Source organism: Quercus lobata, chromosome 11 (assembly GCF_001633185.2).
Source record: "Quercus lobata isolate SW786 chromosome 11, ValleyOak3.0 Primary Assembly, whole genome shotgun sequence".
Taxonomy (NCBI): domain Eukaryota; kingdom Viridiplantae; phylum Streptophyta; class Magnoliopsida; order Fagales; family Fagaceae; genus Quercus; species Quercus lobata.
In genome coordinates, this window is record NC_044914.1 from 12,931,720 (window position 1) to 13,003,808 (window position 72,089).

The following is a 72,089-nucleotide window of genomic DNA, read 5'->3' on the forward strand; positions in this document are numbered from 1 at the left end:
CCCTACACATGATCTCATTTGGTACCCCTTGAAGGTGCATCAGGGTCTTGAAAATCTCTAGATGATCGAGGGGGTCCTTAACCCCGTCGTAGTTTTCGATCTGGGGCATACAAAACTTCTGGGGTAAGGGGAATAAGTTGACGGAGGTAGTGAATGGTGAGTCAGTTCTGTTTACTAGGTCGTCAAGATCATTGGACACTCTTCCCTTGAGGGCATTCATCATGACCTCCATCTGTTCCTTCATCGCCTGAATCTCTACGATAATAGGTGGAGGGGTCGAATCCATGAGGGATGGAAGGCTCATGTTTTTCCGTTCTGGTTTACTTGGGGCATTGCTGCCCTCTAGCTTCTCTTGGTCCCTTCGTTCGGCATTGGTACCTTCTTGGTTTTCCTCCTGAACGTTAGGTCCTGCATCCCTTTGGCATAGCTGCTCCTCCAGATCATGGTTCTGTTTTGTGAGTCATTCTACTACTGCCATGAGAGTCTAGACCTGCCTCTCTAATGCAGTAGATCTTGGCGGTTCGTCTCCTTGATCGTTGTTGGTGGTAGCCATCGAGCGAGTAAGTACCATGCAACTCTTATGTCTGGGAGGCGATAGTCTGGCTAAATTCTTTGTTTCCCACAGACGGCGCCAACTGATGATGCCATAAAATCACCAGTGAGCTACACGATCCTCGCACGCTCGAACTAACAACTTGCAAGAAGAAAGAAGTGATCTAGCAGAAGAAACTAGTGTGGTATCGGCCAAATACCTTCCGAAAGTCAAGTTAGAACTATTCTCAACTCTAGAGTGCTAGAGTAGGGGAAATTATGCGTACCTTAATTTGTGAAGGTATTGGGGCTTTTATAGTAGTAGAAGGTTGGCCCTTCTTCCTTGATGTAGAAATCTTTTCCTTATAGAACTCTATTTGAGTAATCTCAAACGTGATGGGCAAGACATTTCCTTGTAGAGAGGGTCTTTTATTGACGCACGTATCTTCCGAAATTCTCCTTGTACTAGGACTCTGATTTCCTTTGGGATTCTACCAGATTCCAAACGTGTGTAATAAGTATTTTTAGTCATGCTAGGCCCTGGGCTCTCACCTATTGCCAGCCCATGGGCTAGGATCCGTCAGGCCCAATGTGGTGAAGGTTCGTCATGCTATTTTTTACCCCTTCACAAAGTAAAGAGTATAACACATCAAGTAACAAAATGCTGGCCTAGAGTATAGGTGTAGCAGGAAAAGAAGCAAAAGAAAGTGGTGCCATTTGTTTGAGGATGTAGCAATTTAGGGCTTTTATTAAGTGGTGTGAAACGGTTTAAGTTGTTAAAAAAAAATTATTAATACTTTCAAAAATGATTTGTAATTGTATTTGAAATTTTAAATATCAAAGAACAAATGGGTTTTTCATTTTTTGTTAGTGGAGAGAAAACAATAAAGAGAGAGGAGAGGCAGCAATTCAAAAGGCTTGAAAAGTCATCTAATGGCTTCGGTTGTCCCTGATGACATTGCGCACTTCTAGGGTTCTACCATTCTTGTCCATGCCGTAAGAATTAATATTCACAACAAAGCATCTAAAGAAAGAGAATGAACATTCAAATTTCACTTCAAATTTGAATTGAGAGAATTGATACGTACCTTTCATCGGTCTGTGTTTAGTTTCGATTATATTGGCCACAGAGTTGCGTCGATCTCTATCTCCGTATCTCAAATCCCTAAATTGACAACAACCCTAAAGAAGTCAATAGGGTAAGAGATTAAACCAAAGCTAACCCGTTTATTTACATAAATTAAACAAACTACTCCTAACCAAAAACCTAAATCATAACCAATCAAACCAAAATACTTGAATCATAAATAACACCCAAATGAATCTCCTTACAAAAACCGCACTTTCTAAAACTAAAAAACAAAACATATGGGCGGCGACCCTAACGGCCGATCCCTATCTCTGTATCTCAATACCTTTGGGACGAATGTTTGATTGCACGATTCTCCACTGGATTGCAAGCCTCTTTTTTTTTATCCTTCCCTTTCTCTGTATCGCAATATCGCTTGTTTTTTTGTTTAGAGAGAGAAAATGTTAAGCAGTCTAAATGAAAAGAAATCGGTAGGGTTTTTTCAATTGCAACATTTTTTTTAACCGGTTATTTAATTTATCCTTTTTTTTTTTAATTGCAAGCGTGGCAGAGTTTTGTCAGGCCAATGTTGTAACATGTGGTTGTATTACTTAAAAGTTGTATACGTGTCTAAATTTTAGATAGGTAATTATCCTATTTGTCAACACTTCCTTAATTGTAGGAATCAACTTTCTCTTATCTTCTGCTATTATATATAGCATATGATATATGATAAATAGATAGATAGATAGACAAAAAGTGTAACAGTTTAAAGGTAAACAATTGAACATTTTTAAGTATTGTAAAGATTACGACCAAAGTTAGCAATTACATCATTGTACACTACAAACTAGCGACCTACTTCAAGTATTAGTTAGTTATGGCATCGCATTGAGTTAGGGGGAGGAGGTGGTTGAGGGTAGTAAAGATGACCTTTTGCTTGTGCTTTCTCATACCAATGGCAGCAGCTGGAATTGGAAACACCAACACTATCTTTGGTCAGAAACAAAAACTGGATATTCAACGGCAGTTGAAGCACCTCAACAAGCCTGCTCTTAAATCCATCAAGGTTATTAATTACTTCATATAGCATTCATTTTATGCTCCATTTGTTTTGAAGTAAACTATTTTTCGGAAATTATTTTACACATTTTACCATATTTGTTTAGTTGTAAAATTTGGTCAATTGTAAAATATTTTATAATCAAACTGTAAAACAACCCCTCCTAAGCGTAAAATGTTTTACTTCTAAATTAATGAAGTATAAAACATTTTGGAACCTTCTTAAAGATGGGAAAAGAATGTAAAACCCACACATGTTTTTTTCTTTAAAAAAAATGTTGTTATCATTCTACAATTTTTTAAACAATTTTGACACCTGTTGAGGTCTTAAAAAAAACCACAGTACCCAAGCCCAAAGAAATAAGTGCAAGGGGCCACGAAAGAGAAGAAATGGCAAGCCCAAGAGGCTTGTAGCCCAAAAGAAGCATCAAGAAGGAAAAAGGGAAGCCCAGAAACTTATGAGAAAAGAAGAAAGAAAAGGAAAAGAAGCTCATATCAGAGTATTGAAGAAGAAAGCTAAGCCAGGATTCTCAGAGACCACCAAAAGGCTCGGATCCTCCTAGGTGTGTAAGCACAGTCAACAAAAAGATTAAGATAGATCGAAAGGAAAGGACAAAAAAAAGAAACACAAGAAACAGAGAAGAAGCCACGTCCCTCTCAAGCGCCAAACGACCTAACAAGAAAAGAGGAAAGAATCAGCGACCTTTCATAGTGCAAGTGGGAAGTGCCTCGGGGAACCAAAATGAAGAAGTATAAAAAAGGGAATAGCAGTGGAAGACTTTAAAACCAGAAAAATGGGATTTCGCCCGATTGAGAAAAAAGATAAAGAAGAAGAGCTGCCAAAAGTGGGATCGAGAAAGGCGTGACCTCAGCATGTTCCGAAATAGGTAATCAATCATGGACTTTCAAAGAAATCAAAACTAAAGGAAGGAAAGGATGAGGAACAGGGAAACAGAACCTGCTGAGCGATGGGCACAATACATGCCCTGTTGACCAGAGGACAAAACAGGGGAACCAATGGTTCCCTTAGGACTTCAGAATATCACTATAAAAAGGGGGGAAGGATTATGAAGAAGGTAGAGAATTTTGGGAGTGAAAGAACTATTGATAAAATTCTGTAAAGAGGAGAAAATTTAGGGAAAATTAGTATCACTACTTCCTGGTATCCTAGAAAAGCCACTATAGCACATACTCGGATTCAAAAAAGAATCAAACTTTGCAAGTCTTGAAGGTTAGAATAACCATGCAAGATTGTAATTTTTGAGCTTGCTTGAACCTTGTATCACGTCTTAGTGAGCGTACTATAATCATAATAAATAAATAAATAAAATTTCAATGAAATACTTTCCATTGATTAAGGATCCCTAAAACGTTGCTTTGTGCTTTTATTATTTTGTTCTCTGCATTTACTTTGCTGTTTTGATTTGTCGTTCAATACAAAATATCCTTGTTTTGTCAGTTTATATGTATTGTAGGAAGCATACCCTATGCACCACTTGATTCTTAAACAACCGGTTAGCTACGGTAAATCAAAGCCCGGTCCACCAAACTACAACTATTAGGCCCGGGATCCTTGGGCCTGAGTGTTACGAAAAAAGGCACTCTCACATTTTGGCGACTCCATTGGGGACTGGGTAAAGAAGTGGGAAGAAGCAATCCCTTCGCAGAGATGCCTCCAAGACAAAGAAACAGCAAAGGAACTAATGTGCCACCTACGGCCTTCGAGCCTGTGGGAGAAAACGAGGTAGCTTCCAAACAGAGAGGCGAGGTGCCCCTAGTAGAGCAGGAGGTTATGTCGGGACAAAGGCACACAAGGCAGGAGCAGACCCCATGGCTCGGATGATAGCAATGTTGAAGGATCTGGAGCAAGAAGTTCGCATTCTCAAAGAAGGCAGGACACAAGAAATTAGGGACAATGTTCCCCCTGCTGGTAACCAAGACAAAACGCAACCAAAAGAAGGGTCAGCGGTGGGAGAGAGAGTTAACCCCCAATACTTAACACTGGCAGATGTCAGTGCCCTCTTGGAGCAAGAAAGGGAAAAACTCTTGGAGATCCCTAAGCAGTTCTCTCGGGATCCCCCATTCCCTCCAGAACTTCTTGGCAAACCATACCCCAAGGGGTATGAACCCCCAAAGTTCCATCCTTTCGATGAAAGAAATAGAAGTGCTGTGGAACATGTAAGTAAGTTCATTCACACTATAGGCCCCTATGTAGGAGACAAAGAACTATGTCTAAGGGAATTTGCTAAATCCTTAGTGGATAGAGCATACACTTGGTATACCACACTGAGACCCGAGTCCATCAAAAACTGGAATGAAATGATGGAAAGATTCTATGCCAAGTATTACCCCGGTAAGGACAAGATCACTTTCCAGAACCTTCAAATGGTAAGGCAGAGACCTAGAGAAGATCTCGTCCAGTTCATTAAAAGATTTGAAGATGTGTCCCTAGATTGCTATGGGGACCACGAAGAGAAGGAACTCGTAGAAACCTGTATAGCCAACATGTTTTTTGATTACAGGCTTAACCTCGAAAATTTATGTATCACGCAGTTTGCTGACCTGTTATAAAGAACTAGAAGGACAGCACAGACTATGAGGACAAAAAGGATGCTAGTGTCCCAAGCTATGACAGCATCAGTGGGAAAGAAAAGGAAGAGGCCTGACGGGAAGGTGTTCGAGGAACCACCAGTGATCCCATGTACAGCTAAGGAGTTAAACCATGTCTTAAACAAATAGATCAGAGATGGAGTTGTTAGGCCATTTACTGTGTCCAGGCTGCCAACTGAAAAAGAAAGAAAGAACCCTTTGTTTTGCAGGATCCATAATTATGTCAAGCATTCCACCAAGGATTGCTGGACCCTTTGTAGACTTTTCCACAAAAAGCTAAGGAAAGGAACCCTGGAACTCACTCAGAAGGAGCCAGAAGTGCAGAGGAACCCCTTGCCTAACCACAAAGGGAAAGGGATGGTAGCAGTAGTAATTCATGGAAATCCGACAAAGGTAGGAGAATTCGAGGGATCCTTTCACCTAAGCACAATCAAGACCCTCTGAAAGAATCCCAAGTTTAGGTCACTATTCAACCAACTGGGATTTGGACCAGAAGCAAGAAAGGTGGCCACAGAGTCTCTCATGAGCATAGCAACAGATTCGGGAATGGAATGCTTTACAGCAGAGTCACATGCCAGTCAAGCTTTCCTAGAGACAACCAATGCAATAACCTTCACCGACGAGGACATGGAGATTGAGCACCCGAACCACCGTAGGCCCCTTTATCTAATGGCCACCATAAACGGTGTCTAAATCAGAAGAGTACTGGTGGACACAGGGGCATCACTCAATCTCATAGCCTTGAGTACCCTGAAAGCTGTGGGCTTGGTTGACAAAAGGATCCTGGGGGCTCCCATGGAGATAACAAGATTTGGGGGGTCGGTGGAATCAATAGAAGGGTACGTAGAGCTAGCCTTAAGGGTAGGGCTGATAGTAGCCCTGACAAGGTTTCATGTGATTAATGCAGAATTATCTTACCATGTGTTGTTGGGACGCCCATGGCTCCATAAACACTGCCTTATTCCATCTACATTCCATCAATGCATTAAAAGGAGACTGAATGGGAGGCCCGTGAGAATCTCTGCCAACCGTAACCCTTTTAGCCAGGGAGAAGTAAATTTTGCAGAACAATGTTTTATGATGAGTTAGAGCCAAATGATGAGAGCCCCACCCCAGGTACTCCAAGGGCACCTATCCTAGAAGAAGAAGAATGAGGAGGAAAGGGCACCTGTGACCCGAGAAACCTTCTAGAAAGAAAAAGGCAAAAAAGGGAGCTTAGCTCTTCAAGATCCCGGGAATGTGTGGTGGTGCGAGAACCCGGAGGGAGGTTAATTTATCATTTGTGAAGGTGCGTGGGATCTAAATGCATCATACAAAAAGGTCCCAAACCGCCATGTTACATGATGGCCCAAGAAGAAATCCCAGAAGAACCAGTCAAGGAAGCCCAAATTCGGCCTGAGGAAGAATTAAAGGAAATAAATTTGGGAACCGAGCCGGGATCCTAAAAGCCTGTCTTTATTGGCAGTCAGCTGATGGCACAAGAAAGGGAACAATTGGTAGCCTTACTCCAAAAATACAGAGATGTGTTCACATGGACCTATGATGAAATGCCCGGTTTAGACCCAGGATTGCTAATTCATTCTCTTAATGTGGACCTATGAATGAGGCCAATAGTTCAGCCGGCTAGGATCTTTCACACCAAGGTAGAAGCTCAGATAATTCAAGAAGTCAAAAAGCTGCTAACAGTTGGTTTTATCAAACCCATCCAACACCCAAAATGGCTTTCCAACATTGTACCTGTAAAGAAGAAAAATGGTCAGATCCGTTGCTGTGTGGATTTTCGCAACTTGAACAAGGTGTGCCTAAAAGATGAGTTCCCCCTGCCCAATATCAACCTCCTTGTAGATTCAGCTGTAGGAAGCTCAATGTTCTCATTTATGGATGGATACAGTGGGTATAACCAAATCCGCATGACTGCCAAAGATGCAGAGAAAACGGCATTCAGAACTCTAATTGGGAACTTTTACTACACTGTAATGCCCTTTAGCCTTAAAAATGCGGAGCTACGTACCAGCAAACCATGATAGCTATTTTTCATGACATGATACATGAGAAGATGGAAGATTATGTAGATGACATTATGGTCAAATCAAAGACTAGAGTAGGACACTTCCGAGTACTTGAGCAAGTTTTTGAAAGATGCAAGAAGTACAAACTACACATGAACCCCATGAAATGTGCCTTTGGGGTGTTTGCTGGAAAGTTCCTTGGGTTTCTGGTACATCACAAAGGCATAATTGTAGATCTAGCCAAGGCCACAGCCATCGCCACAATAAAAAGAATGACTACTGTGAGAGAGCTCAAAAGCTTCCTAGGAAGGGTCTCCTATATTAGGAGATTTGTGTCTGGGTTAGCTTCAGTTACGACAGGTTTATCCAAACTGTTGAAAAAGGGAATTGAGTTTACCTGGGGAACGAAACAATAGGAGGCTTTCCAAAGAATTCAGTACATCATGAATCATTTGCCCACCTTCCAGACACCAGTACGTGGGCGACCTCTGTTATTATACTTAGCATCAAATTCCCAGGCAATAGGAGTTTTGCTAGCACAAGAAGATGACCAGGGGAATGAGCAACCTGTTTATTACGTAAGCAGGACACTCAAGGACACCGAGACCAGGTACCCCAGAATAGAGAAAGCCTACTTAGTAATCATCTACTCATCCCAGAGGTTGAAAAGGTACTTCTCAGCTCACCAAATCCTTTTGGTGACTAAGTCCCACCCCATAAAGGCACTCCTACACCAGCCCCTTCTCACGGGAAGAATAGCACAATGGCTAGTCTTACTCTCTCAATATGACATAGGCATCAGAACTCCCAAAGCTGTCAAAAGCCAAGCCATAGCGGATCTACTGGCTCAGTTCCCAGGAAAGGAGGAAAGTCCACTGAGTGAAGAAATCCCTGGTGAGGTGGCAGTAACAGAGATCCCAGGAAAGAAATGAACCATGAAATTCTACAAGTCAGCTACAAAAACTTCAAATGGGGTAGGAATTGTATTAAGCTGTGAGAATGGGGACACCATACCCTTATCTTTCAAACTTGGTTTCTCGTGTTCTAATAATGCAACTAAATATGAGGCATGCTTAACTGGGTTGACTATAGCACTCAATATAGGAGTAAAGCATATAAGAGTGTTAGAAGACTCCAATCTTATAGTTTCCCAAGTGAAAGGTGACTTTGCGTTATGGGAACAAAGTTTAGTTGCCTACAGAACTTGGGCACAAAGGCTGGAGCTGGAATTCTAGATCTTTAGCATAGAGTACACTCAAAGAAGTGAAAACAGGTTTGCTGACGTACTCGCCACTCTGGGAGCCCAAATACCATTCAAAGGAAGTGACACGTTGGTAAAAATAGGAAGGCAGGAACATTCTATTGTGAGGATCCTCTAAGGGATGTACCCTGGAGAGTCCAAACAATGGGATTGGAGGAGCGAAGTCAAAGAAAAGATGAAAAAGGCAGGACCCGGAGGGAACATCAAAGAACTAAAAGATTACACTCAGATAGAAGGGGAATTATATAGAAGGTTGCCAGGGGAATCTTGTCCAGGTGTATCAACAAGAAGGAAGGAAAGCTAAAGCTAGAAGAATTACATGCCCAAGCTTGTGGAATTACAGAAAAGATCAGCCTATATAGAAGAATGCAACGCATGGGATATTACTGGCCAAATATGAATAAAGAGGCAACAACTATACAGGAAAAATGTCAGGAGTGTCGACTGGCGATAGATAAGGAAGAAAGCTATGTTGTGTTTGTTACAGAAGATTGGCGAGTTCCCTTCATAGAATATTTGGCTCAAGGGATCCTACCAACTGACATGACACTAGCCCACCAGCTCAAGAAGCTTGTAGACAGGTATTTCTTGCAGAACGGTATCTTATTCAAAAAGGAATACAGTGGGGATCCCCTGAAATGCCTAGGGCCAAAGGAAGCTAGAGAAGTAGTCAGGGAGGTTCATTCCGGTGATTGTAGGAGTCACACAGGAAAAAGAAGGCTCTATAAGAAATTATTATTGTTGGGATATTACTGGCCAATGATGAAAAGGGACTCTGAGGAGCTAGTCAAAACTTGCCACGCCTGCCAAATCCTAGGAGATGCGATTCACACTAACCCAAATGTTTTACAGGATATGACGACACCATGGCCTTTTCACACTTGGGGAGGTTCGGGATCCCCAGAAGATTGATCAGTGACAACGGGACCCCATTCATAAACAAAGACATGAAGGGGTTAACTAAGGCATATCACATCAAATATGGGAGGTCTACCCCATACTACCCACAAGGAAACGGTCAAGCTGAGGCCACCAATAGGGTGATGCTGAAGATCCTTAAAAAGATGAAGCATGAATATGGAGGGAAATGGAGTGATCATTTAGCAGATGTACTCTGGGCATGTAGGAGCTCTGTAAAGATAGCCACGGGATTCTCGCCATTTTCCCTAGTCTATGGAACGGAAGCTATCAGCCCTATGGAATTAGTTATTCCTACTCCAAGAGTGGTCCTTGAAGAAAGCCAAGAAGAAAATGAGGACGCAAACAATGAAAGGAGATTGGCAGATCTGGAAGGGGTAGAAGAAGAAAGAGAACTGGCCAAGAAAAGAAGCCAGAGGTACCAGCAAAGAATGACTAGAGCATATGCCCAAGCAGTATGCCCAAGGACTTTCACTGAAGGGCAATTGGTTCTAAGGATGGCGGAACATGTGAGGAACCTACTGAGGCCCTCCAAATTCACCCCAAAATGGGAAGGACCCTACATTATCAAGACAGCTCATGAAAGTGGGTATTACCACCTTACAAAAGAAGATGGCACAATCCTGACAGAATCCATTAACGGGAAATGGCTGAAACAATACTATGCATAAGGAAGAGGGGATCTCAGCATGCTAGGATCCTTTTACTAGCTTCACAACCACTAAGTGTTTTTTTTTTTTTTTTTTTTGTTTCTTTTATTGTTTTCTTAGCTTTTGTCATGAATTTTTGGCTAAATGATTTTGTTTAGGAACCTGTGGTAAATTGATACTCTGTGGTCTATACTATATTAAATGATTTTTCTATGTTCCTTAAATGATGACCATATTTTAATGAAGTTCCTCTTTTCTTCAATCTTTGAGTTTTAAGTATTGCAAAGTCCAGGTTTGGACAGAATTAAGAGAGGATATCTAGGTCAAAAAAAAAAAAAAAAAAAAGGTATATATAATACCCTTTTACACATGACCCAGGATCCACCTCACAGTTGATTCCAAATACCCCACAAACAGTTTCAAGCGCATAGGTCTAGGATCACAAGAAAAAGTAAAGTGCCCAAGATACCTAGCCTAGCACTTGACAAAAGGGGGACTTGTTAAGTTCATGAATTGGGACTGTATCTTAAAAATATATATGCAAAAAAAAAAGGGGGAAAAGATATCCAGTGTACCTAGTTCAATACCTGCACAACAAAGTAACCACCGGGTACCTGGTCCAGGACCTACAATAAAGCTTGTAGGAACCATGGTCCAGGACTCAAGAAAGAAAAGAGAAAAGCCATGTATCAAAAAAAAAAAGGGCAATGTACCAAAGAGAAAAACAAATCCACATGCTATTGAAAAAAAATTAGGAGCAATCTTGAAACACAAACACAGAGCTAAAAAAAAAAAAAAAAAAAGGAGAGAGCAGTGTTCAAAAAAAAAAAATAGAAACTTATACAACCCCAAATTGTTTATACGGATCTAAAAAGGGAGAAGAAAAAGGTAAGAAATGAGGCCAGCCAACAGGGAGCCATCTGGAGGAATGACAAGCACAGTTGAAGAAGAAAGAATTCTCTACCTTTTGACCTTCAAATCTTGCAAAGCTTTGTGAGCACGGGCCAAAGTTTTCTCAGCAACAGCAATCTCAGCATCTATGCTCCTAAAGGTTTGCCTCTGAAACAGCATGCGGGCCAATAGGCGTAAATGATCAAGTAAAAAGGACAGATTGAACTTGGCCTCTAGAAGGTCTAGGACCACCCCTCTCCATTCCAAAAGCTTTTCTTCAGATATGGAGCCCACAGAAGAATCTCTCAACGAAACCAGCACGGCACATAGCAATTCCATCAAAATATTATCCAGAAAAACACCTCCCCTAAAACCACTAGTGAAATCTCCATGACTCTTGAGCAAACTTTCTAGCAGCAGCAGACCTTCAACAGGCATGGAGAAGTGCAGGAAGCTGCCATAAGAAGACCCAAAAAAGTAGAAGTGGCTGGCAGGAAGGCTGTTGAACTCCATAAGATCAAAATGAGTTAAGAAGGAGGAAAGCCTTGAATCAAGATCTGAGGCAACCACTCCTGGAACATCTCCTGTCACTATGTCCCCGCCTGCAGAAACTGGAAAACTTGCAGCCTTTGTTTTGTATGAAGATCGACAATCTGAATATATCTCACAACTCCCTCAGGAATAACAAGCTCAGAATCTCTAACGCCTATATCAACACTCCCTCAGGAATAACAAGCTCAGAATCTCTAACGCCTATATCAACACTCGCAAAAAAAAAAAAAAAAAAAAAAAGGGAGAGTGAACCAATAACAGCTTCTTGAGGCGGAGCCTCTTCCTCCTGCTCCTCTGATTTCTTCAAAGATTCTGGGAAAGGACATAAAGCAAGTTGAAGAAAGGGTGAGGAAACTATGGCAAAATGGCTAAAGGAAGGAAGAGATGCCAGGGGCTTCGCCATGGAAGAAGAAAAAGAAAAGGGTGTAGGGAAAGAAAGGAAGAAAAAGGAAACACAATGGGAACAATCTACACTCACCTTCTGAATTTTCTAATGCTAAGGAGGAGGCAACACTGGGAACAGACCTCACACTGGCTTGACCTAAAAGGAGAAAGGAAAGAAGAAATTCAAAAAAAAAGGGGGGGAAGGGGAGAAAAAAGGGGAACAAAAAAGAAATAGAGATGAAACACTATTCTAAATGGAAATACGATTCACCTATTTGTTTGGATAAAGGTGTGCCTCCCAAAGTCTCTTTACTTGACAATGTCTAAGGAAACACGGTTCTGATGGGACTGGGAGTTCGCTTAAACTGAGGACTTTGAGGTGCAAGGATCTTGGAAGCTTCGGGATCTTGAGTAGTTTGGACACCCTACATCGATTACTCAGTCTCCTCAGCCATACCACCACTAGGGGGCTCCTCCTCCATAACAGGAAATGCAATAGAAAGGACTGTAACCATTTCTTCCTCTAGAACTCTACTAGCCATAGGAGGGGACACCTCCACCTAAAAAAAGAAAGAAGGGGAAAGGCAAACAGTAATGAGTGAAGACAACATGGTGATACAAGCAACACAGTACCAGAGCAAACGAAGAGTCATGAACAAGGGAAATCCATAACACATCATCATCGGACGACTGACTTCTGCCCTTCTTGAAGTCCGACTTGTGTTTGGACTGCAAAGGAAACAATCGCTCATTAGCTAAAAAAAAGAGAGGAAGTGACTGCAACAATATTAACAAATGAAAAAGAGAGAAGAAGAAAAGAGGTCTTGCCCTTCTCTCTCTCTCTCTATAGATTTTTTGGAGGTCTTTTGCTTACCACGAGTATGCCCAGAAGGTCTTAAGGGGGGCTGGGATACAAAATCAGAGAATCCTAAAGGACCATGAACTGAAGAAGTCACAGGAACCTAGGAAAAAGAAGACTCTACCTTGGTCTTCTTCCGGGTCCTTGAAGCCAAAGGTTGCCCAACTTCCTTGTTTTCTTGGGATACCAAATGTGTTTGAGATTTCCCAGTCTTTCTCCTTTTCGCCTCGGGACCAGCCTTCACGCCTTCTATACTTTCCTCAACATCAACTGTTTTCATCTTTTCCGACCTAACCTCCTTGCCTTTACCTGCAAGGATAGGAACACCTATTGTCTCCATTGCACCTTTCTTAATAGGTACCCCGGAGGAAGTGCCAATAATAAGACCGCAACCTAACCAAGTTCCAGGAAAATCTTGTGCATATGTCACCCAACCTCCCCTGGAGGCATGCCACTCTGCAAGCCTCATCTTACTACTTACGGCAGCGGAAACAATCCCAGTAGTGGGCAGGGATAAGCGTCTATTGGATGTTGGAGTAGAGGAAATACTAAGATTAGGGGTTTCCCTAACTATACCAGAGCCAACATAATCAACAAAAGACTTCTGTATTCTTCTCTAGTAGCCAATATAACTATTAGAAGCAAAAACTCCTTTCTGAGAGTTAGGCATTGCAAACTGGGGGCTCCCCCATGACCAATAGGAGAAGGCCTGCAACCTCAAGAAAGGATCCAAAGAAGGGAGAGACGGCACTATATCCTTAAAATTTGGGGAAATGTCCTGGTCAAAACCGAACTGCCAGAGCACCTGGTGTGCTGAATAATAGGTATATCTTGGGCCACCCAAAGAAGGCACAGGAAGTCAAGAAGCGCTAATACAAGCAACATAAGCCAAACTGCCCTCATCACCACGACGCAGATCAAAAGTATTACTTGTAGAAGTTAAAAAGGAAGACAACACAGAGTCGCAGGAAAAGCCAGGACCAAACTCACGAGGAGATCTCCAACGTAAATTTCCTGCTTGATCAAATAACTCAACAAGGTTGAGGCCACCACCATTCAAACTAATCCAATGAAAGATAATGGGGAAAGTATCAGTCAAATTACCACAAAGATCCTTCACTATATCGGGGGATCCTTGGAATTTATTCTTCACAAACTTCAAATTCCTACACTTAGCCAAAGTGGCTAAAAAACAGTCCCACATGAAAATCTAAAGAATAGCACAATAAAGGGACGAAGTAATCACATAACAAGAATCACCCCCGGCCTCATCTCCATGAAGCTGATTCAATTGAGAATAAACATGGCCCAAAAACAGAGGGGCTAAAGGGTATTGAGTGCCTTGAGCCAACTTAATTGCTAATGGGAAGAAGGAAGACTTAATCCCGTACCCAAGGAACTCACTGAATAGAAATTTGCTAAGCCAGAATGCTAGGAAACTAGCCCACCTAACTTCTTTGTTCTTCTCACGGGAAAGGGTCATGACCCATCTCCCCATTCTGGCCGACTTGCCGCCGGGAGAGGCAGTGCGACCACCAAAATGGCTAAACAGCTTATCTTCCACCACAAGATCCTCTTCAGAAAGGCTAATAACAAAAGGACTCTCATCACCAAAGACCGGGAGAAGAAAGTTATTAACCACACCTTCCAGGGTAATTGTCAACTTACCAACAGAAAAGAAAAAAGTATGAAGAGAAGGGCACCAACGGCGTACCAGATGCTTGAGCCCCTTGGCGTCTCTGAAACCCTCGAGATTTCTGGAAATCGCCACCGCCTTTAGGATACTAGTGCACTCCAGGCGACCCACGAACTCCCCATCATATAGTTCCTTATCTACCTAGATGGGCCAACCTTGAATTTTCCCCAGAACAAAATCAAAAAAGATAGGCACCGCCTCTCGAAGTCCTTGCCTAATCTGAAGGTCAAAAATCTCTCTAGGGTCTAGAACCTAGGCGGAACCAGCAAAACCCGCCTGACCAAAAAACATCCAAGCATGAGGGGATGGAGGAGTCTCGCCATGAGACACCTGAGGAAAAAATAGACTGGGCGAGTACCAGGGGTCCCATAAAGGAAAAGCCAGACGCTCAGTGACTTCGTGAGATTCACTCGGAGTAGAACCAGAAGAACCTTCGCCCTCAAAAGGGCTTGGGGTGCACTCTCTTCTTTTTCGGGAAGAAGAAGAAGCCATTGAAACAATGGGAATAATGAGAAGAAAAGGGGATTGGAAGAATGGAAAAGGGAAGATGGGAATAACAGACTGTCTGATAAAAGAGAAAAGAGACCTAAGAATGAAAGACTCAGGGAAGCAAAGAGATAATGTGAAACGGCCGCAATAAAAGCGCAAAGAGCAGTTGGAGAAGACAGTGTATGGAAAGACACGCCAATTGCAAAAAAATTTAATTTTGAAGAAGAGATTAATTAGCAGTTATTCATGGAAGTTATGGGGAACGAAAAAGGTGGGTAAAGGAAATTTTACTCCAAATGCTCAACTACCACGTCCCTTGCAAAAAGGAAATTGTAAAATGAGGGAACACGACACATAGAAAAAAAACTAAGATAACCAAAAAACAGCAGGAAAGGCCTGGATCCTGAGTGAGAAAGAAGGGAATCCAGGAGTAATTAAAAGAAGATCCTACAAAATCTAAGAAACCCTGAATTACTCACGCGTGGGCTTCAGGCAACCCACGAGCTCGAGGGGCTAAATGTTGAGGTCTAAAAAAAAAAAAAAAACACAGTACCCAAGCCCAATGAAATAAGTGCAAGAGGGCCACAAAAGAGAAGAAATGGCAGGCCCAAGAGGCTTAAAGCCAAAAGAAGCATCAAGAAGGAAAAAAGGAAGCCCAGAAGCTTATGAGAAAAGAAGAAAGAAAAGGAAAAGAAGCCCATATCCGAGTATTGAAGAAGAAAGCTGAGCCGGGATCCTCAGAGACCACCAAAAGGCTTGGATCCTCCTAGGCGTGTAAGCACAGTGAAAAAAAAAGATTAAGACAATTCGAAAGGAAAGGACAAAAAAAGAAACACAAGAAATAGAGAAGAAGCCACGTCCCTCTTAAGCGCCAAACGACCCAACAAGAAAAGAGGAAAGAATCAGCAACCTCTCATGGCGCAAGTGGAAAGCGCCTCGGGGAACCAGAATGAAGAAGTGTAAAAAAGGGAATAGCAGCGTAAGACTTTCAAACCGATAGAATGGGATTCTACCCGTTTGAGAAAAAAGATAAAGAAAAAGAGCTGCCAAAAGTGGGATCGAGAAAGGCGTGACCTCAGCATGTTCTGAAATAGGTAATCAATCATGGACTTTCAAAGAAATCAAAACTAAAGGAAAGAAAGGATGAAGAACAGGGAAACGGAACCTGCTGAGCGATGGGCACAATACATGCCCTGTTGACCAGAGGACAAAACAGGGGAACCAATGGTTCCCCTGGGACTTCAGAATATCACTATAAAAAGGGGGGAAGGATTGCGAAGAAGGCAGAGAATTTTGGGAGTGAAAGAACTATTGATAAAATTCTGTAAAGAAGAGAAACTCAGGGAAAATTAGTAACACTACTTCCTAGTATCCTAGAAAAGCCACTATAGCACATACTCAAATTCAGAAAAGAATCAAACTTTGCAAGTCTTGAAGGTTAGAATAACCATTCAAGACTGTAATTTTTGAGCTTGCTTAAACCTTATATCACGTCTTAGTGAGCATACTGTAATCATAATAAAAACAAAATTCAATGAAATACTTTCCACTGATTTAAGGATCCCTAAAACATTGCTTCGTGCTTTTATTATTTTGTTCTCTGCATTTACTTTGTTGTTTTGATTTGTCGTTCAATACAAAATATCCTTGTTTTGTTAGTTTATATGTATTGTAGGAAGCATGCCCTATGCACCACTTGATTCTTAAACAGCCTGTTAGCTGTGGTGAATCAAAACCCGGTCCACCAAACTAAAACTATTAGGCCCGGGATCCTTCGGCCTAAGTGTTACGGAAAAAGGCACTCTCACAACACCTTTTGTTTCTTTAATGGAGGCCTTAAAACCTTTTTAAAAAATTAGGACAAGGGGAAGCCTAAGTTACCTAGGCTTTAAACTAGCTGAGTTAAGTCCAAACTTAAGTTTTGACTCAACTTTTAACTAAGGCTGTGTTTGATTCTGAAAGTTCAAATAGTGTAAAACACCCTTGAACGTTTAGACCCCCAATTTACAAATTAACCAATTCAAGTTTTATGTCAAACAACTAGTGTGCGGAAAATGAACAAAAGCTATAATATAAAATTGGAAAAACTATCTAAGCCAAATTAAAATCACAACCCACAACAGATAATAAAAGGCAAAGATAAAAGGGAAGGAAGATGCAAACACAAAGACAACACGCGATGTGTTATCGAAGAGGAAACCGAAGCCCTCGGCGTAAAACCTCTTCGCCGCCCTCCAAGCAGTAAACAATCCACTAGAAAATGTAGTTGGGATACATGGACAGCAATAGACCCTCCAAGCCTAATCTACCCAGTGCACCTAAGCCCTCCAAGCTTCTTGCTCCAACGAGGTTGCGCCAAACCTTTTTCTTTTCTAGTTTCCCAAATTCCGCTACTAGACCATAGCATCAACCAATGTAGATTGGTTCCTTCCTAACTTCTTCTGAGAACACCAAACAGCTCTCTCACAGTAATGAATATAGTGAGAATAAGGTTTTGGTAAAATGCCTCTCAAGGGTTTGACAATGGAGAGAAAGAGAGTTGAGGAATTTGAAGAGACTCTAATGTATAGATTGTAGGTGAATCAATCTTGTTTTACTCTAGGGTTTCTCTCTCAAAATTCTCTCTGGAAGCTCTCATTCCTTTGTGGGTATAAGGGGTATATATACTAGGGTGAGAGAGGAATGTGAAACGTCAGGTTTTTCAAAACAAGGCTGGCTCGTGACTTGGCCTCGCGACTTGACTGAGTCGCGAGATAACCGTATGGCCAGTTGTCCTGTAGTGCTCCAGCTAGCATGACTGTTCACCTTCTGGCATGCTTGGCACGTGTGCTGCATCTGGTGGCTTGCAGCCACGAGTCACCCGCGAGATCCAGCCGCGAGTTTCTGTTTTCTTGTACACTCTTAAGCATTCGACACTCTATCTCACTCACTACCCTTACAACAAAACCCACCTAAATGCAGGATTACTAAATGCTGAAATACAAGCAAATTTGGCACAGAATAAAGCCAATAAGATGGTTGATTAAATTCAACCTTACAGATTCAGCTATAAAGAAATTTGGGAAAGTGTTTTACATCCTTGATGGTGTTTGGGTAAATATGAAAATTTGGTCAAATTGAAAATAAATTCAATTGACCGAAAAATATGGTGACGTGGAATGTAATATGTTTTACACTTCCAAATTATCATTAAATCATTTTCCACTCTCTTCACATCACACATCTACTAGCCGAAGGAAAGAGAGAGAGAGAGAGCTTACCCATTGCTCCATTGCAACTTCATACCTCTTCTCACTGGACCGTCGTCGCTCACCATTGCTTCACTGTGACCCACACATGAACTGATCAGACCACCCTAACCCACCTACAAACGAACTGATCAAACCACTATGCCCATCCACCCACTAACAACAACCACCGTGACTAGATCGGACCACCTCTGCTTCAACGAGGCCTTTAGATCTCACCGCTAGTCTCATCGTCGTTGCTTCTCTCTCTCAATCTCGCCCCTGCCACCTCAACCCTATATTTTTTCTCTCAAATTTCTTTCTCTCTCTATCACTATCTAGTGTTGGGTTTATGGAATTGAGATTTTCGTTTTGTTTTTTTGTTTCTTTAGGTTTATATACTAGGATTTTTATTATAATATTTGTTTAGAAGTTGAGAAAAATGTGAAAATTGTGTAGAAATTGCATTCTCTAGAGCATTTTTAAGAACACAAACAAACACATGAAAATATTTTCCAAAATTTTTTTTGGAACGCAACCAAACACCTAAAAATATTTTCCTTTCCCAAAAACATTTCCAACTAAAATTATTTTACACTCTGAAAACATTTTACATTGAGCCAAACACACCTAGGTCAAACTTAAATATATTAATCTGAAAATTTTTGATTTTTAAATGGAATATCATTTAATACATTGTCTTTTACATAAATATGTTTAATTTTCCAAAATCACTCTCTTTAATTTAAGATTTATTGAAAGATGGATATTAACTTTTTGAATAAAGTAAATGGTATGTTTAGAAATTCATTTATTGACTTTTCAAAGAGGGAAATTTATTGAATAATCTGAGAGTACAACAAATATGTACTCTCCTCTCTCACATGAATTGTGGGTCCCATCATAAATTTAATTAGTGAAACCCACAATTATGTGAGAGTAGAGAGTATATATTTATGGTACTCCTTCAAAAAGGACTTCATTTTGGGATATCTCAAAATAAAATAGAGGCCTAGTAATTTAGATCAAAGAGAATATGTATATATGTGTAAAAGTATACTTATACGGACTTTATATGGGTTTTATAAGTTTGTAAATAAATTAATAAAATCTCAAATTAGTGTTTATAATTTATTGAGAATATTTTGTCAAAAAATATTTATTGAGAATATAAATAGTCAATTTTGTAGTAGGAATTAAGATAAATTCCATTAACATATGGCTGAGGTTTGGATTAATGCCAACCAAGTCCAAAACTTTTCAAAACTAACAAATTTGGTCTCCAATGCCAACATAGTCTCTAAATATTGTTAGGCCTGTTAGACCACTGTTGATGCCCACTTTTGACAAAAGACCCAATAGCAAAAGAAGCTCAACAATATAAAGAAAGTGAGAAGGGGAAAATAGTAAGGGAATAGGGAAACAAGCCCAGAATGCTGAAATGGCAGGATCGATGGCCAGCAGGCTCACAAGAATAAAAAGAGGTAAAGAAGGAGTGAATGGGCCAAGGAAGCCCAATGAATGAAGTAGTAAGCCCACGGGAATAAGAAAGATAAAAAGGAAGTAAATGGGGCGGGGAAGCCCGGGAAATGAATTAGTAAACTCATTGAGTTAGCTTAAAGGCTAATAAGCATGAAAAGTAATAAGAGGTAAGGATGTGGCCAAGGAAGCCCAAAGGATCTAGTAAAAAGCTCATGGGAGTAAAAGAGGTAAAGAGGAAGTAAACGGGCCGAGGAAGTCCGAGGGATGAAATAATGAAATGGGCTGGCACAACAGTAATGTTGGCCAACAAAGTCCAAAAGAGGTAAAGATGTGAAAAGTGGGCCTAGGAATCCCTAAGCAAAGGATTGAAAAAGAAATGGGTTGGCACGGCAAGAACATCAACCCACAAGTTCATGGTGTAACACAAAGTAAAATAGAGGGTAAAGCTATTGTAGGCACGATGAAGTGATATGGTGAGACCAATAACCAAAAGGCCCACTAACACAGATGGGCTTGGCTGGAAGATGAGGGCCTTTGCCCAAGCAACGCCCAGTCCAAAGAAGGGATAAAAGGCAGGGAACATAAGCCCAAAAGCCCACACATCCTTCACGCCACAAGAGATAAACACCAACTAGAACATACAGTAGAATCAAAAAACACAGAGACAGCAAAAATGGAGTGAAGGCCAGAAAGAAACAAATTCAGAAAAAATGGAGCATGCACAAAGGGCCAAGGCACCACCTACTTATACCCAGCCAATACATGGGAGGCGAGCCATGAGTCAAGATATTTAGAGGGTGTGGTCTGGAAGTAGGGAGAAAGAAGGGGTCTATTTGTTCCCGCTCAAACTTCTTTGAGGAGAAAATATCTTGCTAGGATGGCATCTCACCCAAAAGAAGTAATTATGGGCTGGGACCACTTGATACATGCTATAGAGGTAGGTGATGGAGAGACTTAATCCTTATCCAAATGAGAGTAATGAAACATAGAGAGATGTAAGAAACAAGACAAGCAATTTTGTCTAAGAATTGAGAGTGATGCAACCAACACATTCAGAGCTACAGTAGTGGTTAAGCAGCCGAAAGGCCAGTGGGCAATCTTGGAAGGACACCCATAAGAAGCCAAAAGTAGTTGAAGGGTAAAAATGGCAAATCGCACCATGATAGATAGTATGTGTAATACCCGGTCCCCAAAAAAAAATAAAAAATAAAAAATAAAAAGGAGATTATTTTTTTAGGGGTAATTTAGTAATTTCTAATATTGAAGTTAGCAATATTTATACCCTAATTGTATCATGTAAACCCTAGCCACCCTAACGATTTTGCTTTTTTTTACGCCTAAAGATTTTCTCAGAGGAGTTGCCGCCCACACCCCCCCCCCTCCTCATCTTTTCTCCTATCTAAGAAGCCAACCAGTATATGTCCAGTTAAGCAAAATTTCACCACCAAAAGTACGTCACTTTTATTCCATGATTCTTATTGAGGGCAACGTAACTAGATGTGTGTTGGCCACTATGGGCAATACTGACTTGTCATTAAGGTTCCTTATTAATAGATAAAAGATGAAGCCAATACCAATTATTTGAAGGTTTCCAAGGATTTAGTCTTTTCACGTGTAAAGCATCTTTGCCTTGTTGTCTCTGTGGTGTTGGGTGGCCTTGAGATTTGAGGTCCAAGGATCTAAGTGACATACTTGTTTGGAGTAAATTCTTTATTTAGTTTGCTAAAAGGTTTACATTGGATTGGTCTTGGGAAACTGCAAGGATTTTTTAATAGGCTTTGGATTGAGGTAAGTAACCTTATCCTAATTGGTTTTATTTAACTCCTAAAATTTGTTTACAGTTATTACAATTTTATTTCTAATGTATTACTGATTTCAAGTAAAGAATTATCACAAATATATCTGATTACTGAATATATGATGTATTTTATTTAATTGTTTTTAGCTATACTGATTCAAAGTAACGAATAAAGAATTTTCACAAATACATATGAGCACTAAATATAAGATTTATTTTATTTAATTGATATTTGTTAGCTATATTGATTTAAAATAAGAATATAGAAATATCACAAATATATTTGATTATTGAATATATAATTATATATACGTATTTGAATAAGATATATTTTTGTTAGACACTATGATTTATTACATATGATTATGGACAATTTGACTATGAATTGATTTTGATACCCAAACCAATGGGGGTTATTCATTGGTATCCTGATACCCAGCCAATGGGGGTTATTCATTGGTATTCTGATACCCAAACCAATGAGGGTTATTCATTGGTACTCTGATACCCAGCCAATGGGGGTTATTCATTGGTATTCTGATACCCAAACCAATGGGGGTTATTTATTGGTACTCTGATACCCAATCACGGGAATATAGCGTGACCATAGTCATAAGATTGTTAAGAATATGAATTACGTTTGAGTATTTGAACTAATTTGAGTCTTTAAAACTGCTTATGTATTTTTAGAACCTATTGTAAGTTATAACTTTTGATATATGAAAAACTGACTACTTCCTAAACCATCTATGATATATTTGTAAGATTAAAGTATGTGATCTATTTGTAACTTATTATTTTAAGACTATGAAATTTCTTTAGTTATTTTTTTTGAAAACCCATAGCATATTATGACTTTTGAAGGCTCATATTACATCTTATTACTTTATAGATCTATTGCTTGATAGAACTTATTAGGGTTTTTGGTTACTTATTGAGTTGTCAACTCACCCCCCTTTTTCCCCTCCAATTTCAGATTATAAAGAATAACAAGTTTTGGGAGTTTTGATGATTGTGTTGTGAGCGGGAAAAGAAGCCTAGTGATTTTGGAATTGGATGGTCTTCTAATAGTTTTATATTTATTGGCCAATTGGCATTATGTACGTAAGGTTTGGATTTTATTCCTATTAAATTATTGGAGATCTATTCATAAAGAAAGTGTTGAGGTATTTTGGATTTAATTGATTTAGTTTTTTTGAGGATAAATTTTAGTTGCTAAGAAGGCCTTGCACACTTATAGAGTGCTTACTTTATAAGCGTGCGGCAATTGTCACGTGCCTATCTTTATAGTTGGGTTCGGGGCGTGACAGTATGAAAAGTGGTAGCTGTGAACATTAAAGGAGGATAGAAGGAACAAAAAAGGAGAAGAGGTAGAACAAAAAAAAAAGGAGAGAAAAGAAAAGGATATACAAAAATTAAAGAGACATGAGCGGTGGGAATAGATACATACATCAATAGACTACATTTTTTCTCTCCCTCTTGACAGACCCACTCATTGGGAGGTTAAGGATTGAAACTTAAACCATTTAGGTCATTTTTCCAAAGTGCATAACTTATATAGCAAAAGCCTTCTTTGAGGTAACTCACATTAGGAATCAGTTCCATTCTTGGACTTACATCTACTAAGAAGCTAAGCCTACTTTTCTGGCAAACAAGTTTTTCTTTTATGCTTGTTGGGTGATTAGTTTAGCGTTTAGTTATTAAACTGTCTACTGTAGCGTTATTTTCATTGTTGTATTATTCTGCCATGACTTTATTATGCCACTTTCCTTTAGTTCGATGTTAACGTTATTTGCTTAGTATTTTAGTCGTTCTGCCATACTATATTCTTGCTATAACATTTGTAACAGTTGTTCCTACTATGGGCACACAGTACACTCAATGCTCCTATTAGAACGCATCTATATTGGGATGACTTGACTTATGCACAAATTGGCCTAAAGTGTATTTCATTTAGGCCAGCCCCAACTCTCTTACCTTAAACCCACGAGCCATAATATGGTAGGAGAAATCAAAGCCCAATAACACAAAAAGGCCCATCACAACCACTTAATAACTTTTTGTTGGATTGATTTTTCAAAAATCTCACTGCTAAATTATTTTTTATATGTTCTTAATATACATACCAAGTTTAGTGCCAAACGAATGCTATTTACTATTCAATCTAAAAATCCATCTTTTATGAAAACAAAAATAGCAAACCCCTATAACCCCTCAAGCTAACTAAAAATCAACAAGCACCATAAAGATATCAACTCCCTTGTTACTAAATATTTGACCATACAAATAGAAAGAGAGAGTAGTGATGTGGAATCAACACTAATCATTAGAACAAAAAGTAGTAATTGCATGATAACAGATTAACATTGTTCCACATGATCCAATGCATGAGACCTACTTCTAATTACTATAGATATATATATATATATATATAATTCAGACCTTATATTAAAGAGCAAAAACATTACAAACAAAGCAAAAGCTCACAGCCAATCCTTCAAACGCCACCTAACTAAGATTCCTAGTTGTGATTTCTAATTAGCTCAACTGGTATAAAGTCTTTGATAGTTGTATAAGAAATTTGGGGCTCAATCCCCACCTACACAAAAAACTGATTGGTATCTTGGTCTGATGATAAAAAACTATCATCAGGAATGGACGCTATATATATATATATATATATAGGTTATAAAAAATAAAAATAAATAAATAAATAAACACTAAGATTGCTAGCCTAATTAATATCAATAAGACTAACAACACAACTCCGAAAAATTAAAGCCAAACTATAAACAAGGATGATAGCGTAGTTGCTAGGAGCTACTTCCAATTCTATTATTCCAAATTTAATACTCTTTAATCTTAGCATCTCTCCCTATTTACCTCATCAAGCTTGCCATATCTAAAGCAAAACAACATTTAAGTACATCTTTCAAAAGCTCCTTACAGTTGCATATCATTCTTTCTTCAGACTCTAATCCACCAAAATCAAGGAATAAATCATTGGTATAAAGGCTAAAATTCATCTATAGAATAAGCTAATTGAAGGGATATTGATGACAAGGAGTGATGTAATTTAACAAAATCTAGTAAAGGCCCCTCCTTAATTCACAGAGGTTGAAATTCATATAATACCCACAATACATAATGAATCTTCAACTAACTAAATCAAATAGAGAGAAAGACAGAGATACATCAAATGTGCAATAAATAAAAATTGCATAATTTGAAAAACTAACAAAAATTTTGGGGAAACAAAAAAACATTGCTAATTTAGAGATTTCACAATTTGCATGATTTAGAGTTTTGTTATTTTGTTCCTTACCTTCCACCATATCAAAGAGATGCTGATCTTTTTGAGAAGCCCTCTACCACTAAGTAAAGCCATGCCATGGGATGCCCAAAGAGATTAACCCATCACAAAACTTGCAAAGATATAAGTAGATAGAGAGGTGAATAGAGAGAACATGAGATAAAAGAGTGTTTTTTCCTTTTTTTTTCTTAAACTTTTATATGAGCTTCACCAGTAACTAATTCTTATTCCATTAAAATTAGATAAACGGTCAAGATTAATAAAATTAAAATCAACTATGTGAGATTTAGGTGGGTATCGTACTCACTAAACAAAAAGTGGGTATCTTAGAATGACCCATGTTGTTAATATGCATACCAAGTTTAGTGCCAAGGGAAGGCTATTCACTATTCTATCTAAAAACCCATCTTTTACACATAATTTAAGTATAAAAACTTGAAATTTAAATATTTGACTGATGACATAGATATTTGTCTCATATAATCTTGAATTTGGAAAGCATTTAGAATATAAGAAGAACATCTAATGTAACTATAAATTTGTTAAAAATTCACATTCAATTAATAAATATTGAACGCAGATTTGAGTGAACCCGTGAGAGAGACGTAAATGGATTTGGATGCAGGAAATCTGTGTAGCGTTCGGAAGTTGAGGATATTCTCTTCTTTTTTGTTTTTTGTTTGTTTTTTTTTTTTTTTTTAAGTATGGTTTGGATATCACTTATTTTGCTGAAAATTGAAAGCTAAAAAAAAAAAAAAAAAAAAAAAAAAAAATTCGGATTACTGTTCACACCAAAAATACTATTCATTTGCCTATTTGCACTATTCATGTCCCATGAACAATGCAATAGGCACTGGTTAAAAAATAATAATAAAATAAAATAATGCAAAAATGCGTCTGCATGAAAATGTAGATGCAATCCAAACACTCTAACTTTACAGATACCATCCAGATAGTAAAGAATAGCAAAGATGAAATTAATTAAAAGGAAAAGAGATCATTTTGTATTGTTTTGGTTTGGATTTTTTTTTTTTTTTTTTTTTTTTTGTCTGTGTTTTCACATGTTTAGTTGCCAAAAAATATTTCAATCAAAGAAAAGAAAAAGTAAATCCTAATTGTTTTAATTTTTGTGTTTATTTTTTATTTTTGTTATATTTTCTAATATTTAAATGCTTACATGGTACTAAAATATTTATTAGAAAATTTTAATATTATTTTATTAGTCATGTCAGTTTTTTTTAAGTGTGCCACCCCACATAATGGTAAAGACTAAGTTGATTGGAAGTTGAAAATAACAAGAATCAAATTAGCCATTATTAAAATGTAAAAATAAAATTAACTACGATCCCAAAATTTAAAGACCGAAATGGTATGTGGGAAGAGAAATAATAATGGATAGGGAATCAAGAAAATTCCAAGTTGCAGTTTGATAGATATGATTGGCGTTGTTCTTTATTTTGTAGTTAGGGACCAATCACATCCTAAATAAATAAATCTATTCAAAGATATATATGAATTTATGATAAGATATTTGAAATTTGCATCTACTTTTAAAGAGCAAAGGAGCATCAATACACTTAAATGAGGATCATGCCCTTGCTGCCACCATTGAGATAGACCAGACCCACCCCTTTTGGAAAAACCCCAGCTCAAACTAAGCACCGAACCATCACCCCAAACCCAACTGGTTTAGTACTTATAGTTCCTTATTCTCATCATAAACCCAAATTATTTTATGGTGAAAAAGGGGAGCTGTGGAAGAGCCGAAGAGGTGAGGTTGGAGAGAGAAAAAAGAGAATTTGGGAAAATCTATATATATATATATATATATATATAATAAGAGATGGATTTAAGTTACATCTGGTGTAACTCTTATTAAGTTACACCTTTTTTACATCGTAGACTCATAAGAGATCTAATGGCTAAAAAGATATCATTAAATGCTATTGGTTTCCACCTCATTCATAATTAATACTAGCTTTTCTTTCTCTCCTTATTTATTGTTTTTCACTTGATTAAAGAGCATATTGCCATTTTTAACAGCTTGCAGAGATTTTTCCTTAAAATCTTCCAAAGCCATGAGGTATTTCTCAACAGTTTATAAGGTATTCAAGCATCAGTCTTAGACTCACAGTTTCCACTCATATTACTCTTCTCCAGTAAATATAGTTTGGTGAATCACATATTGGAATTGCATTAAGGCGATACTATAGATGAATTTTTGTTTGACATGGATGGGACATTCACATCGGAAATCGACAATTTGGCTACTCTTTTCACTAAAAAAAAGGGTTAAAAAGCTCTCATTGTATTTCAAGTCCATTTGGCATCGTTACTCTAATTCCTATACTTTTACTAGTCAGTTTCTTCATGGTTATGGTCTTGATTCTTTAACAAACCTTTCTCTCTTTTTTTGTGAAACTGAGTGGGGAAGTTCTCAACTATGTTTTATCTAATTGCCCATCCATTGAAAGATTACATGTGGGGTGCTCAACCTCTCTATTGAATTTAAAAACTTCTAGCCCTTTGCCCAAGCTAAAGCATTTAGAGATATTAAACTGCAACTCTCTGAATCATATCCAAATTTTTGCTATAAATCTTGTTTCTTTCAATTATTCTAGGTTTCAGAAGACAAAAATCCTTCTAGGGGATATACCAAACTTTGTTAATCTGTCTATAAATTATGGCTATATTTGATATTTGGTGAAAAATGATTGCACGATTTTGCGTTATCTCTCTCAGCTCGAGACACTTAGGTTAACCTTCTTATATCAAGTTAGTCATAAATTCCATGATTGTTAATTCCATTGTGCTTTTTTACTTTTTTTCTTTTTTCATAGAAAAAGTTTATGAATGATATATGATCTGTTGGTTCAATTGTTCAAACTCTTTACCGGTTCCCCAAATTACTAGAGTTAAGAAATCTTGACTAGTGCTCAAATACCTTGTAAACTGTTGAGAAATACCTCAAGGTTTTGGAAGATTTTAAGGAAAAATCTCTGCAAGTTGTTAAAAATGGCAATATATTATTTAGTCAAGTGAAAAACAATAAAGAAGGAGAGAGAGAAAATGCTAGTATTAATTAAGAATGAGGTGGAAACTAATAGCATTTAATGATATTTTTTTAGCCGTTAGATCTCTTATGAAACTATGGTGTAAAAAATGTGTAACTTTACAAGAGTTACACTAGGTGTAACTTGAACCCATCTCATATAATAATAGATAAAGCTGAGAGAAACTCAAATTAGAATTCCAAATTAGAATTCTAATTTTGCGCCATATGTCCTAAATTATTTATTATTAAAGAGTTTTATTTTTTAATTTTAAAATCAAATGTGGGATCACATCATAAATATTTATCTAAGTGGGTCATTAAGTACAAAAACCAAAGAGTCTAGAATAAATGAATCGCAAAAAAAAAAAAAAAAAGTGCTTCACAATAATTTTTTTTTTTTAAAAAAAAACATGGGCAATTTACATTTTATATCTAATAATATCCATACAAAATTTTTTAAAGAGTAAACAAAATATAAAAATAAATATCAATAGTATTTAAATTATATATATAAGAATTATATTATATTTCTTATTATATATCTTTAAGTGTATCCATGCATAACATACATTGGGAAAAGTTAACGGATGTGGCCTAAGGGCATTGATTTAGGAACTATTATTAGAAAATAAATTTTGGGAAAATGATAAAGCAATTAATTTTTTTGATAGTTTTTATATTTTCCATGCATAAAAGTGGTGTCAAAATTTTCTTAAAATAATTTGTTAACTGTTACTCTAAGGACACTCATTAACATTTTTTTTTTTTTTTTAAGAATCAAAGTGATATACATTGACTGTGGAGGCAGTTGTGTCACTAATCTCTAGAATATTAAAGGCATTGGTTTAGGAACTATATTATTAAAATTAATTTTGGGAAAATGATAAAGTAACTAATTTTTGTGACAATTTTTTATATTTTCCATGAAAGTGGTGTCAAAACTTTCTTAAAATAATTTGTTAACTGTTGCTCTAAAGACACCTGTTATCATGACTTTTTTTTATTTATTTTAAGAATCAAAGTGATATACATTGACTGTGAAGGCAATTATGTCATTAATTTCTAGAATATTAATTATGGGGTTAGGGGCCCAAATCACATACTTGGCCTTAGGTCCTATCCGAGGAGGTAAGTAATCCGAAGACGAGCAAGTAGTACAAAATGGTTTGAGTTAGACTTTACGAACAGAGCATGGACGGGAAGGTGGTCTGAGGAGGAGTGTCTCCTCGGACTGGCTAAGAATCTGTCAAACATAGATCCTAATGATCAAGGTGACCTCTAGGTAGCCTCAGTGACAAGGACGTACCCCAGAAACGTACAAGAGAGAAGGAAACCCCAAAAAATATCTAAGGGAAATCTACTACCACCGCAATGAATGCACTGCAACTACTTTTCTGGTCGCATTTATGTAGAGAAAACCCCTGAACAGTGCTACCTTGGCAACCACAACTCATAGAAAGCCAAAGTGGGTGTCTAATGGGACAAGTACTCAAGTAAGGGCTCAGATGATCAACAAGTGTGGGATCAAGATGGCCCAAAGGGGACTATATAATGTGAGAGACCCTCCTTCTAAAGGGGAGGAGAGAAATCTAGAACCAAACTTGTAGCAAAGCTTTGAGAATAATATTTAAGAATCAGTCTCCTCACACTTGGCCAAGGACTTTTTCCTTTAGTGAACGTCTATTATCTTTCTTTTTATGTCATCAAAATCTATTGGCCGGTTACTTAATTCACTAAAGCCCAGTTTTCCAACCCATTCTCTACAAATTTGTTTCTTTGAGCTTTTTGGGCTTAAGTCCATACATTTGTTGGGCTAAAAGTTCAGACCAAGTCCTTACAATTAGCGCCATCTGTGAGGAAGAATACTTGGGTGTTAGTGAGCGCAACATTCAACCATGGTAGGTTCAGATCCACGACAGGAAGAGTCCATAGGATCCCAACGTTGAAATCCTTTTGTCAATCTCGAGTGGAGAAGAGATCGAGAGGGAGTGTGCATAGTGCCCAGACCGGAAGAAGCCAGTCACGGGGAAAAGGTCACCTCTCTCAAGAGGAGAATACCAGAGCACTGCAACTAGAAGTCGACCAGCTGAAGAGAAAGCTGCACCATGCACAATGAAGGCAAGCCTCCTCCAGCTCGGACACCTCCCCTAACAGTGAAGAGGATGCTAGCTACAGACGAAGGTCAAAGACCTAACCCAGTGAGTCTTTCTCCTACAAAGAGGAGCACTACCACAAATGTAGGCATAAGAGCCCCCTTCTAAAAGGTGTGGGAAACGACGCTATGGGCAAGGCGTTGGATCAAATCTCCAGGTCGCCTTTCACATGCAGAATTTAGCAAGCAGAACTCCCCCGGCGGTGCATTTAGCCCGCATTTACCATGTATAATGGTAGGACAGACCCCATAGAGCATGTGAGCCACTTCAATCAGAGAATGGCCGTCCATTTCAGAGATGAAACCCTGATGTGCAAGGTTTTCCCATCCAGCCTAGGACCTGTGGCAATATGATGGTTTGACAACCTGAAGGCCGATTCCATAAGCTCCGTTAAGTAGCTCACCCAGGCATTTGGTTCTCGCTTTGTCACCTGTAGCAGAGTCCCTCGACCCCTATCTTCCCTACTATCCTTAAGTATGAGAGAGGGAGAGACCTTGAAAACATACTTGGACAGATATTGGGAAATGTACAATGAGATATATGGTAACTTTGAAAATGTCGCCATCAGTACCTTTAAGAGCGGCCTCCCAACCGAGCATGGTTTAAGAAAGTTCCTAACGGGAAAACCTGTCACTAGCCAGAACCAACTCATGGACCGGATATATTGACCCCTTGTGATGAATTAATTGATTAGTTAGCCAAGTTTATTAATTAATCAAATTAACATGCAATATGCGTGGTAGTACAAACAAATCACCAATTAAACTAAGTATGCAGTGGAAAATAAATTGACACGGTGATTTGTTTACGAATAGGGAAAACCTACATGGCAAAAACCTCACGGGTGATTTTAAGGTCACCACTCCCAAGAATCTACTATTATCAAAACAAGTGGTTACAAATAAAGGAATCCCAGTACCTTATACCAACTTACAGTTGAACCCTTACCCCAATACCTAATTGGACTTATTTTATAGTGACAATCTCTCCTTTCAATGCACGACTCCTAGTACGTGACTAACCAATTGCGCAGATCCCAGTACGCAACTTAATTACCAGCCTGAGAAGAATGTTGGCTGCAAAGTTCTTCAGTTCATCACACGATGAAGTTCAAGAAGCTCTTTGGTCACAAAACCCTACGGTGTACAAATACAACAGTTCCTTCAAGAGAAAGATGAACTAGGACATATGTCTTTGGTTCACAATATGCTTGTGAAAAACTTTTGCATTAAGTTGCATCAGCTGTGATAGCCCTTAAAACAATCCTTATATATGTTTAGGGTTGTGAGAAAAGAAAGCCTAAACACATACTCATGGATTGCATGAAAAACAGTTCTGAAAAACTGAGTTTCATAAACCTCAAAAGATAGGGTATCTATCGAGCTAGCTGTCGAGCTTCAGGCTTCATGGCTTTTTAAACCTCGATAGATGCCAGCTGTCGAGCTTTAAAACCCTGCACTTTCTCACTTGATTCTTGGATAGACTTGCATGGCTTTAACACTTGAACTTGAAACTTTTTTTCTTGAAGCATTAAACACATTCTAAATCTACCCAATTACAAGTAAAATGTGTTTTGTCAAATGATTAGCCAATTACATAAAATGTTGACATATGTTCCTAACATTGAATCACATATGTCTTAACAAAATCAACTAACACAATTATGTGTGTTGGAGGATGAGTTGAGTAACTTGATTAGGATTTGCTAAGAGGCCCTAAGTAGTATGATTGCAAGCTTGAACCAAACTAGAATTTGAATTTGGGTGAGAAAGAGATTGCCTTCAAATCAACAAGGATCTAAAGATCAATCTAATGCTCATTGCTCAACCCTTTGCCCTTCTAGCCTTAAAACTCTAGGTTTAGGTATTATTTGGGAATTTTGGCAGAGTTTTGGTAGGTCTTAATTTTCTGACCCCTTGGATGTTGGAAATGGTGATATTTATAGGGGAAATGAGTAGTTAGGGTTTGATGACAAGTTTAGGTAGCCAATTGATTAGGCACGTTGCCCTCGTATCTTATTAAAGTGAAATGAAGTGATTTTAGGCTTTCTATCCAAAGAGTGCATATGCCATAGATTGGGTGCGTACACATTAAATACCCAAGATACGCACTCTTTGTAAGCGTAGGCCAAATTAGGTCAAAATTGCCTTTTGGGCTTTAGGCTTCCTGCATATTTTTGTAATTGGTCTTGAACTTGGACTGCATTGGGCCATGTTTAGGCCTATCATCCTCATTGGATTCCACACACAGAGCTTATCAATTTGGTAGCAATTTGATTTCTCATCATTAGGACTAGGGGGCTTGGATATATGTTGGAACGAAATGGAGTGTCTACTCTTGGTGACTAAGAAAGTTTAAGAAAATTTGAGAAAATTGTTATAAGTTTTTTTTCTAAATCTTTAAAATGGAAAAAGTTTTTTTTTTTTTGTTTTTTAATTTTTCCAATTTAAATTAAAATTGAGAAATTATTTTTTTATTTTTTTATTAATTTATTTGCTGATGTGGTAATTTTTTAATTCCAAATAATTTTTAAAAATATTATTTTAATAATCACGTTAGCATTTATTGTGCAAATAATGTACTCTGTTTGCCACGTAGACAATTTTTGTTACTGAGATTACTGTAAGGACTAAAATGGTAACGATTTTTTATTTTCATGGACTAAGTTAGGTGTGTCTAAGGCTGCGTTTGGTAACATGTAAAATATTTTCCAAGTGTAAAATATTTTCAGGTGAAAATATTTTTGGGAAAAGAAAATATTTTCAAGGTTTTGGCTGCTTTATGAAAATTGTTCTAGAAAATGTTTTCAGGTGTTTGGTTGCATTCTAAAAATGTTATTTTCTACTAGTTTCTCACATTTTTTCAGCTTCCAAACAAATTTTATAATAGAAAATTTCAGTATATACAGTTAACAAAACAAAAATCCATTAGCTCTATTCATTCACAAGCTGAACTTGGTCAAACTGAGAGAGAGGGAGGAAGAAAGAGTGAGAGATTGAGGGAAAGAGAGATAGATCGGGAAAGAAATGGAGATTAGGTCAACAAGATTGGTCTTTAGCGACGGCGACGATCTTCAGCGGTGGCAATGAGATCGGTCTTGGGTGGATTGGGTATTGTAGAGGGTGGGTTTGAGAGAAGTGTTTTGCTAGCGACGTGGGAGCGACGGATCAGAGATGTTGGAGGTGAGATGGGCTTTGTCAGCGTGAGGGAGAGTTTTGCCTTAGTGGATCAGGTACATGCAAAGCTCGAAATGGGCGAAGGTGAGGTTGAGTGAGAGAAGAGAAGAAAAGGGAGAAAACCCACCAGCACGAAGGGGAAAACGGCGGCACTACTCGTCGAAGTGTGGGTGGACCTCAGACCAGTGTTAGCATGTGGGGTGGAGCTCTGTCTCTCTCTCATTGGTGTGTAGGGTGGAGCTGAAGAGCTTGGCGAGTTGGACGGTGTGGAGTGAAGAATTTCGGAAATGCTTTGAAGGTAAAATAACTCCTGTAATTGTTTTACGGGTCTGAGGGTTTTATTTTACAGTCAACGCAAATGTTTTTTGTTTAACCAAATTTTTCATGCACAACCAAACACATAGGAGGATGTAAAATATTTTCCCAAATCCATTTTCAGCCGAAACAAACGCAGCCTAAAAAGTGGGAACCAAACCGGAAATTCACCCAAAATGTAAGGACCAAAAGTGCATATATTTTGGCCAAAACATTTAAAAAATAAATAAATAAATAAGGAAAAAATTGACGAAGTGTTTAAAGGAATTGTAGTGAATATTTATTATAATGATGGAATTTATTGTTGACACATGGCAAAGAAATGGACATGTACAAATAATTGTCTGCCTCATAACATTATCTTTACATTTTTTTTTTTTTTGAGAGAGTTTTAGCCTATAGCATCCACTCCTGATAATAGCTCTTTATCATCAGATCAAGACACCAATTAGTTTTTGGTGTAGGCTGGGATTGAACCCTAGATCTCTTATACAACCATTAAAGATTTTACTAATTGAACTAACTAGAACCCACTTATCTTTCCATATTATACCAAATAAATGAAGTTATAAAATATTATATATGACATTGTTTTATGTTTTGTTATAAGGACACGTGTTACTATTGTGTGCATCTTCCAGTTTGAGGATCCAAAAACTTAATTCAAGAAATGGAAAGATTAGAAGTTGTAAAGAGGCTCCATTAATCTTTAATAATCTAGTTCTTTTTATTATAAAAAAAAAAAAAGGATAATTTAACATTATTGATATTTGTTTTTAAAGAAAGAACATAATTGATGTAAAGACTATTACCCATAAAATATAATACAAAAAAATAGAAAGATATATAGTTAGATAAAATTTGACATAATGATGACAACAAATGTGAATTAAAGTGACTTGAAGCCATTAACAAAAAATATTTTTTTTAACTACAAAATTTTTAATATAGAAGACACATGACGGCCATTATGACACTATATCTATATATATATATATATATATATATTGTGTAATTAGTGGTTTAATAACCATTCTTTCATTTTAAAAGTTTTTTATTTTTCATTTAATTACTAATAACCATTCTCTCATTTTATGGTTCATAGTTATGGTTATTAGTATCTCAATCTAGATGCTAACATCTTACATACCTAAAACATTATGGATCTCACTAAGATCTCTATTAAAGTGAAATCCGTGTTGAATCCTTATCCAGATCTTAGGGTCTTATAGGATCCCAAATCCCATAATGATACTAAAGATCTGATGTTATAAAGGAAAATTCAAAAAATATTTTCTTATTTTGGGCCTCTAAATGGGGCTCAAAGACCCTAAACTGATATTAAAAAAAAAAAAATGTAATAAACGAATCAGCCTAGTGGCGTTAGCCCAAATTGATTAAAAAAATAATAATAAAACCCCAAGGCTAACGTCAATCATCACTTTAACCTAATAAATAAAATCATAGAAGACAAAAGAGAAGAGAAGAGAAGAGAAGAGAGGAGAGTGGCCTACTAGAGAGTAGAAGGTGAGGGTGAGAAGCTAAAAATCCAACTGTGACGCCACTATAAGAGGGAACATTGACAACAAAAGAATTTCTTTATATTTTTAAATTCCGCTAACAATGACAAAATTGTTATTTATAATGATCAACTGTTCTTGAGAAATTCATCCAAGATAACCAAAACTTTGGTCTTAAAGAAAGAGTGTGTTTGTGTGTTATTTGAAACATTGTTATTTGGTTTGTGTTGTTTATGTGATATATTAGGCATTGAGATTGTTATTTGCTTTAAGTTGTTTATGTGAAACATTATGTATACTTTGAGGAGTTGTAACTTTTGAACTTTGAACTTTGCTTATGTATTTGTAATATAATACTTTGCCTTTTATTAGTAGTTTCACTAATTAAGTAATTTGTGTCAAAAAATACTTTTTTCAATGTTTTATATATATATATATTGAATTATAATTATGGATATTTTTTGTATATTTTTTTAATTGAAAAGTAGGATCTTACAATTCCCGTGCTGATCCTACAATTTGATTCTCAAACCTTCTTATCAATTTATGTAAGATCTCGATCTTGATAACCTTGGTCTCGAGTGTGTGTATATGTATTTAGAGAATCATTTCAGCATCATATTCAATTGTCCTAATTTAAAATATGTTAATAATATTATAATTAAGGTCTGTAACCAAAAATAGTGGTTTAATTATGGCATTTTTTCCCCCAGTTCCTTCACCTCGGACATTTCAATTATTTATTTATTTATTAAGTCTTATAATTGTTAGATGTTTTCACACACTCATTGTTATAGATTTTCACAAAATGCAAAACATGGCTTTTAGGTCACTAAGAAAATAAAAAATAAAAACTAAGGGAAAATCCTAAACTGCAGGTTGTTGCAGGTTTTTAATTTGAATCCATCACTAAAATTACTTTCTTGCCCACTAGCAACAGCCCGTAACAATCTGTCATTTAAGACTTGTTGTAAAAATATTGTGGACGTAGCATTTCTCAAAAATTAATTCAAGAAAATGGAAAGATTGAAAGTTGTAAAGAGGCTCAATAAATAATCTGGTTCTTTTTTCTTCTAAAAAATGATAATTTAACATGATTGATGTAATTCTCTCAAAAAAAAAAAAAAAAAAAAAAAAAAAACATGATTGATGTAATGACCATTACTTAAAAAAAATAATTAAAAAATAAAAAGATATATATTTAGAGAAAATTTGACGTAATCATGAATTAAAGTCGCTTAAAAGCCATTAATTTAATTTTTTTTTTTTTTGAGAAAGTAAAAATATATTTTTTTAACTACAAAATATTTAATATAGAAGATACACGGCCGTATATTATAAAGATACTATATATTTTTATAAGTTTTTTTTTGTTTAATTAGTGGTTTAGCAACCATTCTCTCCTTTTGGATGTTTTTTATTTTTCCTTTAATTATTGGGTAGCCAAGGGACATGTATGACATTTATGGGTCATATGTATGGTAATCAATATCCAGATTTGGATCTTAAGATCCCATATACCTAAAACGTCTTGGATCACACAAGGATCTCTACTAAAGTGAAATCCATGTGGGATCCCATTTAATACAACCCGATTAGCTTATATAACAAATAAATATTCATTTTATTTTAGATTTTTCAAATACCTTTTATATCTAACCTAGATTTGTATGTGTGAGAGAGGAAAAGACTCAAAACATTGAACCAAATGAAACAAAAAGTCAATATTTAATTTGTTCTTATCTCCAATGTGGCATTTGAGAATATTTCAATTCTCTTTGTAAACAGATAGATAGATTATAAATAGATAGACTATAAATAGATGATTATAAATAGACTGTTACACAAACAATTGAACATTTATAAGTATTGCAAAGGGGATGACCAAAGCTAGCAATATCATTGCACACCGCAAACCAGCAACTTGCTTCAAGTATTAGTTAGTTATGGCGTCGCCTTGTGTCAGGGGGAGGAGGTGGTCAAGGGCAGTAAAGATGACCTTGTGCTTGTGCTTTCTCATACCAATGGTAGCAACTGGAATTGGAAACACTAACACCATCTTTGGTCAGAAACAAAAATTGGATATTCAACGGCAGTTGAAGCGCCTCAACAAGCCTGCTCTTAAATCCATCAAGGTTATTAATTACTTCATATAACATTCTTTTTTATGCTCCATTTGTTTCAAAGTAAAATATTTTCCGGAAATTATTTGACACATTTTACCATGTTTGTTTGGGTGTAAAATTTGGTCAGCTGTAAAATATTTTATAGTCAAACTATAAAAAAAAAAAAAAAAAAAAACCCCTCCCAAGCATAAAATGTTTTACTCCTAAATGAAGTATAAAACATTTTACGCTTCTCTTTCACACAACTCCCCCCCCCCCTCTATCTCTCTCTCATGAGCAAAACAACCCCTCTTCCCTCTCACTCTCAAGTTCTCTCTTCTCACAAACCAAAGCCACCAAGCCACTCATCACTCTCAGGTTCATCGTCACCACTCATCTCCAACACCACTTATTGCTGACTCAACCTCAACCATTGTCAGCTCCAACCTCCGATTATTAGTTCAACCTTCTTCTATTTATTTTTATTTTTTTTCCAATCCAATCATTCAATTCACTATCCTCAAGCACCACCTCCACCTCCACCGTCCTCAACTCACCCACTGATTCTCAAATCGGTATTTTCCTACCACTATTTGGGTTTATCGATTTGGGTTTTTGGCTGGTTTGTGGGTTATTGTGGGTGGCAGGTAGCTAGGTTTTATGGTTGCAATGGGTGGCTGAGATTTGGGGTGGGTTCTACATGACTTTGCACCATGATTTCTCTTAGATCTTAATTGCTCTTCCTCTTTTTCTTTTCTTTTTTTTAAATTCCTGGTAATTTGTTGTGTGTGATTTATGGTTGATAAATTTGATTTGTATATTATTGAATTTGAGAATTGTGTTTAACTTGTTGAGAAGTTTGAGTTAGGGTATGAGAATTTATGGTTTGATTCATGTTGGGTTTTGATTAAAATTTGAGAATTGAGTTTGAGTTGTTGAGAATTTTGAGTTTGGGTATAAGAATTTCTCATTTGATTCAGGGTTGATTTTTTATTGAAATTTGAGAATTTGAGTTTGTTTGTTGAGAATTTTGGAATTTGACATATGTGTTAAGAGTTAAAAAAAACTTGCATCTAACAATTAGATTTATAAAATATGTAGCAATATTAATTTTTTCAAAGGAAGTTATTGCCTTAGACTACAACCAATTTTGTAGCCAAACTTTGTCCTTTTATATATTCCCACCTTCTTTTTCTCTTCTTTTTAGCTCTCTCTCTCTCTCTCTCTCTCTCTCTCCTTTTTTTCCCCCTTCTCTTTGGGGTAAACAAAGTTTGTGTTCTATATAGTACCCGTTTGGATTGCACTGAATTTGGCGTTTACATTTTCAGTCCTTTTTTTTTTTTTTTTTTTTTTTTTTTTTTTTTTTTTTTTTTTTTTTTCTGCTCGTGAACAGTAAAATCATGTGATTTTACTATGCAGGGGACAAAAAACACTGTTCACGCACTATTCATGCACTGTTCACGGGTCCCACGACACTATACACATTTAAAAATTATTTTGCTGCAGTGTTTTCAATTTTCAGTTTTTAATTTCAGCAAAAATAAGTTCAATCCAAACATACCCATAGTATTTTCAGCTTTAGTCCTAAAATAATTATTCTCTTTTGTGTGTTTTGGTGTCTCCATGACTCCCACATTTACTACTTTTTTATGATCTTAAACTGAAATCTATCTGTATGTGATGAGAAAATATATCTGATACAGAGCCCAGATGGAGATATAATCGACTGCGTACATATCAAAAACCAACCAGCTTTTGATCATCCTTTCTTCAAGAATCATACAATTCAGGTGACTAGTTTAATTAAGCAATTGATCATTTGGAACCGCTAATAATTGGATCCCTATTTTATGTATGTATGGGGTTGGGTTTGCCCATATATGCCTTAGATGAGACCAAGTTTTCACCCAGAAGGGCTTTCATTCGACGATGTCTCTTCAAAGTCCGAGTCCCAAATTACTCAGCTATGGCACTTGAATGGAAGGTGTCCTGAAGAAACTATTCCCATCAGAAGAACTAAAGAAGAAGATTTATTAAGGGCAAGCTCTGTAGCAAATTATGGAAGGAACAAATACCCTCAGTTTGATACCACGGACACCAATGTAACTGCTTTCCATGAGGTACAACTTAATAGGTTTGAACTCAATGATATCTACTGCTACTACTAATTAAGGACTCAAGAAGTCGACACTCACAACCTTCATGTTTTTATGGTTGAGTTTCTAGAATGCAATAGTTTTTGTGACAGGAGATAAGTATTATGGAACTAAGGCAACCGTAAACGCTTGGAAACCCCAAATCCAGGAACAAGTTGAGTTCAGCTTGTCTCAACTCTTGATCCTTGGTGATAATGCTCGTGGAGAGCTTAATAGCATTGAAGCTGGCTGGATGGTATATTTATTATTTAATTTCATCATCACTTTTTTTTTTCTTTTAGGCCCTTGCAAAACATTGAATTACTAATAATTTTCATTTTTACAAAAATTACTTGTATGTAATAACAGGTCAACTATCATGTATATGGAGATTACAACACAAGGCTCTTCACTTTTTTCGCTACTAATGTACGTGTTTTAATTTTTTACTTGCCCACCATTATTGTTTTTTTTTATTGTTTTTCAAAAAATAGTCTTTTATTCATATATTCCTACAGAAAGATTCAAATCAAACTAGGGGTTGCTACGATCTATTGTGCTCACCTGGCTTTGTTCAAACCAACAAGGAAATTGCGCTGGGTGGAAGCATCAACCCTATTTCCGTCTATGCTGGTTCCCAATATGAACTCCACTTCCTTGTCTGGAAGGTAGTAAAATATTTCAATTTAATTACTTTATCAAATACTTCTAATTTTTGGATACATATATATATGATCATGTCATATGTAGTTTTTCTATAAAAAAATTCATAGTAACAAATGTTACAGATATGGCTCAAGGCCGAAGCCCTATTATATTCTTCTGGTTTTATTTGTAACAGTTTATGTTTGAAATTCTTATTTCTCGGTTTATTTATTATTACATACAACTTTTTAAATTTAAAGTTTCAAGTTTTTCTATACTCAATTAATTTTAACCTGACTTATTTTTTAAGACCGCAAATTTAAGTCTAGTTGTTCTGCACAAAAAAAGTTTTTTTTTTTTTTTTTTTCTCTTTCAATAGAAATATATATCACACCAAAAATATAATGCTTTACCAATAGGTTTTTATTCTTTCGCATATACTTGGCTTTTACTCTCTCACTTATACTCTTTAAATTTATTTTCCACATTTATTTTTATGTTTTAAATATAGATATCTTTTTTTTTTTTTTAAATATGTATATTGTCGCATCAATTACAGGCATGTCTATGCACATAAACAAGTGAAAGAATATTTAACCTTCATACCTTCATTTATCATTCAAAATATTACAAACTGATTTGCATGGCATGTACAATGAGGTAGGACATCAAAGGAAGGGGAGACTGGTGGTTGCAAGTTGGGAATAAGTATCTAATGGGATATTGGCCTGCCTCCCTATTTGTATCCCTGTCTGAAAGCGCTTCACAGATCCAATGGGGAGGAGAGGTGACAAACCTACAAAAAAATGGGAAGCACACCACAACACAAATGGGCAGCGGTCATTTCCCTGAAGAAGGGTTCAGCAAGGCTAGTTACTTCACAAATCTCCAAATTGTTGATGGTTCAAACGTTCTCAGGTTTCCCAATTATAGTGCCATTGTCGCTAGGAAACCAAATTGCTATAATGTCACAAATTTTATAAACCACTTTTATTATGGTGGTCCTGGTAGAAACCCCAATTGTCCATGATCATTTAGATTATGAAAAATAAGAAGAGGGTACTTTTTTTTTCTTATTCTCTTAATGTCACACCAAATGTACCAACAAGTCATATGTAATATGAAACTCTTTGATTCAATAAATGAAAATAAAAAGTAATTATGTGAAGTAGTAAAATTTTGAAATTATGAAATTTAATATAGTGGAAGTTAATTGGTCTTAATTCTTATCGGAAGGGATTTAATTGTTGCAATTTTTTAATTCACCATCCGATCATGTTGCAATTATTTAATTATTTCCCCTTTTTGGCTTTAAAAAACATGATTTTTTTTTTTTTTTTTTGAATTCGTATCATTGTTTTGACGCATTAATCAGGGCTAAACAAAATACGGTATCGACAACCATAGAAAATAGTACAGCATAAATAATCATAAAAAATATATATATATATATATTTATAATAATCATTCAAGTAAAAATCATTTTGATTAAATAAAAATCATTTTAAAAAAACTCATAAATAGTAAATTCCTAAGCAAAAGTATTACTATTATTCTTAAATCACAAGTTAATTTAGTAATGAAAACAAGTTTAGTAATATTTAATATATTGAGAGAGAGGTGATATATAAGTTTAGAAACTATAAATCATTTAAATCTAATATAAATTTTATAACAATTCATATTAGCTCACAAGAAGCTTGCTTGGTTCGTTGGTCATGGTATCAACCTTAGTAACCCGATCAAACCAAAAGAATGCTAAAGAGCATGAGAAGTCAAGCCATTTTTAATTTAAAGAACATTTGTTTATTAGTTTTAGTCACTTCCCAATACAGGTAGGACCTGTTTGAAATCTCTTTAACGAATGCACAATAGCACCAACACTATAAAAACTAGACCCATAGCGACAATATCTAAAACACCCAAAATCATTGCTATAGACCCGTATGGACTATAATGTATAATGGTCATTAACAAAGCCAAAAATAAATTTTAATTCCAATTTTTTGTCCACCAACATATATTATGTTTTCATTATATATATATATATATATATATAGAGAGAGAGAGAGAGAGAGAGAGAGAGAGATTTTATCTTACAAAAATTGGGGGGGGGGGGTAATATTATTTTGTTATACCACCAAATAACGTTTTACCATTGAATAACACATTTTATTCATTTTTAACATATAAGCCATTGCCACTTTCTCTAACCATTTTAACCATTTCAACGATTAACTTGATCGAACCTAAAGCATGTTAAAGAGCATGAGAAGTCGAGCCATTTTTAAATTAAAGAATATTTGTTTTTTATTTTTAGCTACTTCCCAATATAGGTAAGACCCGTTTGAAACCTCTGTAATGAATGCACAAGAGAATCTACACTACAAAAGCCAAACTTATAGCGACAATATCTAGAACACCCAAAATCATTGCTATAGACCCGTATGGACTATAATGGCCCTTAAAAAAGCCAAAAATAAATTTTTATTCCAATTTGTCCATGAATATATATATATATATATATATTATGTCTTCATTCTAAAAAAATTATAGATATATGTTTGTGGGGTTAGTGGTTTCGGATATTTATCTTACAAAAAATGGGGGAAAAGGTTATTAATATTATTATGTTATACCATTAAATAACATTTAAAAATTTTATTCATTTTTAACATATAAGCCAAATTTTATATCATACACTGTACTAGCCTCATCACACAAGCTTTGCGCCGCGTGCAATGAATTTTTTTTTTTTTTTTTTGGGTCTAGTGTCATTATTTTTCTTTTTTTCAATTTTGAATTTTTTTTGAAGATATGGGTCTAGTATCCTATTTCTTTTTTCTTTTTCTTTTTTTGGTCTATTGTCATAATTTTCCATTCATCTCAATTTTTAGAAATTTTTTAATTTTAAATTTTGAATCAGTTTTTTTTTTTTTTTTTTTTTGAAAACATGGATTAGTAGGAGAGTATCATATTTTGTAAGCATTTTAAGTAGAGTTGGAGATATATTTTTACCTGGTTGTCCCTAAGTTTTTGCCTTGTTAAACATAGAGTTTAGGAGTATTTTTGAACCATATAAAAATCCAGTCCAAAGAGGGGAATCCTCTTAGAGATAGTATAGATAATAAAAGTTGGGTTTAGAAGCTATAGTTGCGATAAGTGGCTACACCAAATTGCAAAAATATTTTTAGTCTTTTTGTAGTAAAAAAACATATATATAATTTTTTTTTTTGTTCCAAATTCCTCATCAAATCCTTTTGTTATTAATTTATTTTTACTTAAATTATATTACTACACAATCATAAGGAAAAAAAAAACGTTATTGGTTCGTATTCCATAAAAAAAAAAATAAATAAAAAATAAAAAAACAAAAACAAAAGATAGCAAGTTATTTGTTCAAAAATGTTTTTGGATAAAGTTAAAAAAAAAAATTGTAAATAATGTAATAAACATTTGAGTTTAAAGTAAACACCTTCTCTTCCTTCTCATAAAGATAAAAAGTATCAACTTCTATATCAATGTTTCCTTTTTTTTCCATAAAAAAACGTTTTCTTTTTTCTTTCTATTCATACAACTTTTTTTTTCCACTTTTTATGGAATTTATGAAATACCAACAAACACATTGATTAGAAATCTTAATTCCAATAGGATTTAAATTCTATATCAAAAAAAAAAAATATATATATATATATATATATATACTTTTTGGAGTGAGTTTACTTCAATATGTGAATACCTAAATCTCAAGACAACACAGGTATGCATTCTTTCTTCATTATTATTTTTTTCATTTTGTTTAAGCTATTTTTCTTTAACTTCAAAAAAATTAATAAAAGCTTCTCACATATGTACTTAAATTCAAAGTAATTTGCTAATTTTTAACTACTATGTGCTAACTTCTAACTACCAAAACCCACAATTGAAACACCACCGTGCACCCTTGGTGCAGTGGTCATTCAACAAGTATAAGTGTTTATGGGGTGTGCAGGGCAAGGGTCAAGGTTCAAGTTTCCAGGAGAGAGTTTTACACACATATACACTTAAATTAGGCTAGAGTAGAATTTCTATCTTGTATTAATATATATATATATATATAATAAAAATAAAACCCACAATTGAAATACTAATTTGTATGAGATACCACTTCCAAAGATTAATATATTTGATATTATATAGTATACAATGACTTCCCCCCCCCCCCACCAAAAAAAAAAAAAGTGTTTCTCTCTCTCCCCACAAAACTAAGGGATTATAACAAGAATTAGTTAAACAGGAGTATGACTACACTCCCTCTTTTTCTGTAATAAATTTTGAATTCAAACTTTTTTTCATGCATATACACACATTTGTAGCGTGATTTTTACTTTCAATTATATAATAATAATTCATTTAGCTTTTTTTCTAAAATAAAATTATATGTTCTATGAGTTTATACTCAAAACCCATGCAATGCATGGGACTTAAACTTGTGTGTGTGCGTGTGTGTATCCTCTTTTGTTTTTAATTTTTTTTGGTTGGGTGAAACTCACTCAAGTTTTAGTGTCTCTCCCATGCTTTCAAGAACAAAAATTAAATTCTCATGTGAGTCTCTTTACTTCAAATTTTTAAATGTTTAGTAATTTAAATTGTTCTTAATTATTGAATTGAGGTTTCCACCTAATCATGATTTCAATTATTGTTTTGGGTAGTTTTTTATTATTAAATTCAAGATTTTTCCATTTAAATATACGTGATTAATTGAGTCTTAAAGTTCAATGTATTATTCAAAATCCTTTTATCTTTAAAGTTCAATGTATTATTCAAAATCATTTTATATATACATTTTATGATACCTTTAGTCTAACACAATATGCATTCATTATATAACTTAAAAGGAAAATATTTTTATTATTTAATTTTAAGCAAATTAATTAAAAAAATTATTTCCATATGAATTTTGATTAAACCATGCATCGTATGGACATAATACTAGTCTATTTAATATATTTAGTTTTAACTACAAACTTGTGTTTTTGCGTATAATTTTAAAACATAAACTTGAAATTTAAATATTTTATACAAAACATGTGAGATAATTATAGATATCTAATTATCCTAGAGTTTTTATTTATTTATTTATTTTTCATTTCATTTTATTTCCTCACTTTTCTTTTGCAAAACTTTTCTTGAGCAAGTAGCGTGAAAGAACAAATATGCCGATAATGCCCAATAGGTACTAGGCTACTAGCTGATGGTATTGAGTCAATGATGGACAACTGTAAACAATGATAAATGATTAACATAAAGAAAATTTAGATAACCTCTCAAAGTGATTCGGATTAAGGAAATTATGACCAACCACACATTTGTTTTTGAGATATTTGACCAAGTGTTTGCTTCGAGCTGAAAATTCTTTGATTATTTAGCGGAGAAGCTGCGTTGATTTGAACATTTTTGCTACAATCTTCATGCTAGCTCACGTTTGAGAAAGTAAAACAATTGTTTCTTTCTTTCTCTAGAAGTACATCTTTTTTTGAGGAAAACAATTGTTTGTTTCTCTAGAAGTACATGAAAATTGAAATTTTAACTGAAAACGCCAAGGGTAAAATATTTGTATACCACAAGAAACTTGGGGAACAATATGATATTGAATCTCCAAAAACAAAAAACAATATGATATTTTTCATATACAGAACAATATGGAATTGGATGCAGGTTCTAGAAATTAACCATAGAACAATAAAGTGAATATGTACGTACTATTTATAATAGCACAGGTTCGATTAAGGAAAAAGTTTTTTTTTTTTTTTTGAATTTTTATTTAACAAATAAGTCAACAAATTTACTCAATACATTTTGGAGCTTAAGGCAATAAATTTTAATGAATTATTTAATATTTAAATATTATATTAAAATAATCTATTCAACTTATTATTTAAAAACCATTCTTCTTGGTTTTTAAGAGAAAATTGCTAATATATTTTTGTATTTAGGTTTATTAATATCTCTTTTACAAGTTGTTAGGAAATTTGATTGTCAATGATTATTTTATTTGACACATTCATACAATTTTTTTCTTTTGTGAAATAATTTAGAGTTTTAATTGTGTTGAATATCTATTAGCTCAATATTTTTGAACATTCTTAAAGATGAGAAAAGAATGCAAAACCCACATATGTTTTTTTCTTTAAAAAAAAATATTTATCATTCTACAATTTTTGTATTTTTTAAAACAATTTCGAGACCTTTTGTTTCTTTAATGGAGCCTTAAAACCTTCTTTAACAAATTGGGACAAATGGGGGCCTAAGTTGCTTAGGTCTTGAACCGGTAGTGTGAGTTAAGTCCAAGCCTAAGTTTTGACTTAACTATTAACTGAGTCAAACTCAAATATATTAATGTGAAAACTCGACTTTTTAAGAGAACATTATTTAATGTATTATATTTTACATAAATAGGTTCAATTTTCCAAAACCACCCTCTCTAATTTAAATTTGGAAAATGCTAATAGATGTCCTTAGGGCAATGGTTAACATTCATTTAAAGAAAGTTTTTATGGGAAAAATAAAATAATTACTGTTTTGATAGTTTTTTCCATTTCTCATAAAAGTGATGTCAAATTTTTCTAAAATAGGTTGTTAACCATTACCCTAAGGGCACCTATTAGCATGACCCTTTATATTTTAGTGAAATATGGATATTGAATTTTTAAATAAAGTAAATGGTAAGTTAAGAAATTTATTTAATTTTTCAAAGAGGGCTTCATTTTGGGACATCTCAAAATAAAATAGAGACCTAACATTCTATAAAAAAAATTAAAAAAAAAAAAGGTCTAACAATTTAGGTCAGAGAGAATATGTATATATGTATAAATGTGTACTTATATTATATGGACTTTATATTGGGTTTTATAGGTTTGTAAATAAATTAATATAATGTCAAAGTAGTGTTTATAATTTATTGAGAATATAAATAGTCAATTTTATAGTAAAAATTATATATAATTTGTAACAATACAAGATTTGATTTTTTTTTTTTTTTTTTTTTTTTTGAAGCTGTAACAAATACAAGGTTAGCTAATATCTATACAAGGTTGGTTAATCTAATTTTTATAAATTCATAAGTGAAAATCATATTATCTAATTTATTTAAATAATATAATTTCAACTATAATTTTGTTATTGATTATTAGCATAGATTTGTAAATGGCTAAAAATTTTAGTTATGATATTTATTATATATGAGAAAAAAAAAAGTTAATTAAGTAGTTCATTAACATGTTCAAGCTTCTATAATTTCAACTAGGTAAGGAAGTCACACTGGTCTCCTCCTCCTTATCATTTTTAATTTATCAAAAAGAAATATGCATTTGTTCACCAAAAAATGAATAAAGCTTAACATATAATCTTTTATTTCAAGTAAAATAAATAAAATTATGAGCTTTTAATACTAAGTTTGGCTAGGCTTAGCTTGTTCACATGCAAACAGTAGTTTGTAAAACTTCCCTTAAGGTCGAATCAACTGAGTTTTTCCATACATGCCTTCAAAATTTTTTATTCATAAAAGAGATTGAAATTTTAAGCATGCATACAAGCGAAACGAGAATCAAAACTTGGCTTTGGCTAGGAGTGCCAATTAACTTTTAAAGTTGATTCATTCAACAATATAGATTTTAAATTGGTCAAGCCAACCTTGTTATTAATAGCTCCATTGGGTTCTGGATTATCTCAAGGTCAGCTTCTTCTTGGCTTGACTCCATTACACTAGAAATAAAGAGAAACTTTCAGTTTAACCTATTTAAAGAGAGATTTGCTGCAAGTGGAGGTACAGTGGTTTCAAAAAGCCTTTTGTTGATTTTCAGTTACATAAAGATGTTCAGTTTAAACTAACTTTTAGTTACATAATGCCTAAGGTTTCCTTTGTTTCAACTAAAAATGATTTCCTAATTATAAAATATTTTTAGGTAAAAATATTATGATTGCAAAGAAAATATTTTCAAGTGTTTAGTTATACTCTTGAAAATGCACTGGAAAACATTTTCAAGTGTTTGGCTTGTATGAAAAAAAAAATCTTCACAACACAAAATTTAAACTTGCAAAAAGGAAAAACATTTTCAAGTGCTTGGCTTGTATGAAAAAAAAAAATCATCTCAACACAAAATTTAAACTTGCAAGTGGTCACCAGGTGGGTTGTGATTGCCCAGGTGATGGTTGGGATAGTTTAGGCAGGTGGGTGGGTTAGAGAGAGAGAGAGGTTTGTGGTGCCAATGGCCGCGGTGGAGGCGTCAATAATTGCAGTGTTGGCACCAGTGGGCACAACTAGTTTATGGTAGTGATGGGTGGGGTGGGTGGGGGGTGAAAAAGAGAGGAATTGGGATATTTTTCAAACTTTGTTTTACAAAGAAGATATGTAAAAAAAAAAAAAAAAAAAATTAATTAATTTATGTAATTAAGTCTCAAAGGGAGTTATTTTTCAAATTGACCATTATTTTCAGTCGGACCAAACACCCAAAAATGGGGAAAATATTTTCAGTCAGAACACAAAGACTTAACAAACACAAAGAAAGAATTAAAAGGTATCTTCACCATTTCTATAAGGTTGGCCATTATTTTAGTCGGACCAAACACCCGAAAATGGAGAAAATATTCAGTCAAAACAAACTAAGCCTTAAAGAACAAACACAAACAGAAAATTAAAAGTATCCCATGAAAACGTTTAGAAGTTTCCTTATTTTGCCTCCAATGAAAATACAACTCTTTTTATTTTTCAAATGGAAGAGACAACTCTTTAATTGTGCCTATAGCTGCATATATTGACACCCGCAATTTAGAGAACTTTTCCACAATTTATATATGGTACACAACAAACAAACATTTTCTCAAATAATTATTTCACACATTAGATATATACATTCACCCACTCACATCGTACGGACTCCACATTGTATGGGACACATGTTGTAAGATTTATTGCACACAAACACTGAAACATGTACGCACACAACCCCACAATCACAAAAAAAGAGAGAGAGAGAGAGAGAGCAAACATAATCATTTTCATTGAATAAAAATATCATAACAAAGTGGGGAAAAAATAGAAATTAAAAAAGAAAAAGCATTAAGGACATTATTATACAAGGGAATTTACAATGAATTGGGGTGCCAAACTTACACCCTCAGTGTAAGAGAAACGGAAATATACAAAATTGGGATATCAAACTTTAATGGAACCCCCATCTTATCTCAATTCAAAGCCGTAACCTAAAGTTTTTTAGTTCTCTTTCTACTCTACAGTTATTTCTAGTATGGTTGTAAGTCTAGGTTTTTTGTATCTCCTAAGAAGCAAAGAAGAGCATACTACACTTACAGATGAGAGAGCCATACATGCACCAGCTGCCCATGGTGGTAACATGATCCCTAGAGAAGGATAGAAAACCCCAGCAGCTATGGGGATTGCAACCACATTGTAGGCCATGGCAAACACATAATTCAATCGTATGCGTGCAAAGGTCTTCCTTGAGAGATCAATGGCTGTGATTACATCTTCCAAGTTATTTCTCATCAATACATAATCAGCAGCTTCTATTGCAATATCTGTCCCAGCGCCAATTGCCATACCAACATCAGAAGCAGCTAGTGCGGGGGAGTCGTTGATTCCATCACCCACCATTGCAACTACGCTCCCATCTTTTTGGAATGATCGGACAACATCAGCTTTTCCTGCTGGCATTACCTCTGCCATTACATCTTGAATCCCAACCTGCCCAGCATCATCATTTATTTTTCAGAACTCAGAGAATATAGAGTTTTAGATGAAAAACTTTTAAGTTTTGTTACAACATTATTGATATTATAGGGGTAAGAACCACACTCTCAGATCCTAGAAAAGTAACATAATTGTTGCCTAAATATCAGAACTCAAAGAATTTTGAGTTTCATAATGCTAAAATCCAGGTTTTAACTGAATAACACATAAAAGTTATATACGAACCTCCCTAGCAACAGCCCTAGCTGTTCTCCAATTGTCCCCTGTAACCATGACCGGCATGACATTCATTTTCTTAAGGCCCTCTACAACCACAGCAGCTTCTCTCTTTAGTGGATCTGCAACTCCCAAAACACCAATTAAGCTACAGTCATATGCAACAAGTATGCCGGTCTTGGCACTTTCTTCAAGCTCTACTAAAAAATCTTCAACATGGGTTGGAATAGTGATTCCACTTTCAGTGATCAGTTTCCGATTACCAACCTGTTCATGATACGTTAATTCCAGTAAGCAATCCCAAAAAGTATCTTAAAGAATGAATTGACATTTAGATATCTCAATGTAAAGGAAACTCACCAAAAGAAGCTTTCCATCTATAAAGCACTGGACACCTTTTCCTGGCAGAGCAGAGAATTCCAAGACATCAAAAAGCCATCCGGAATTTGTCTCTTTGTTATGTTTTGGAGAATCCTTGGTTGCAGAAGGTTCATCAAAGAAATGAAAATGGCGTGCATATTCCATTATTGCTTTCGCCAATGGGTGTTCACTGCTAGCCTAAGCCAGGGAATAAAAATAAAGAATAAAAAGTTATGCTACTATACTGTTGCTTACTATATATATATATATATATAGAAGTCTCATCACCCCCACAACACCCCAAAAGAAGGGAACAAATCATGTTAGGTGAAGAAGGAGAAAATGAAAATTCAATTTTTTGTATGTCCTCTGCTACCATATATGTCGAATGTGTAGAATGTCAGAATAACATACGTCAAAAGCAAGTTTTCCATTTTAGGAGTCAAAATATTATGGCAAGAATTTTTTTATTTTATTGTTGTCATATTATGAGGTCTTCTTGGGAACTTTCTCTGGCACCATAATTCAGAGCCAAGAATTGGGAAAATCTAAAAACACAAAGCTGAGTTTTTGAGTAAAAAATGGAAAACTAGTAAGGAATTGGAAGTCACCTCTGCAGAGGCCACCAATCTAAGAAATTCTCCACGATCCATTCCTGTAAAAACTTTTGCTGTTGTAACTGTGGCTTTTCCCTGGGTTAGGGTGCCTGTTTTATCAAATATCACATACTTAATCTTTTGAGCCCTTTCCAAAGCATCTCCTCCTTTTATCAGCACACCATTATTAGCCCCAACCCCTGTTGCAACCATGACAGCAGTTGGCGTCGCCAAGCCAAGCGCACAAGGACATGCAATAACCACCACTGATATTCCAAACATAAGGGCAAATACAAAGTGATTTCCTTTTTCTGGAAGCCACTGTTCTGGGTAAGTTCCAAGAGCACCACCAATATACCTAGAGACAATCAAATCAATAAAAGAAAAAATTTAATAAAAATGAGGCATAAACATTATAACGGTATGAAAAATTCAATAACCATGAGAAGCATGGTAGCATGCCCAAAGAATTGTGAACTTACCAACCCAATAATGTTAACAATGCCAAAGCAACAACTGTAGGAACAAATATGCTTGCTACCTGCATGTGCAATGAATAATTAAGATAGGGACACCATATGACACCAAGATTTATATATGGATTTTATAAACATATGCCCTAAGGGCATATGTTAGTATACAATTTTAGGAAATTTTTTATGGAAAAATGAATAAGTAACTAACTAATTTGACAGGTTTTTCAATTTTCCATAAAAAGTTTCTTAAAATAGATGGTTAATGTATGCCCTTAGGGCATACATTAACTAGACCCTTTATATATTACCAGATCAATCTATAATTTTAAAACTATAAATTCAGGGATTGAAAGCTGAAAAAAAATAAGGAAAAAACGGGGACTCGTATATATAGGAAAATGGCCTAATCTCTGACATGCCTAAATTGGTTTGATCACTTTCCTCTTCTTTTTCTCTTCCATTTCATGTATATCAGTGATTGGAGAGCCTTCATAAAATTAAGTTTCTCAATCTCTCTCTATCTCCTACATCTAAGGGTATAATTTGATTGGGGTAAATAGGCATCATACTATCTTATCCAATCAAATCAAGTAAAAGTCCTGCACAGAAAGATACGTATCACATTCCACTTAAGAATAGGGTACTGAATCATTGATACTCAAAGCACCTTGTTACTGGCTTCAGTTTGTCTTCAGCATGCTGCAGTGCTTGCCATATAAGAAACTCCAATATGTTAAGGCTAAAATGTCCTATTTGTTCCTTTATCTTCCATGTTTTAAGAGCCGTTCTAGGCCCCATTCAGCAGACTGAATATAGGGGCAGGTAAAATGTATTTATCCTAACCATCATTCGAACACAGACTTTGGACCGGATAAACTCACCTCCACACAAATACAGTAATCCAGTAGAAGAGAGCAGAAACCCAACAATACCAACAAGCCTTAATCCCGAATTTTTGGGGTCAGCTATGGATCCTCAATAGATTAGTTAGGGTCGATCAGATGTATTTTTTTCCTCCATTCTATTCTATCTAAAGTTATATTCTCTATTAAAAGCCAAAAATCCAAGGGAAAGAGCCGACGCCACCCATTTTGAAAATCTTATGGGGAGAGAGAAGGGGTCTTATATAATTATGAACTTCAAAAATGAAAGGGCTAGTAATTCAATAGCTTAATTGGTAAGTTGCAATTCAATCAGAGCCAATTGCCTAGCCACAATGAAAATCATTTTACAGTTAGTTATGCATATAAATAGTTAATTTGCTTCTTCAGAAAACAGTAAAATGAAATCCTCCTTTTTTCAAAGCATTAAGAAAAATTCAAATAATGCATAAGCATAAAAATTGGAAAGGCAAGCTAAGATTACAGAAAACTACATCCAGAATACTTACAAAATCGGCAAACTTCTGAATAGGAGCTTTTGACATTTGGGCTGTCTCAACCAAACTAATTATCTGGCTTAAAACTGCATCACCTCCTACTTTAGTAGCTTTTATGTGAAGGGCACCATGTAAATTTATTGTACCTCCAATAACCAATGAATCAACCTCCTTTAAAACAGGTACAGATTCACCAGTTACCATACTCTCGTTAACATAACTTGCACCCCACGCAACCACACCATCAGCAGGAACCTTTGTTCCAGGAAGAACTTTTAAAGTATCACCAGGTTGAATTAGCAAAGCATCTATTTCCCTTTCTCCAATACTCTTCCCACCTAGAAACCAATAAAATTAAAACCAATTAGTTATTGACAATCTTTCAATTTAATTTTTAGAATCAATATAAAAAAATATATTACAAAAGATCTAAATATTTTGGTAATTTCAATAAAACATCAATGCTTCTATTAGAACAACACCCCTACCTCTGTTAAAAAATGAAGGAAGACACATACACATGCATACCTTTGTCTGTAAAAAGCAACACTGCTGTTGCCGGTGCAAGTTCCACTAACTTCTTGATGGCATCTGATGTTTTTCCCTTGGCAAGACACTCCAAATACTTCCCCAACAATACAAATGTTATCAGCATGGCACTTGTTTCAAAGTATGTTGGAGACCAAAATCCAGTGACTGCACCATATAGAAGAGCATATACAGAGTAGAAGTAAGAGGCTGAAGTTCCCAATGCAACCAAAACATCCATGTTAGTTGATCCATTTCGAAGAGCTCTGGCAGCTGCAATGTAGAAGCGTTTTCCAATAACAAATTGGACAAGACTCACCAATACCCACTTCAACCAATCCCCCATTTGGAAGGGTCCACATCGCCACAGCAATAAGGTATACACCCGTGGTATGTGAGGACAAACTACCCTTATGAGAAAGACAGGAATCTGGAGCCAAAGAATGAGCCAACAATTAATTTAAAACGTTAGAATAGAAACTCGGTGTCAGATGGATTTCTACATGGGCTTTAAAATATTTTCTGTGGACATGTTTATTTTCTTCTAATTAAAAACATAAAGTATGTCAATATATGATGCCTTGTTTCCCTATTAGCCAATAGAAGCCAAAAAAGGTCTGTGCATATCTGTCTTTGCAAACTAATATCCCTATATTTTTATGAATAATTTAAATTCAAAATGATAAAGAGCTGCACTTTTTTTTTTCTTTTTTATATTTAGTATGAAATAATGAAGAGACTCACCATTCACTAGATATGTAGAAACTATGCTATATGATATGGTCCAGATCTACTTATTTTTAAAAAAAATAAAAAAGAAGAAAGATATGGTCCAGATCTGATGGGGCCCACGCCTTTACATCTAAAGGTATATCATCCCCTTTATCATTTGTAAGGTTCTCTTACAATCTAATTATTGATTTTTTACATTAAACAAAAAATAAAAACTAATTCAAGTTAGATTTGCAAAACATCTAAGGATGAATTTTTATAATAAATTTTACTTGTATATTTATCTTGATTTACATCTCCCTTCACTAAACAAAGTACCAAATCCTAGGGTGGAGATAAGAGTGTCTAATCTAATGCATTACAATTCAAATAAAAGGTATAAAACATTCAACACACCTCATTTAGCTTTACAAAACATACCTATTATTAAAAAATTTACATTGAGATTTAAATGCATAACAAATGATCAGGACAAAGGTTCAACTCAACTTAACAAAGCTTTACATTTACACACTATGACTAAGTTTTATTTTGGCCTTATGATGATCAGGCAAAAGACACACAACTTAAAGAAGCAAAAAAATAAAATAAAATAAAAAACGCATGAAGAAAGATGAGCAATACACCAAATCATGGAGATGCAAAAAATTACTTACACTGAGAAACAAACTGGAAGTGAAAAGCCGAAACATTTTTGAGGCTTCTTCAACATCTTTGGAAGTCATTCTTGCATAAGGGCTCGTTACATTTAATTTGAACTGCCCATTGCTTCCTGCCTCAATCCCATCAACTAAGGATCTAGAACTGACGACTTCAGGATCAAAGAGAACTTCAACTTCTCTTGTCATTTTGTCAAAACAAAATTGTCTCACTCCTTTCAATTGGATAAGTATGCCTTCTAAAAGCTGTACATCCATCTCAGAGTATATGCCAGCAACCCCTAGTATGATTTTGTCCTGCTCACTACTCTGTACAAGTGAACCTTCGAAACCAGCATCTTCAATTGCATTGACAATATCATCCTTACTAATGACAGTGGGATCATACTCAACTTCCCCTAGTGATGTGGCCAAGGCAACTACTGCCCTTTTGACACCAGGAAGATTTCTCAAAATACCTTCAACAGAGTTTACACAGGCTGCACATGTCATACCTCCTATTGTGAATTGCCCCACCAGAGCTCCATGTGGCTTTGTTCCAAAAGTACCAGGTTCAGGTAGAATCTCTGCCTCAAAGCCCGCATCCTCAATTGCATTCTTAACATCTTCATCCTAAAGTAAGACAAGTAAGAAAATGCCTCGGAGTCTTTAATGGGGTCTACAGAACAAAGTTGGCAGATATAAACTACTTTGCAAGATATCCCCACACACAATCACAGATAGGAAGGCAATTAAGGATTTCAAATAGTTGCCAGGCACTCTATAGAAACTGATAGTGACAGACACTGAAACAGCAAAAATGTTAAACCTAAGACTTGAATTCTTTGCTAGTTATCTCATCTTATGTAGAACACAGATACATTCTATTATTTACTTTTCTCTCACCCAGAAGTGCCTCTATAAAGAAATGGCCTTCTGCCCACTTTGGTCTAGCTGTCTGGCACCTAAGCTATAGGCCAGGTTTATAGTTAATAAGACTAGCTAAAAAGTTCTAAATTATGTTTACATAGTAATCCCACTATCTAATCATAGTGCATCAAACATTTCTATCCTCTTTCAACTGATATAAACATGTACCGTTATGTACCATTGCACAATAAGAATTATGAAAGAAATCAGGAATCCTTGAATTGAAAATTCAGAGTATGAGAGAGAGAGAGAGGAAACACCATCAATTGTAGTAATAAACTCAATAAAGGGCATCCGGTGGTTACTCAGTCTCTTCAGCCTAATTCTAATCATTATTGTATCTCCAAATAAAAAATCACCCACGCTTCAGGTACATGTAGACACACCCCATAAAAGAGAGAGGGGCTCAAACACAAAAGACCACTTGAATACCCGAAGTTAATCCAATAAAATGTTAAAAAATAATAATCATTGATCAACACCTACATTCAAGCATAATGATTCACATTTCCAATAAAAATACCCATGCTCATGATCTGAACAATGAATAAAACTTGATTAAGTTCAATTACTTTAGGAACTATACACTTAAAATTTTAAAAATAATAATAATTAATGCACCGTACTCCACTAATGAACCTCTATCATTAAACTAACCTGTTATAATTTCTAGCATCCATAATTACTAAAGAAAAAGAAATGGCATCATTACAATAAATATATGAATCAGATATACTAAACTATAAAGGCTGATCTACATTGCAAAACAAATGCATTTAGCTTCAACTCAAAATCTTAGACTAACCGATTATATTCACGATACACTCCCAAATAATAATGTAAAAAATAAAATAAATAAAAATCCCAACAAGAAGATACATAAACCACAAAAAGGAACCGAATTAAACACTTCACATGATCTGGTTCAGCAGAAATTGCAAATTAAACCCAGTTTAAAAATATATATAAATTAACAAAACATAAATGAAGTCATAGAAAGCAATCAACTAGGACCAACCTAATCCATAGTCCAAGAAAAAAAAACTCACAAATTACAAAACTAGGCACAAATCACAAAAACAGTAACTATTACTAATCCATAGTCCAAAACAACAAAACCAACTCAAAAAGGCAGTAACCCATTTCTTAATTCACCACAAACTAACATTCAAACACACCCACAATTACGTAAACCGTAAAACACAACATGAGAATCACAAAGCAATTATTACAAACCCTGGTCCCATAGTCCAAAACAACAAAACCAACTCCAAAAACTCAAACTTCCACCAAAAAAAACACTGACCCATTTCCCAATTCACCACAAACGAACATTCAAACACACCGAAAATCAAGTAAACAGTCAAAACACAACATGGGTATTCAAAACCAAGACCACAAACCTTGACCAAATTGGGATCGAAGACCACATCAGCCCGGTTCTGAAGCAAGGCCACGGAGGCTCTGAGAACCCCATTAACGCTATTGAGAGCTGACTCAACAGAATTGGAGCAAGCAGCACAGGTCATCCCTGTAATTCTGACCTGAATTGTTCTCATTCCCTCTTCAATTCTATTGAAACTACCGGTGTCCTCGTAGGAATCTAGAAGGCGCACGTCCTCCAGGTCGCCGGATTCTTCATCGCCGCCGGCGAGTCTTGTGAGCTGAAGGTCCCTTAAACCCGGCGCCATTGAAAGGTGTGTGTAGAAAGAACAAAGAAAAAAACAGGGGAAGAAAACAGAGCAAGAAACAGAGGAAAAGCAGGGGAAGAAATATAAAGAGAATGAGAGAGAGAAAGGAAAGGAAAGGAAAGGAAAGATATATATGTGAGAGTGAAAGAGAGGAAAAGGAACTTTCTTTCTTTCCGAGGGAGATGGTTGAGACAGCAATTTTTTAACTAAAGTTGCTGAAGAAAAAAATGGTGGGGGCAGGTGAGGAGAGGGGAGTTGAAATTACTATTTTGCCCTTGAGATTTGTTGGGAGAGCGGTTTGTACTTGCAAAAATATTAAGGGTGGTTTGTGTGTTGTGGCTTTGGTGGTTTTGTACTGCACATGTGAATGTGATGTGAATGGTGTGTTATTACTTATGACTCTAATAATACAATGTCTAATTTTGAAATTCTCGATTATCATTTAAGATGGGTTTTGTACTTGCAAAGTATTAGGGTGGTTTATGTGTTGCCTTTTGGTGGATTTTGTACTGCACAACGTGACTGTGATGTGAATGGTTTTTTTTTTTTTTTTTTTTTTTTTAAGAATACTAAATATTTTTAACACACATATAAGGAGAAGAGAGAATATTTCTAAAGAAACTTATAGTAGTGTATTATTTACTTAATACAACTAATAATACAAAAAGTCAAATTTTGAAATTCTTGATTATCATGTAAGGTGGATTTTGAGTCATTTTGACACTTTGGTAATGAACCTAACTTAATGGTAGCACGCTTATTCTCGATGAACGTTGGATATGGATTTTTTTACAAATTGGTATTAACTATTAACCATCAATTTCCTATATTTATGTGGGCATGAGTCATTGGGATGGTTACAAGTGATATAGACAGTACATGATTAACAAGGGTTTCATTTAACACTTGGATTGATTTAAGGGATCACCATTTTTAAGTGTTATTTTTTTTTTTTTTTTTTTGAGATTTGCAATCTATAACGTTCGTTCTTAATGATAACTCTTTAACATCAAATTAAGATACCAATCAGTTTTTGATGTAGGCAGAAATTAAATCTCAGATTTCTTATTCAACCATTAGAGACTACCATTTTTTTTATAAAGTGATTTTACTAATTGAGCTAACTATAACTCACTTTTAATTGTAGTACTATACTAATTCTAGAAGCTAAGAGACTTTTATATTTTTGAATAAAGAAACTAGGAGACTTATCTCAACGATATTATTATTATAAGGAGAATCGAAGTTCAAATTCCTCTCATTCATTCTTGTAACTATTAAATTATTAGAAAAATATATATTATTACCTTAAAACATTATTGAAAAAATATTTTCTTATTGTTTGATTCACACAAAAAAAAATCCATTAATATTTATAATTTAACCATATAAAAGAAAATCTTTCATTAAAGAAAACAAATCTCAAATAGAAAAACATATTCTATTTGGGGCTATTAAGGAGCCTCAAATGGGAAAACATACCCCAAGTTTGGAATCTAGGTAAAATTAATTGGAAAAGTGACCTAAGTTAAGTAAAAAGTATCATTTGAGAAAAAATTAACAATAGATCAAACACTAGTCAATGATCGATTTGTGCAGTGATTGAGAGGGTGAAGAGAGGGAAACCATTATAATGAGAGTTTTTGCTGTGTGGACTTTATTTGTGGTGGCCTAATAGGAGTAGAAAATTTTTTCCACTCTATTGACATTGCTTTGCATTGATCATAAATTTTAAATATATATATATATATATATATATATATAAAAGGTCTTCAATTGGTTTGTATTTTCGGTTGCAAAGATCAAATAATGCAATATATATAATATTTTCCACCAAAAAATTCGAGCATAATTCGGCAATAAAAGAGTAAAAAAAGGTTCAAAACAATTTTAAAGGTATAACGTGTGACTGTACATCATGGATTACAATATGAAAACACTAGTGGCAATCTAGTTTGATAGCAGCGGAGTTGCTTCTTTTATATATATATATATATTGGTAAATATAATTCAATAAAAAAAATAAAAGTGGAGAGAAAGAGGCATTAATCCATCTCGATCATTCAAGATATGGACCCAAAAGCGAGAGAGGAGATAAAAAGAAGCCCTTACCACTTACAAAAAATAGCCCATCAAAGTGGTCGATACCACAAAAAATGGGAGACATTATAAAATGGTGCGGTATATACTAGTTTTTGTACAATCTCTCTCTCTCTCTCTCTCTCTCTTAGCAAGGTTTGTGGACTTTTGTGCTAATCTTGTGTTATACAAGCAATTTCTTAGTGGAATGCAGCTTCCTAATTTGTCATTTAATGGGGTTGTTTTTGTGAAATTGCCGTGTGGTAATTTGATTTCGGTGATTTATATAAGGCAATAATAGAAATATACGCAACCATGATATGATGATATGAGTCAAGATATGGGAACCGATAAAAGCAATGTGATTCTCACAACATATAAAAGCAATGCAGATTGCAGTGCAATCATATCCAGCCATAATGTCTATGTATTGGACAAAAGAATTGCACAATTGCACCAATTAGATTATCCAGAGGACCAGACTTTATACTTTTGCTTTAGTTGGATTTTTTTAATATTTATTTTACTTAAAACCTAAATACCTAATGCAACAAGGGACTTTGAACTTTCTTACCGAACCAAGAACTAAGATGTGGTCCCAAAAAAATTTGCTTGCTGTTTTTTTTTTTTTTTTTTATAAAAAAAAACTACGTAGATAAAAAAAAATATATTACAACTATCGAAACCTTTTCTTTTTCAGATAGACCATATGATATTAATAAATAAATAAATAAATAATGGTTTTAAGGATATAAAACACATGCTCAAGAAGAATCCCAAAAGAAATGGATTTTTTTTTTTTTTTTGCATGTGCAAATAGCCTCAATTTATATATGTAATTTTTATGGTGGCTTCTTAAAATTAAGGGTATATTAGAGATGGCCTCCCATTTTAGATTTATATTCATTGTTACCTCATTTTACCCCAATCCCCTCCCCTATCAAAACAATTAAATCCAAGTACCTGAATAAAATTATTTTTTTGAATCACTGAATATAATTATGATGTTTATGATTTGAAGCTTCAAATACAATTTGATAGGGCTGCTCTCATTTCTATTTATTAGCATGTGTTTAGATGAGCTGATTTTTCATCAATTTATTCAATTTTATTATGTAAAACTATAGTTACTTTTTTTATTTGAATAATTCAATAGTTATAACCATGGTTTTAAAAACCGGACCGGACCGGCCGGTTCAACCGGTTCAACCGGGAGCCGGACACTAATCCGGTCCGGTTATCATTAAAAACCGGAAAAAGCTTAAAAACCGAAAAATAGTGAAAACCGGCCGGTTGAATCGGAAAATCGGAAACCGGCACGGTTAAACCGGTTCTTGAATCTGAAGAAGAATAGAAAGAAAAACTGGATTAAAATAGAACAAGCTTTTTAGATTTGCCCTATAGTAAAATTGGGGAAAATTTATGGTGAAAATAAAATAAAAGAATACTTCTATTACATGATATGTATAAGAAATCTGTGCTTTGAGCTTTGACTGGAATAAAATGTAAAGAAAGACCATCAAAAACTTATCTTGAGAAAAAGAAAGACTTCAGATTTGAGAGGGAGCAGCTGAGATGAAGTTTGCTGGCTACTGCATTACCGAAAAGGTGTGGAAAGAAAACTGAGGAGTAAAATTTAAAAGGAGTTTGATTCTGATTTGAGGTCTTGAGGTTGTGGGTAGGTGGCAATGTGTGGTGATAGATTTAAGGGAAATAAAAAAATAAAAAAAAAAAACAAAAAACAAAAAGGAAAAGAAGAGTGGACGTGTGTGAGTAAGTGTTTCTGACAATTGGTATGCTATGAGAGTAACGTAATGAATGACTTGTCTTGTCATTCTGAACTTTTGAACTTTGGTTTTCGGTTTTTTTTTTTTTTTAAATAGTAAAAAGTTGAAAGTTAAATATCACACTATTATTTATATAATATATATATATATATATATATGGAACTAAAATAGTAAATTATACTTTTTTTTACAATTATTAATTAGGAAAAAATGAAGAATAAAGAAAATTTTTTATTTTTTAAAATATTTTCTTAATATAATTTATGAAAAATAAAAATTCACATAAAATTTATTTAAATATTTTAAATTAAATTATTTATGACATCATCGGTTCGACCATCGGTTCGACTCCGTCGGACCATAAAACCGATAATCAGTCTCTTTATCGGTTCTTTGACCGTACCGGTTTTTAAAACCATGGTATAACAGTGAGAATGAGATGATTTGAACTCTAATTCTCTTTATAAGGAAGAGAAAATAACATAAAAGTTATAAAAATACTGACAAAGTATATTAATTTTAATTATACGTTGAAAATGTAATATATTAAAAAAAGGATATATAAAAAATAACCATCCTTTATTTCAATTCTACCATCTTTATACTAAAGTAACTTACCCCAAACATGTGTGTACTAAAATAAAAATATTTCATAATTTATTACTTATGTAAGCATTGATTTAAAAACAAAAAAGTTAAACACATGAGAATCAACTAATTCTCTTTTTATTAATGGTGAGATATAATTTAGTAAGTTACCGTTACCTACCCCACATTTTGTTACTAGTTTTGATATATTAATTTTCCTCATGCAAACATATTCTCCTAATTTCTTTTTAATGTTTTTATTATTTTGTTTTAAAAAAAACATGCACATGTTTCATTTGTTTGGTAAGTCATGCACCTATATTTCAACCAAAACAACAAACTCAACCAAAAAAAATCCAACAGCCTGTCCAAATGTTGAAGGAACATAAAAAGATATTGGAAGACAAAAAAAATAAACCCAATAAATGGATTGGAATAGTGGGTGTGGATTCAACAAAGCCTTGTTGTTTTTCTCTATTCTATGCACGTGAGCCTCATGTTATTTGTCTACACATTTCTTTTTTTATTCTTTCTTTTTCTTTGTTAGAATATTTATAGGTCCTCCTCTCTAGGTTAAAGGTAGCACATTTTCTCTTTCTCTTGGTAAACGTGAGCACATGAAATTTAATGATTGTTACTCAAAACGTGTTTTTTTTTTTTTTTTTTTTAAATAGGACAAATTTTTATTAAATATATATATAATTTTTTAGGTAAGAGTAATTAATGTCAACTTGGACTTCAGAAAACAAAAGCAAAATAGTTTCATGGCAAGTTGGAAGTAAGAGGGTATTTTGGGAATTACGGAACTTGTTATTATTATGATATTAAGTGGAACGGAATAACGTGTCGTTTTTGTTCGCAGCCGACACGACAGCCGTCGATGCTTTTGACCAATTTCGCAACACTTGTTTGGACATAAAGTTAATCATATCCTTTTGCTGGTCCTTCCGTTTTTCGGAGCAAATTTCAAAGTCGTAACTCTTAAGTAATACTTTCATTTCTTTCCCCTCTCTTTTTTTCCACTTTCCAAAAAAAAAAATTTAAATGGAACTAATAAGAATATAAGATTAAAGGGTCATCCCCAAACAATGAATTTTATATGATAGGAATTTATATTTTTTTTCATCTACTACAAATTTTCCTACAAATGATCTATCAAATAAAAGTGAAATATTTCTTCACAATTTTAGAAATTCACAAATGCATGAAATATTAAATTATGATAAAGAAATGGAAATGAATAGGTCATTTTCTCTCTTTCACATTATTTGCAATAACCATGTCAATTTATTATTTAATTAACTAACTCGTATAACTAACCATGTCAACTTATTATTATTCTAATGGTTTGTATCATGAAGATAGGTTTTAGTCTTGGATTTGGTAGTACCACATCTCATATTTAATTGTAGTCAGCAAGTTTAGCAACACAAAAGTTATAACAATTTTTTTTTCATAATTATTGAATTAGCTGTTATAATTGATACATAATAAAGTGATGATGGTAATGATTTATAGGAGAGTGATGATACTTAACTAAAAGCTTATAGGCTTAGCAAGTTATGAAAAAAATGGTCCCTACTCCCAATCATGATTCAATAGCAAAATATCTCTAAATTTTTACTCTTACGATATTACCCTTATACTTTTTCCTCTTTGGAAAAAAAAAAGTGTGGGTATTGGCCTACGGTTCATAATGAATACCAATTGACCAAGGACTATGGTCGAGTAGTGGTTAAACAACCCAGAGCAGAGATCCATTACATTTAAAGTTGTTAGTCTTGTCCCATCCATTTATACATTAATGAGACATCTATTTAATAGGCCTATTGTCCTGTTATAGGGTGATTGGAGTCACTACTCTAAAACATAATCCCCTTAACTAACTTGAGGGGATGGTCAGTTGATAAGTCTACTGTTAAGTTTTAAGATAATTTTTTGCCAAAAAACCTAACCCACGTACTCTTTAAATACTCATTCAATTAACATAATAAGGTATGCCTTGCAAGCTTATGCAAGGCATTACAATAATTTAAACCTTTAGAGCATCCACAACAAATGTTGTAAAAAAAATGCTATTTTGTCACACCAAACACCTACTTTATTATTTTACCACATCATTTTATAACATTGCATTTATCAGATGTTTTATCCTTCAATTTTATATATTAAAATAATATTTTCTACACGTTAAAATAATATATCTAATACAATAAATAACAACCACAACACTACTGCCATCGTCGTCGCCGCCGCCGCCGCTGCCTCTGCCACCGCTGCCACAATCCATTGCAAAACAAAAAACAAATCAACTCAAACCACTAGCACTCCGATCAACTCAAACCCAGAAAACACCCCGATCAACTCAAACCAAACCCAGAAAACACTCCGATCAACTCAAACCCACTAGCACCGGCGACCCACGATCAAGATCTCACCTCACCTCAACGTCGATGCCCACGATCGTGACGAACACACCGATCTCACCTCAACGTTGATGCCCACGTCGATTCCGATTGATGATGACGATGACGATGCCCGGAGAGTTCAGCGATGACGATGCAAAATGCAATCGGTGAGAGATCAGCGATGACGATCGGCGATGAAGGATCGGCGATGACGATCGGCGATGATGGATCGACGATGACGATCGGCGATGACAGACGTGAGAGAGAAGAGAATCGGTGAGAGAGAACAGAGGTGAGAGAGGAGAGAAAATAATAAACTGAAGAGAGAGGAGAGAGAGAAGAGAATAAAAAAATATTATTCAGTATACCATTTTTGTCCGTACAGTGGCAAATATAAAACGATACTGTTCATATGTGGTATAATTTTTACCATTTGGAACATCTGATAAAGCTCTATTTTTGTGTTTGGTGTGCTAAATGTGCCAAAAATTTGGCATTTGGCACATTTAGCACATCTGCTGCAGGTGCTCTTACATTTTTAAATGATTCAAAATTTATCTTTAATAAATAAATAAAATTAAAGAGCTTACGTCTAGGAAATACTACTTTTTGTTATTTTAATATACAAAATATTATTGCAGAGTTTTTTTTTTTTTTTTTCTTTTCATAATAATTCCAGAGGTTTCTTTTAGCTAGCTTTTAGTTATTGATTTTTTTTTTTTATACCACAATCACATGTTATCGTTTTTACCTACTTCTAGTTATTGTGAATTGTGATTATTAATTTATATCAATTGTATTTTGCATTGTTAATTACTTTGGTCCTTTCTTATCCAACAAGAAGTAAAATTTTGATTTTTTTTTTTTTTGCTGATATTTTTTTTTTTAATTTTGTTTAAATAAAAGCACAATACAAGCCATATCTATTCAATATAATTAGTAAAATATAGTACGCGTACAATTCAGTAAGTATTCAAAAAGATATAATTTAGCATCTTTAAACAGAAAAATAACAAAACACGTATAGTTCGTGTATATCTAGATAGAATAGATCATTAGAAAAAAGAGATTTAGATTTTTTTTTTTAAAGCCAATAAAGAGTGAACATAATTACTGGGAATAAATTGACATTGAAAACCATGAAATTATTGATTATATAAAATATATATAAAAAAAATGTCTAGGCTGCATATGACTTATGCAATTGTGTGTACTGGTGTATTCAGCAAAAAAAAAAAAAATTTGAGTGTACTGGTGTAGATGTATTTTGACTTGACGTTTTTGAGTGCTGTCAATATTTTGGGTTTCCCAATATTTAGACTTTATGTGATAAGAGCATCAGCATTGGGGCTTCTAAATGCCAAATGTTAGGAACATTTGGCATTTAAGCCCCAAAACTACCCAACAATGGAAAGGCCATATGCAATATGCCAATTCCAAATTTGGGATTTAGCTACAGTACCATCTCAAATGTAAGATGGTATTGTAGCTGAATGTTATAAAAAAAAATAATTTTTTAATACTCTCATTTCTCTCTCCTCTCTCATTTATCCCGGTAAATTCCTCTCTCCTCTCTCATTTTTTCTGTTTCTTTTCTCTCACTTTCTTCCTGCTCTCTCTTCTTCAACGGAATGGAGGCAACAGCGTGGAGGCTTGATCAAAAAAGCTGTGGTGGAGGCGTGGAGGTCGTAGGTTTCCGGCGTGAGGGTCAAATTTGGGTGGCGATTGGGTGGCGTTTGGGTGGTGTTTGGCGTTTGGCGTTTGGGTCGAAGATGATGACGATGATGACGGGCGACGGGCTGAATCCAGACGGCGACGGGCGACGGGCGACGGGCGACCCTCTCTCTCTCGCCATCGCTGCCGGTGAGAACAGATGGGTTTGGGTTTGGGTTTTGCGAGAACAGTGGGTTTGATTTTTGATTTTGGATTTTGATTTTGATTTAGGATTTTGATTTTGGTTTTGATTTTGATTTGGCTGGATTTGGCTGTGCTGTGTTGCCATTGGATTGTGTTTTTTTTTTTTTTTTTTGGTTCAGCTACTGGGTTTGTGGTTTTGGCTAGTGGGCCGACAGTGGAGGTGGTGGAAGTAGTTGTGGCTGGTGGGTCGACGGTGGGGTGGGTGTCTATGGCTCCGTCGGAGTGGGTTTTGGGTCAGTGGGTGGCAGGGTGGGTTTGCTGCCTGGGTTTTTTTTTTTTTTTTTTTTTTTTTTTTTTTTGGGTGTTGACGGTGAAATTATGGGTTGTTGTTGGTGGTGGCGGGGTGGTGTCAGGTGTGTAATGCGTCGGTGGTGGTGATTGTGGTTTTTGGGTCAGTGGGTGGCAGGGTGGGTTTGCTGCCCAGGTTTTTTTTTTTTTTTTTTTTTTTTGTGTGGGTGTTGACGGTAAATTATGAGGTGATGCTGGTGGTGGCAGTGGCGGTATCAGGTGTGTAGTGAGTCGGTGGTAGTGGTTGTGGTTGTTGAACAGAAATAAAGAGAGGGAAAGATTAAATAATGTGTTTTATTGTAAATGATAGTAATTGTAGGATATGTTATTTTATTGTATAAAAATATTATTTTAATAAGTAGAATAGGAAAATAAAAGTTGGGATGTTGGGTATGTTGAAAAATGGTATCGTATAAGTAATAAAGTAGTTTTTTGGGATGGTAAAATAAGATAGGATTTGAGATCCGGATGTGGATGCTCTAAGTGTTCTCTATTTTAAAGTATACTATCTTTTAGTATTTTTTTTTTTTTTTTTTTTGAGAAACTTCTTTTAGTAATTAATGGGAGTGAAACTTTTCATTTCAAAATATAGCGTATTTTACTGTATAATTGAGAACTAAACAATAGGCGTGATTTTTTTTTTATTGATACATATATACGCATACACGTATGTTATGCATTTTTAGCGGCTTCATAGTTCATAAGCCATGTATTTTTCTTATTAATGGCCTTGTTGTACAAGGTAATGGGAGTTTTAAAAGGTAAAAGAAGGTTACATTCTGTTCATAAACCTACCTAACTTTCCTTAAAATAAAAAAAAATAAAAAAGAAGAAAGAAAAAGACTTGTAACCTAGAAGGCTAGAATTCACCAATGTAAAATTTAATGATAATCTTCCTTTTCTAACAGCAACTTTAGAGAGAGAAAGAGTTTTTTTTTTTTTTTTTTGTGATTTTTAGAAATGGGGATTACTTTTCACGTGAAAAAAAAAATATATATTTTCCTATTATTAATAACTTTAACAGTAGAAATTATCTCGCATGCAGGTTCCGTTCTTTACCTTAAGATTAGCTATGTGGGTTTGCTTCTTTACCTTTAAAATTTAACTTATTTTTACTGTCAGGTTATGTATAATTTTTTAAAATTTTACTTTTTATTTTATAAAAAAAAAAAAAAAAATTAGAAAAGACTCACTTTTTATAAATATGATTAAAGTTTTACAAAATTTATTTGATAGACAACATAAGACAATAAATATAAGTTTATCCAAACAACTTATAAAGGACAAGGGTAACAAATATTGATTTTAATGGAGATGAAACTTGTTGATGTGGTCCTCTCTACTTTTCCTTCCCCTAAAAACAAAAGAAGACCCCAAAATTCAAAACCAACCTTAAATGGTCACGTCTTTGACCTTGAAGATTTCCCATTTCTCCTTTTCAAAATCAAAATTTCTCGAACACCTTGAATCGAATAAGTTGCATCTTGTCAAAAGAGAGAGAGAGAGAGATGTGGTAACAAAAATTCAGAGATTAAAAGTTATTCTCATGCATTCAATTGAAATTTAAGGACACCTTTTTGAAATGGGTGCATAAAACTCGTTAGTCATTACCACGCCCATGGTTTTTCTTTTCACCTACACTAAATTGGCCTTTTGATCTTTTTCGATTACATTACCAAGTAGAAAAATGGAAAACAAATTTCATAAAGAAAACATTTTTGTGATAAAAAATTGTTGGAAAGATGACATATTTTCCACTAAACCAGGCAACGAAACAAAGCTAAGAAAAGAGGATTGGTGTTCCACTACTAGAAGTCTAGAACAGACAACCCATTCAAAAAAAATTAGGTTCCCTGATCCACCCAAATTCATCCTTGTTGTCCATTAATCTCATAGCAAACGTAAATGATGTGACACCCACATATGGATTCACTGCTTTATATAAAGATTGCCTGTACTTTTAGACCATCTTATAATTAAGCTTCTCACTAAGTTAATTATCATTTCAATAATCACATTGCCCAAACATCTGATAATGTGTTGCGTCTACTTGGGTTTTAATTGGTTCAATTGGATAGCCAAATAATGGGTCAAGGTTCCAATCTTGTTTAAAAAAAAAAAAAGGTACATTACATATTTCAAATAATTTTTTTTAAAAAAGTTAATGATTTACGGATTGTTTGTCAAGATAATGAACAAATCATTTCACCAACTTAAAAAATAAGGTTAAAAAAAAAATTAAATTAAATCACCACGAAACCCTGGATTGGATTTGACCGATTCAACAAAAATAATCACAAAACAATATGATCCAATCAAATGGATTGGTATTAGTCATAAAAGGCCAAGATGCAGTAGTACACATATTTAAAACAGAAAGTCTAAGTCAAAATGTACTATTGTACTATAAAAATTTTAAAGTTTCAAAGATGTGCAAAGGGGTGATATGGTAAACTTCAACAATGGCATTAGGTTGTTCATATAATAAATAGGGTGGTACATCTGCTAAGCTACTCAACCCCTTCAAAACAAGTAAGCAAATCCCATTTCTAAGATCCAATACGCTATCCCAAAGGGACTGATTTGGACATATAAAGTTTATAAACTGGGATGTCCTTTTCTTAGGACCTTTATTAGAAGCAGGTTATCTAATAAGCAAGATAGTTGTAGAAGTTGGTGCAATGTCAATTACCAGAGTTAGTTATCCATCAGTCACCAAATCAAAAGATTTTTTTGGGTTGTGGTTGCCAACCTTCACAATTTACACAAAGCACCAGTCTTTGGGGCATGTGGGATCACAATACTGTCACACAGTTTCCATATAGAAAATACACAAAATTGCATGAGGTTTATTGAAATGAGACTCCTAAAGTTTGTATAAATATCAATTTCCCTTGAGGTTCGTATAAATACAACAGTTAAATTCTATTTCTGTCGAAATGAGTTGATGATACCCACATGCACAACCTATGACGAAATGACACTTTCTTCCCTCGAGGTTTGTGAATAAATAACACTACTTGTATCACAGCAAAATTTAACTGTTGTATTTATACAAATCTCAAAAGGGAGTGTCATTTGATTATTGAAACCTTTTCCCATCATTCAACCAATCATTCAAGCAAGCTCAAAAGGAAGAACAAAGAGATGGGAATGGAAGTCCATTCAGCAAGGGAGTGGGATATCGAGTTAGCCTACTGGAGTACATGAAGGTAGTGATGATATTGACAAGAGAAATTTAGAACATTGAAAATGGGTTGGATGTACTTTCAACGAGTCTCCTTCAAGAATGGGATGTTTGATATTGGTTCATACGTTTGCTTGTTTGATTTTGAGGGTGCATGTGATGTGGGTTTTGATTAGGGTCGGCTAGTGGTCACTCCACTAACCCTAATAATGTCACTTATAATTTACCGATGTGGAAAAACATAAGCTTTGGTGACGGACCGAAACTGATGGATGGGGTCCTTACTCCTTAGTGGATTTTATTTTACTTTTTTGGTGGAGCTAATGAAGTTGGTGTAGAGAGCAAAAGTTCCAACCAATCACATGTTACAGCGTCACACAACCAAGTATACAATTTTACATAGTACATTCGAAATGGTTGATTACAAAATGCCATATGCTACTTAATTAGTGGGTCTCATTGTCATTATTCAAAAATTAACAGAAATTTGTCAAGTGTCATTAAATAGAAATTACAAAGAATACCTGAGAGTTAATCACATATCATTACGGGTTGATATTTTAATTTAAATTGATACAAATAATCTAATTAAATGTTTCTATGTGTTACTTAAAATTAAGACACTTTACAAATAAAATGACGCTATGTGTCTATTTAAACTTTGACAGTTGTTGCTAATCAAAATAAACTGTCACTAAACCTCCTCAACACTCTTAATAATAGAGACATTCATCAATCTTATAGGGTCACATTTAGAAATTTTGAAACTCTGTTGGGATCAAGCTCCAAAGTCCCCCAAAACCTTTAAGAACTTCAACTCTCGATACTTCATCAAATTCAAGCCCGAAAATAAGAAGAACATTCATTCAAATTATGCTTCCAAACCTTAGGCTCCTATTGGAATCAAGCTCCAAAACCTCCAAAAACTACATGGATTCTAATCTATCGAAAATTCATCGAATTTAAGCTTTAAAATCCTGAAGAACTTTTACTACAAATCTTCAAAAACAAAGAACATTCAAAGAACACACAAAGAAATCGAAGAACGAAAAAAATGAAAAGACTCTAATAAGTACATAACCAGAGATTCATTGTAATTGTATTTCAAAGATCTTCCAATCTGATTTCCAATCAAAGTGAAGGATATTTTATTGTATTAAATTATAAATATAGAAAATTGTACCCACTCATTCATCAATACAAAAATATATTTGTGAAACCGTTTCAATTGTTTGATTTTCAAACTTGAAATTTTGTGTTTACATTTTTATTCTTCATTTTGGTGAAATTTATATTATTAGAGTAGGGATTATGTGGGTTACATGAAAAAAAAAACACTAGTAATTCTCCACAAACAATGTATTTGATATTACAAATTTACAATCTATGTTGCAGCCAATTTTGGATGTATTTGAAAGATTGGAGATTATTTGACTTCTCAAATTCCAAAATCAGTCTATCAAGCATAACACCATATTCATATTATTGAAGAGATACCTAACCTTTTTTTTTATTTCCTGATTTTTAAATCAACCCTCTTTGTAACTATAATATACCACCAAATAGGAAAAATCTCTCATGCGGGCGCATGAGATACTGGCTCCACCAAGTGAAACTAAAAACCATAGTGGCTTCGTGGTTACTACCAAATATGCATTAATTTTCGTGGAAGAAGATAGAAGCACTTAATTTGCATATATATTTTACCTTATCGAAAGAGGAAAGGACAAAGAAAAAAGTTAGTGCCTTTGGATTTGGTCTTGGCTTAGCCAATTAGCAAAAAGTTAATAAGAAACTAATTCTATCACGAAAGTTAACAATTATTTCGACCATTATAGCATATTATGGAGCATCCGTACCATTTCGTAACAATTAATCTTTATTGTATAGTTTTTTATGGGATGATTAACAAACCCACGTACAAAAAAAATGTGAGTGCCAAACACATTAGTTAAACAAGTCCTATAGCTTTTAATTAATAGCACTTCCCATTCTCTAAAGTACTTGAAGATTTCTTCAATTGATCCTGTGTAATGCATTTTAGTCCACATGTGCCACTTTACAGAAACCGAATGGCAGAATATATGATTCAAATAAAATAATGAAGCATGGGTAAATAGGTTATGATAATCGATCATATTTCAATCTTTTTTTCTTTTTCTTTTTCTTTTTTTTTCTAGCTAAGTCCATTTTGCATTTTTATAATGTAAAGAAAATGAGAACCATAGATAGATTGCCCACTTAATTGTCACCCAGAAAATCAGAAAAAAGACGAGTTATTATTTTTTTTTAAAATTATATATATATATATATATATATATATTTCTTTCAACACACTCTTAAGTTTTACCGGTAAGTCCAACAAAATACAACCCCAAAACATGAATGAGAGGTAGAAGTCCATTTATGGAGAATTGTAGCTGAAGCCTTACCCTTGAGAAGCAGGTTAGACTAGCTGTGACTTAAACCTTGATAATGATTTTTGTGGTTTGGGTTGAATTGGGGTCCAAAAAGTGTGGGTCTCCAAGTGGTATCAACTATCAAGGAAGGAATTAATAAACTAGTTGTGGATTCTCCAGAAGAATTATGTAACAGGATTAATTGTAACAACTAACCACTACTCACCTTACTCTTACGGCA

General features: G+C 34.7%; 3 protein-coding genes across 3 annotated transcripts; 2 read left to right on the plus strand and 1 right to left on the minus strand.

Annotated features, from left to right (window-relative positions):
- The first annotated feature begins 8,917 nt into the window (after positions 1-8,917).
- LOC115966414 lies at positions 8,918-9,454 on the plus strand. Its single transcript, XM_031085652.1, has one exon. The coding sequence runs from the start codon at positions 8,918-8,920 to the stop codon at positions 9,452-9,454; it is 537 nt and encodes a 178-aa protein (XP_030941512.1).
- A 27,463-nt stretch (positions 9,455-36,917) lies between these two features.
- LOC115967302 lies at positions 36,918-40,990 on the plus strand. Its single transcript, XM_031086378.1, has 7 exons — positions 36,918-37,155; positions 38,829-38,915; positions 39,015-39,245; positions 39,352-39,516; positions 39,630-39,689; positions 39,779-39,928; positions 40,570-40,990. The coding sequence occupies exons 1-7, from the start codon at positions 36,967-36,969 to the stop codon at positions 40,933-40,935; spliced, it is 1,248 nt and encodes a 415-aa protein (XP_030942238.1). The 5' UTR covers positions 36,918-36,966; the 3' UTR covers positions 40,936-40,990.
- A 7,995-nt stretch (positions 40,991-48,985) lies between these two features.
- Positions 48,986-57,355, minus strand: LOC115968002 (copper-transporting ATPase RAN1). The gene is made up of 9 exons (XM_031087194.1): positions 56,908-57,355; positions 54,593-55,207; positions 53,205-53,634; positions 52,689-53,014; positions 51,305-51,363; positions 50,838-51,180; positions 50,227-50,424; positions 49,876-50,133; positions 48,986-49,644 (listed from the first exon to the last, which is right to left on the minus strand). Exons 1-9 carry the CDS (start codon positions 57,193-57,195, stop codon positions 49,168-49,170), a joined length of 2,994 nt encoding a protein of 997 aa, XP_030943054.1. The 5' UTR covers positions 57,196-57,355; the 3' UTR covers positions 48,986-49,167.
- Positions 57,356-72,089: the final 14,734 nt, after the last annotated feature.

Excerpts from the sequence above, each read along its gene's own strand:
- LOC115967302 (XM_031086378.1), top strand. The coding sequence starts at position 36,967 with ATGGCGTCGCCTTGTGTCAGGGGGAGGAGGTGGTCAAGGGCAGTAAAG. Across the intron at positions 39,517-39,629 it reads GCATTGAAGCTGGCTGGATG|GTCAACTATCATGTATATGG; the intron begins GTATATTTATTA and ends ATGTAATAACAG. Across the intron at positions 39,929-40,569 it reads TCCACTTCCTTGTCTGGAAG|GACATCAAAGGAAGGGGAGA; the intron begins GTAGTAAAATAT and ends ACAATGAGGTAG.
- LOC115968002 (XM_031087194.1), bottom strand. The coding sequence starts at position 57,195 with ATGGCGCCGGGTTTAAGGGACCTTCAGCTCACAAGACTCGCCGGCGGC. Across the intron at positions 55,208-56,907 it reads TCGATCCCAATTTGGTCAAG|GATGAAGATGTTAAGAATGC; the intron begins GTTTGTGGTCTT and ends GTCTTACTTTAG. Across the intron at positions 50,425-50,837 it reads GATTGGTGGCCTCTGCAGAG|GCTAGCAGTGAACACCCATT; the intron begins GTGACTTCCAAT and ends TCCCTGGCTTAG.
- LOC115966414 (XM_031085652.1), top strand. The coding sequence starts at position 8,918 with ATGGGATATTACTGGCCAAATATGAATAAAGAGGCAACAACTATACAG.